The sequence below is a fragment of the Acipenser ruthenus genome, chromosome 43 (assembly GCF_902713425.1).
Source record: "Acipenser ruthenus chromosome 43, fAciRut3.2 maternal haplotype, whole genome shotgun sequence".
NCBI lineage: Eukaryota > Metazoa > Chordata > Actinopteri > Acipenseriformes > Acipenseridae > Acipenser > Acipenser ruthenus.
In genome coordinates this window covers 8,432,296-8,493,243 of record NC_081231.1, presented here as the reverse complement: position 1 = coordinate 8,493,243, position 60,948 = coordinate 8,432,296, and the positions used below count along the sequence as shown (strand labels likewise).

Genomic DNA, 60,948 nt, shown 5'->3' with positions numbered 1-60,948 from the left:
CCACTGAAACCGCCCTTCTCTCTGTCACCAACTCACTTAAGTGTGCCCGAGCTGCCTCTCTCTCCTCTGTCCTAATTCTCCTCGACCTCTCTGCTGCCTTTGACACTGTTGATCACTCTATTCTACTATCATCTCTTGCTGACCTGGGGATCTCTGGCACTGCTCTGGCCTGGTTCTCCTCCTACCTCTCCAACCGCACTTACCAGGTAACCTGGCGTGGAGCAACCTCCACACCTCACCCTCTCTTGACTGGAGTCCCCCAAGGGTCAGTCTTGGGTCCTCTCCTGTTCTCTCTCTACACCCGCTCCCTGGGCCCCCTCATCGCATCCTATGGTTTCTCATACCATTTCTATGCTGATGATGCTCAGATTTTCCTCTCCTTCCCCACCTCTGACTCCACCATCTCCTCCCGTATCTCTACCTGTCTGTCTGCTATTTCCTCCTGGATGCACTCGCATCACCTCAAACTCAACCTCTCTAAATCTGACCTCCTTTTCTTTCCCTCCTCCTCCCCCTCCTCTGATCTCTCTATCTCTGTTCCTCTGGAATCTACCACACTCTCTCCCTCTTCCTCAGCTAAAAACCTTGGAGTCACCCTGGACCCCTGCCTCTCTTATTCCCAGCACATCTCCACTCTGGCACGCACTTGCAGATTCTTCCTGAGCAACATCCGAAGAATCCGACCCTTCCTCACCAACTATGCTACCCAGCTCCTGGTCCAGGCCCTGGTACTCTCCCGCCTAGACTACTGCAACTCCCTCCTGGCTGGCCTCCCTGCGTCTGCCACCCGTCCGCTCCAGCTCATCCAGAACTCTGCTGCTCGCCTGGTGTTCTCTCTGCCTCGCTTCTCCCACGCTACTCCACTACTCCGCTCGCTCCACTGGCTCCCGATCACCGCTCGCATCCAGTTCAAGACTCTTGTACTAGCCTACAGATGCCTTGATCAGACTGCACCCAGCTACCTCCAGACCCTCATCTCTCCCTACACCCCCACTCGACCTCTCCGCTCCGCCTGCACTAGAAGACTGGCTCTACCTCCGCTACGCTCCCCTGCCTCCCGAGCCCGCTCCTTCTCCACCCTTGCTCCGCAGTGGTGGAACGACCTTCCTACAGATGTCAGGACTGCCCAGTCCCTGACCACATTCCGGCGCCTCCTTAAGACTCACCTCTTCAAACAGCACCTGTAGAACTCCTCTGTTGTATCCTGGGACACTATCACCCTTCATTTAAATATGCTTTATTTTGCTCTTATCTGCCCCCTATTTTACTGCATTTAATCCTGTACCTCAGAATATTGTAATCTCCCAAGTGTTTAATCTGTAGTATTTTGTACTTAATCATATCCTGATGTAACTATCACTACTTAATCATATCCTGATGTAACTTTCACTATTATCTGCTGTATTATTGAATTGTGGTTTGTCACACTTGAGAATTATTGTATTTCTTGTTCTTATTGTATGACTTATATTGTAACACTTGAATGTATTTGTATTTGCTTGCGATTGTAAGTCGCCCTGGATAAGGGCGTCTGCTAAGAAATAAATAATAATAATAATAATAATAATAATAACTTGTGCGGGTGATTTCATAGGTTGTCATGGCAGCGCCGATCATCACGGGAGTGGTTATCCGGGACAAACGCTTCCTTCGCTGGGTCGGAGAAACGCTGGAGTTCCGCTGGCTTCTCAATAAGGATCCCGAGGTATCCAACCTGAATATCTAAATCAATACAGTGATAACAAAGGAATGTGACATCTAAACCTAATGACTACATTAATTAAGCAGTAATACACGACAGGGTGTGTGTGTTATCATGAGGTAATATCACCACGCCTTGGGTGCGTTGTGAGGCACTAGACGAAGTGGAGTCCTTCAACTGCCCAGGAAGTGGTGATATATCTCATGATAACACACACACACCCTGGAGTGTATTATTCCTATTATTAAATTGGGCTGTGAGTGTGTTGTTGTTGGTAAATGAAGAAGACTTTAAACTTTATTTAATATTTGTTATGTGTCTCCCCTTCCACTGAGAGAAGTAGTTCCACAGTAACTAACATTGTTAGATTAACAATTAAACATTGATTTCAAACCGTTTTGTATAATTCTTTTTCGGGGACTTCGATAATAGTTTCTTGTTCATTCTTTGTAGATATTGAACTGGATCATTGTTTCAACGTGTGTGTCTGGGTTTTCTCCAGTAGATGGCGCTGCTGCTGCTGTTGTGACGTTTAGACACGTTTGGAACATTTTACATACCTTGGTGAAAAGAATATTTATCAGATGTGATTGTGTCTCTCTCTCTCTCTCTTTCTCTCTCTCAGACTCTCACTCTCTTCTTCAAAATGTCTGCCCAGCAAGCTAAAACTCACCTTCCCGCTGCACCCAGCCAGCCAATCGGAGCGCCCCTCTTGTCCCCCACCCCCTACTCATTAAATGTCAATGTTGTAGACAGTGTGTGTGTGAGAATCAAATTTTTAGGTTATAACTGATTATAATTATTTATTTATTAGCCGGGATTAATAACCCCCCTCCGGTGAGTTTTAGCGCAGCCTTTCAATAAATAAACGAATAGTGCTTCAATAATGGTTCTCGGTGTGTGTGTCTCAGTCACTTAGTCATACAGAGAGCATTTCAAGTGGAGCGATAAAGTGGAGCGAAGCGATCAAAAAAAGGCGCCAAGTTAGAAGCAAGAACTGTGTGAATCTTGGGCCCCAGCACCTTTCCAAGTGTGCCTATTTGCTTGATGCTTGACAAGATTGGCCTAATTGCTTCTCCTAACTTGGGCTTTTGTGTTTGATATCACCCCTTTAAACAGCTGTTATGTTTTTCTAACTTGTTTTTTTACATTGACAATAGATTATAGATACAAAGTGGACCTCACAGTGCTGTTCACTGCAGATGAGTGTGTGTAAATACAGGGTTTACTGTAGATACAGATCTCTAGATAGATCTGTATTATAGATACAAAGTGGACCTCACAGTGCTGTTCACTGCAGATGTCATCTCAAAAACAGAACACACTTCTCCTTTTCTGCGGTCAGTCAGCTCTGTGTTCATTTCTGAGAAGGAAATACGTGTGTGTGGTTAGTGAGAGGAAGTGAAGGCAGGCAGGGTTTAAACTGAGCCTGAATACTGGAATGCAGCCCTGCACCCCCTGTTAAACTGCCAAGAGGGGATTCTGAAAAGGGGAGATTGAGCTGAGCAGCTTCATACCAAACATGTCCTCAATCATCTTTAGATGACGAGGTCTGCTCTGCTCCTTAGAAAAGTTAACTGTAAAAGAAAACCATGGTAAGAACATGGCAAAATAAAGACAATTCTAGATATGTTTCATATTGTATGATGATAAACTGATTATATACACAGATTCATGTAGAAAGGTAAAGCAGTAGACAAATATGTTGATTTATTTTCTTTTGTTTAGTTGATTATTATTATTATTATTACACTATGTAACACAATTTTTGTTCCTGGGTAGTAAGTGTTATTTCCTAATTGCTTATGCCTCAAAAGTATAGAAAATGGCTATTATTCCCCACAAACTTTGCTTTTGTGACCAGGACAGTGATATTTTGAAATTGACCTATTTCCAATGAGAAAACGGGCGAATTTGTGTCTTTTCGTTCACATAAAGTCAGAAAAAAACAACATATGAATCCAAATTAACATGTATTTATACTAAAGTAATACAAAAATGACTACAAAAGATTTAGAAGTGAGTAGTTTTTCGAGATTTACGATTATACTGTAAATCACTTTCACGAATCAGCCCCCTTGTGTAGTCTCCCATCATGTTCTCGTTATACTGTCCTTGGTAGCGGCGTTCAAAGTCCAGTATATCCTGGTGGAAGCGCTCGCCTTGCTCCTCTGAGTACGCTCCCATGTTCTCCTTGAATTTATCAAGATGAGCATCAAGGATATGGACTTTGAGGGACATCCTACAGCCCATTGTGCCGTAGTTCTTCACCAGAGGCTCAACCAGCTCCACGTAGTTTTCGGCCTTGTGATTGCCCAGGAAGCCCCGAACCACTGCGACAAAGCTGTTCCAAGCCGCTTTCTCCTTACTAGTGAGCTTCTTGGGGAAGTCATTGCACTCCAGGATCTTCTTTATCTGTGGTCCGACAAAGACACCGGCTTTGACCTTTGCCTCAGACAGCTTAGGGAAGAAGTCTTGAAGGTACTTGAAGGCTGCCGACTCCTTATCTAGAGCTCTGACAAATTGTTTCATAAGGACCAATTTGATGTGCAGTGGTGGCATCAGCACCTTCCAGGGGTCCACCAGTGGCTCCCACTTGACGTTGTTCCTCCCCACAGAGAACTCGGTCTGCTGTGGCCAGTCCTGCCTGTGGTAGTGCGCCTTGGTGTCCCTGCTGTCCCAAAGGCAAAGATAGCAGGGAAACTTGGTAAAACCGCCTTGGAGACCCATCAGGAATGCCACCATTGCAGCCTCTTGATGCCATCTCAGAAAAATGCAGATATGTATCCACTTAGGCAGCTGGAACTAAACTGAACTGGTGGGCTTAAGGTCCCTGTATTTATACTACTATTTATATTACTGGAAAGTTCTAGAAAGTTCTAGAAGTTACTCCAAGTTTACTCAGCGCTGAATCTATCTGGAATGTTCTGGAAAATAGGTAAATTTCAAAATATCACTGTCCTGGTCACAAAAGCAAAGTTTGTGGGGAATAATAGCCATTTTCTATACTTTTAAGGTATAAGCAATTAGGAAATAACACTTACTACCCAGGAACCAAAAAAAAAAAAAAATTGTTACACTGTGTTATTATTATTGTGACTGACTTTTTGGGGTTGCAGCATCCCCCAGGAATTATTCATTCATTCATTCATTCATTCATTCATTTATTTATTTATTCAGCTAGATTAACAAAGATCTGTTGCAAAGCTGTGGTGTGTGTGTGTGTGTGTGTGTGTGTGTATATATATATATATATAAAATCATTAATATTTCTGTCAGATTTCTGCTTTGAGGTGTAGGTACAATGGACAAGACTCAATATAAGTTTGATAGACATTCCTATAAACTTCTACTGAACAATATAACATTTATATACGTGTAGATTTATACAGAACAATAGTGTCATTACTATAGTTTTGTACTGTGTGTGTGTGTGTATGCCTGTTTGTGTGTGTGCCTGTGTGTGTGTCAGCACTCTCTGTGTAGAGAAGTGTTTTTAATCTCCTCAGTTGAACAGTGGTTTTACCAGACTAGTTTTTGAGTAAAGTGTTCTTGTTTTCCAGCAGCCAGCTGGTTAACAGAAATTTTATCTTCTTAAATACAATAAAGAAGCTGTTAGATTCTAAGGCACGAGAGAAGGCCTCTAGCTGTGAAGCAGTGAGGGAGGCACGAGAGAAGGCCTCTAGCTGTGAAGCAGGGAGGGAGGCACGAGAGAAGGCCTCTAGCTGTGAAGCAGTGAGGGAGGCACGAGAGAAGGCCTCTAGCTGTGAAGCAGGGAGGGAGGCACGAGAGAAGGCCTCTAGCTATGAAGCAGGGAGGGAGGCACGAGAGAAGGCCTCTAGCTGTGAAGCAGTGAAAGAACCCAGAGTGAGTCTGAAGAGAATGAGAGTGAGTCTGAAGAGAATGAGAGTGCGTGAGAAGGAAGAGTGCATGTGAGGGAGAGTGAGATGAAGACCGTGAAGTGAGAGGGCAGTAACTTTTTTATTATTTTGGAGTGAACCCCGGCCCCAGACAGGGATTCGCTGTTCTGTCATTTTGTTTGGAATCCCATCTGGTCTCCTCGAGTCTTACTTCACTGACGACGCGAGGATCGTTACAATACTTTAAACCCACCCCAACTACTGAGTGGCAGCACATTCCTACATTTCTATTCGAGACTCTGGAGGGTTCATGCTTACAGCAGCCAGCTGGATAACAGAAGTTTAAACTTCTTAAATATAATGAAGAAGTTGTTAGGTGCCAAGTGTAAAAATAAATAATCCCGAAAATGACATCACGTGGCTAATGTTCTGTCAGATGACAAAAAAAAAAGGCATTAGAAATAGGTTTGTGGTCATTTAATAAATAGGCACAGTGGGAGGAACCGATATGTCTACAGCTTCTAAACTGAAGTTTCTACCCTGAGCTCATCTTTCTGAAAGTGTCTCCAGACAGAATGCAGGCTTGTGAAGTCGCTGCACTGATATGTAAGTATTATTGCTGGTGCTTTATTAAACATGCTGCTGATTATCCATCTGGTTTGGGGACAGTTAGAGTGAAAGATTCTGGGTCTGAAGACTTGATCATAATTCAAAATATATATTTTGAGGTGGTGTCTTGTGGAAATGGCATGGTAAAAGCAGAGTGTGCAAGCCAGGTAAATGAAATGGAGTATTTTAAAACATACTGTAGGCATGGTGAAGCAGGGAAGCACATGGTAAAGCACAGGGAAGTGAGGAGCACTGTGTTTTCATGGTAGTGTCATGGTAAAAGTGTAGTAAAACAAGCCAATGTATGGTAAATGAAATGGAAGTGTGGTACTGCATGGTCCATAGTAAAAGTATAACATGGTAAATGACAAGGAAGCATGCTAAAGAATAAAACACTTGTGTGTGCAAGGATTCTAAGATTGCTAAATTGATTGCGATGTACAATCAATTATAGGAACCTGAAAACCAGCGGCTTGTATTTCATTTATTCTATATATATATATATATATTTTGTGGACAATTTTTTATTGTTTTAACATTAGCATAATAGCAAAGAACAATCAAATCGGAATGTAAATATTCACTCTTTGGAGGAGCATGAACAATAAACACACGACTACCAGGTTTCTTTTAAAGGTTTTTAAACGTTTCAAAACAAACATCACATGTGATCCAGTAAAATGCATCACACCAAAATATTCCACATGTACGGAAACATCGGCATCTCCACATGGATGAAACCAAGTGCAGTTTTTATCATTTTATTTTATTGTACATATTTTTTTAAAAAGTCAAAAACAGACGCTTCAGTGCATTCACACACATAACAACTGCTATAAACAAGAATCACACAAATATATACAATTACAGATCATTACACACACATAACAACTGCTATAAACAAGAATCACACAAATATATACAATTACAGATCATTACACACACATAACAACTGCTATAAACAAGAATCACACAAATATATACAATTACAGATCATTACACACACATAACAACTGCTATAAACAAGAATCACTCAAATATATACAATTACAGATCATTACACACACATAACAACTGCTATAAACAAGAATCACACAAATATATACAATTACAGATCATTACACACACATAACAACTGCTATATACAAGAATCACACAAATATATACAATTACAGATCATTACACATACATAACTGCTATAAACAAGAATCACACAAATATATACAATTACAGATCATTACACATACATAACAACTGCTATAAACAAGAATCACACAAATATATACAATTACAGATCATTACACACACATAACAACTGCTATAAACAAGAATCACACAAATATATACAATTACAGATCATTACACGTACATAACAACTGCTATAAACAAGAATCACACAAATATATACAATTACAGATCATTACACACACATAACAACTGCTATAAGCAAGAATCACACAAATATATACAGTTACAGATCATTACACGTACATAACAACTGCTATAAATGGACTCCAGCTAGACAGATTTATACAAAACGCATACAAAAATCAAAAATAGAAATGAATAGAAAGGACAAAAATACACACTGCATTAAAAATTAAGCTGTAATTCTTCATAGATAATTAATCATAAAAGTAATCAATAATCTCTCTAGAATCAGACAACTGTGATTATAGCACAAGCAAGCATAACTTTGAGGTCTGTTTACTGTTAGATATATAAAGATGTAAACTGTGGTGAATTAGACACCACAAATGATTGTATTGTGACTTCTCTTTTGAATTATTGATAACCATCGTTATTATTTGAATTGTCCAATACAAATCTAGGTTTAATAGGGATTGGCTACTGAAGCTGGTATAAATAAGGTCTGCATGCTTTTCACAGGAGATTGGGTCAGACTGGGTGACGTTGAAATTGCCTTTGCTAAAAATAAAGATATGTAAAAAAAAGTTAAGGTGTTAAGGTGCTTTGACTATGAATTCAGGAGCTGCCTGTCATATACATATTTAATATAGGCTAGATTAGAGTGTCTTTATATTATTATATACACCAGCACCAAGTAGTGCACAGCAGTGTGTTACTAACAAAACAAGAGAAGGAAAACCTGATCAAAAGTGTCCGATCACTAGATGGCGCTGTCTCTTACTTCTCCCTGTGTTAGCACATGTTACATGTATGTATGGCAGCACCTATAACTGATGAGCACGGTATAACAATGGTAAAAGCATTGGAAACAGCAACATGACTGTGGTGCTTTTATAAGGGTCTAGTCCCTGACTGTCTCTCTTGTGTTTTTCAGTGCTGACTGTAGTGAGCTCCTCCAGACAGTATGAAGGTAACAGAACAGCTTACATGCATTCACAAAGTGAAGAGATTATCATCCTGATTCCTGATCATCTGTAAAATAAACAGATTCTTGAAATCAGCTTTCATTTTCTTCTCACCAATATAACAATGTAACTTAGTTAAATAAAAAAAAGAATGACTCCAGCAAAAAGCCATACTGTCCTCCACCTAGAGGCTATGTGTGGTTGCTGGAAAGCTTTTGAATGAGAATATTATTTTGGCTAACTGCTAACCAGACAGAATATCTGGATGCCTTTTAAGAACAGTAATCCTCCCACTTATCATAAACATGTTCCCTGATTCATAAAAAGAAAGAAACTTTGACTAATTGCTGCTTGATTGGAAATTTAAACACAGACCACTTTCTATTTTCAAGGCCATAATCATACGGAGAGAGATTCCTCATGAATTCTTTTCAGTCAAAACTAGGGCTGTGTCCGAAAGTTTGTTCGCTAGCCAGGGATTCGAAGATTGTTTTAAACCTTTGAAGGTTCGTCATACGGGTTCACTCACTGTATGTTTTATCCCATCCCAGCCATTTATATGGATTACTTGTAAAATAATAGGATTTTCAATCAAATATAAACAATGCACTATGATGACATCACCAATAAATTATGCAAATGAGTACCATCGACGGTTCGAACCTTCCTTCTGTAATGTGTTCCGAACCTTCAAAGGTCAAATGTACCCTTCTTTGCAGCCCTACTCAAAACATACAAGTAGAGTCTGCAATGGATCACACTGCTGCTATTCTTACTGTATCACAAGTAGAGCCTGCAATGGATCACACTGCTGCTATTCCTACTGTATCACAAGTAGAGCCTGCAATGGGTCACACTGCTGCTATTCCTACTGTATCACAAGTAGAGCCTGCAATGGATCACACTGCTGCTATTCCTACTGTATCACAAGTAGAGCCTGCAATGGATCACACTGCTGCTATTCCTACTGTATCACAAGTAGAGCCTGCAATGGGTCACACTGCTGCTATTCCTACTGTATCACAAGTAGAGCCTGCAATGGATCACACTGCTGCTATTCCTACTGTATCACAAGTAGAGTCTGCAATGGGTCACACTGCTGCTATTCCTACTGTATCACAAGTAGAGCCTGCAATGGGTCACACTGCTGCTATTCTTACTGTATCACAAGTAGAGCCTGCAATGGATCACTCTGCTGCTATTCCTCCTGTATCACAAGTAGGGCCTGCAATGGGTCACACTGCTGCTATTCCTACTGTATCACAAGTAGAGCCTGCAATGGGTCACACTGCTGCTATTCCTACTGTATCACAAGTAGAGCCTGCAATGGGTCACACTGCTGCTATTCCTACTGTATCACAAGTAGAGCCTGCAATGGATCACACTGCTGCTATTCCTACTGTATCACAAGTAGAGCCTGCAATGGGTCACGCTGCTGCTATTCCTACTGTATCACTGCAGAGATGCTGCTGGGGGCTGGAATCTCTCTCCACTTGCAGTTTCCTACTTGATTGTAGGGGAATGTGTTCTAATCCTATCCTATTCTCTGTTTCAGAGGGTCATCCTCAGGCTGTCCTAACCCTGCAGCCTGCCTGGGCACAGATATTCCCAGGAGAGACAGTCACCCTGAGCTGTGAGGTGGAGGGGGACTCTGCTGACTGGAGGTTTAAACAGTACCGAAAGGGTCAAGAACAGGCAGTGTGCCAGAAACCCTCACCCAGCATGGGGAACAGTGTTGGCTGCACAATCAGTACCCCCCAGTATAACCACAGTGGAGTGTACTGGTGTGAGTCTGCATCAGGACAGGAGCGCAGTAATACTGTCACCTTAACTGTATCCAGTAAGTCATTTACATTATAGATAATATTCAGACCCTGTTGAATAATCCTGCACTCGGATTGTCTGAGAGAGTATTGTAAGATACTTATCGGCTTGCTGATTTGAGTAAAGCTGTCTGTGGATCTCCAGTCAGTATGAATTGTTGCTGCTCACATCACTGTTTTCAAGTAGCAGCTGTGTAAGAACAGTATTGCAGCGTGGTGGTTCTGCACTGGAGTAACCTCTGTAGTGTCTTTGCTGCTCCACCTTTAGAAACCTGGTTAATGACGGGGCTCCCGAGTGGCGCATCCAGTAAAGGCTCTCCGCGTAGAGTGCAGGAGTGCCTATAGCCTGGAGATTGCATGTTCGAATCCAGGCTATGTCACAGCCGACCGTGACCGGGAGTGCCTAGGGGGCGACGCACAACTGGCTGAGCGCTGCCCGGGTATGGAGGGCTTAGGTCGGCAGGGGAATCCATGGCTGTGGCCGATAGGGCGCCTGTGGTTCTGCAGTGGAGCTGCCAGATCTGTGTTGTCCTCCCGCACTATAGGTCTGATGGCATTGCTGTGGATCTGCAGTGCGAAAAATGTGGCTTGGCAGGAGCACGTTTCGGAGGACGCGTGTTCCAGCCGCCGTTTCCCGATTCGGCGGGGGGTTGTGAGCGGTGAGCCGAGGATACAGATAATAATTGGGCATGCTAAATTGGGGAGAAAACTTTTGTAAAAAAAATTGGCGATGACTAAATTAAAAAAAAAAATAATAATTAAAAAAAATAACCCGGTTACTGGAGCAACAATGTCAGTGGAAGTGAGAGTTCAAAACAAGACACCAGGGGTCTGGAATACGTTTAAAACAATAACTTTATATAAAAATGAATAAGAAAACATTGGCAGGGAGGAATTTAACCCCCTCCCTGCCAAACCAAACCAGACAATACTAAATAGCGGACGGCTGTCACCAGCCTGCATATAAACAAACACTATACAATATTTACAAAACAAACCAATGACAAACACCAAAACTAATAACAATGCAGCGCACGTATATCTAGGGGCGGGGCTCTCATCACAGCGTCATCAGGAGGAGAACGGCACATTTCTATACAATCGATTCAACCATTTCATCACTCAATATATACAAGATAACAGCCTAATAATCATGAACAGGATCTCCCAGATACTGTAACTCCCTTAACTAGGGATTTCAACATGGAAACAGAACGCTGGGGTAAATCACATACAAATAGAAACACTAAACACTGCCGTTACTTTGTGTTTGTTCAGATGCAGCTCCCTTAGTGTATTCACAACTATACTATGTATGGTGATCGTGTATTGTGCGTCACAGTTCACACGGAAGGAGGGTTCAGAACATAACTGATCAGTAAAATGCTGCAAATCCAAAATGGCTTGTGGGCAATTTATTATGTGATTGTTGTGTTCAGAAACAAACCCTGAAGCATTTGTTAATATTAATTATCATGCACATTCCATTGTTTGTAATACAATATATTAGTATTACAAATATATATCTTTTATGTTTTAAAGTGTATATAATGCATATGAACTAAATACAGTATATACTTAGTAATATCTTGTCTGTAAATATTTAAGAGGTACAATTTCATTCGCTTCCGCACCCCCAGCACCCCTAGTTCCAGCGCCCCTGATCAGATGCCTTGGTGGTGACGTCAGACCAGGAAGAGAATGGACGCAGTACTACGAGTGAAGCGCTGATGCGTGTATTTATTAAATAAAATAGTTAAACAAAACAAACACTGTACAGAAAACAAAACGACACGACGGCCAAAACAGAGACGGACACAAACACTGACACACACACACGTATCACACGGGTGTAGAAGCTGTTTCTATTTTAAGTTCATCCTTTTCTTTACGTTCCACCTCAGAACAACCCTCACCATGCAGCCAGAGATACGGGTCTTTATACATGTGACCATCTCACATTCTGCACGAGAGTTTTTAATTTGCATGGCTGACAGTCAATTTGTCAATAATCACTGACTGCTGACCGTGCATTCTTACGAGCTGTCTGTCAGAGACGAGCTACTAACACCGCCTCTGCCAGACCACATTTAAATCAACAATAATACATGAAATCACCTGTGCTACATAACCCAAGCAATACCTTTTAAATCATAACACAATAATAGACAATAATACAAAATAAATGGGTGATGCTGCAGACTCCTCAATCCTGAGCCGTCTCTCAGCCCTGCTGATCTGAACTCTTTCTGTCTTTTCAGATCAATGGGTGATCCTGCAGACTCCTCCCCAGCCTGTGATTGAGGGAGACGTTCTGACTCTGAGGTGTCGTGTCCGGGGTTATACAGCTACCAGGGTTGTCTTTTATAAAGATAATAAAGTGTTACAATCCAGGGCAGATACAGAGCTGAGTGTGGATCGTGTTTCAGAGAGTGACGAGGGGTCCTACAAGTGCAGAGCATGGTGGAGCTCCTCCACTTACTCTGGTGACTCTGCAGAGGTGCGGGTGTCAGTGAGAGGTAGGTTCATTCTAACTGAGAGAGTCCTCACCCCCTTCTCTGTCTGTAATGTCTCACAGATACATTCACACTGGAGTCTATTCCAGCTGTGTTAATGTGACTGCAGAGGTGCGGGTGTCAGTGAGAGGTAGGTTCATTCTAACAGAGAGAGTCCTCGCCCTCTTCTCTGTCTGTAATGTCTCACAGATACATTCACACTGGAGTCTGTTCCAGCTGTGTTAATGTGACTCTGCAGAGGTGCGGGTGTCAGTGAGAGGTAGGTTCATTCTAACAGAGAGAGTCCTCACCCCCTTCTCTGTCTGTAATGTCTCACAGATACATTCACACTGGAGTCTATTCCAGCTGTGTTAATGTGACTCTGCAGAGGTGCGGGTGTCAGTGAGAGGTAGGTTCATTCTAACAGATAGAGTCCTGTGGCGGAGTGTCCCGCCCATATACTGTATGTATGGGTGCAGATTGGATATAAGAAATTGGTCCTATACATTATTACACTGCAGATTGTGCCGCATTATTATTTCTTTATTTAGCAGACTCCTTTATCCAAGGCGTCTTACAGAGACTAGGGTGTGTGAACTATGCATCAGCTGCAGAGTCACTTACAACTACGTCTCACCCGAAAGACGGAGCACAGGGAGGTTAAGTGTCTTGCTCAGGGTCACACAATGAGTCAGTGACTGAGGTGGGACCACACAGCCTCCCTCCACATAAGAGATTCTGCCCAAATGAAATAGTTTTAAATAGAATACATACCTGTTCACTTTACTGTGACACACACACAGTATGAAACAGAATACCCAAGAAAGACACAGATACTAAACATGTAAGTCATGTGAGTTATATTATTATATTAAAAATCAAAGCAGCAGCAGAGTATCATTCAGAGTGATAATGAGTCATAATTATAAACGCCACACAGGAGCAGCAACACAGCGAATCAGAACCATTGACATGTCAGTAAAAACACAGTGATATGCCGCTGGAGTGCCTTCAATACAATCACATATTAGATTCACCTGCTTTATTAGGAGGGTGTGTCAAAGAGGCATGCGGTCAAGGGAATTGCAAGCAGTGCGCTCCTGCACACTTTTATTATTTACAAACAAACCAAATCAAAAGACTGAAACAAATAAACAGGTCAAACAAAACCCTACAAACACTTCAAAATAAACAAGCAAAACCCTACAAACACTTCAAAATAGACAAGCAAAACCCTACAAGCACTTCAAAATAAACAAGCAAAACCCTACAAACACTTCAAAATAAACAAGCAAAACCCTACAAACACTTCAAAATAAACAAGCAAAACCCTACATACACTTCAAAATAAACAAGCAAACCCCTACAAACACTTCAAAATGAACAAGCAAACCCCTACAAACACTTCAAAACAAACAAACAAAACCCTACAAACACTTCAAAACAAACAAGCAAAACCCTACAAACACTTCAAAACAAACAAACAAAACCCTACAAACACTTCAAAACAAACAAGCAAAACCCTACAAACACTTCAAAATAGACAAGCAAAACCCTACAAACACTTCAAAATAAACAAGCAAAACCCTACAAACACTTCAAAATAAACAAGCAAAACCCTACAAACACTTCAAAATAAACAAGCAAAACCCTACAAACACTTCAAAATAAACAAGCAAAACCCTACAAACACTTCAAAATAAACAAACAAAACCCTACAAACACTTCAAAATAAACAAGCAAAACCCTACAAACACTTCAAAACAAACAAGTAAAACCCTACAAACACTTCAAAATAAACAAGCAAAACCCTACATACACTTCAAAATAAACAAGCAAACCCCTACAAACACTTCAAAATGAACAAGCAAAACCCTACAAACACTTCAAAATAAACAAACAAAACCCAACAAACACTTCAAAATAAACAAGCAAAACCCTACAAACACTTCAAAATAAACAAGCAAAACCCTACAAACACTTCAAAATAAACAAGCAAAACCCTACAAACACTTCAAAACAAACAAGTCAAACCCTACAAACACTTCAAAATAAACAAGCAAAACCCTACAAACACTTCAAAACAAACAAACAAAACCCTACAAACACTTCAAAACAAACAAGCAAAACCCTACAAACACTTCAAAATAGACAAGCAAAACCCTACAAACACTTCAAAATAAACAAGCAAAACCCTACAAACACTTCAAAATAAACAAGCAAAACCCTACAAACACTTCAAAATAAACAAGCAAAACCCTACAAACACTTCAAAATAAACAAGCAAAACCCTACAAACACTTCAAAATAAACAAACAAAACCCTACAAACACTTCAAAATAAACAAGCAAAACCCTACAAACACTTCAAAACAAACAAGTAAAACCCTACAAACACTTCAAAATAAACAAGCAAAACCCTACATACACTTCAAAATAAACAAGCAAACCCCTACAAACACTTCAAAATGAACAAGCAAAACCCTACAAACACTTCAAAATAAACAAACAAAACCCAACAAACACTTCAAAATAAACAAGCAAAACCCTACAAACACTTCAAAATAAACAAGCAAAACCCTACAAACACTTCAAAATAAACAAGCAAAACCCTACAAACACTTCAAAACAAACAAGTCAAACCCTACAAACACTTCAAAATAAACAAGCAAAACCCTACAAACACTTCAAAATAAACAAGCAAAACCCTACAAACACTTCAAAACAAACAAGTCAAACCCTACAAACACTTCAAAATAAACAAGCAAAACCCTACAAACACTTCAAAATAAACAAGTCAAACCCTACAAACACTTCAAAATAAACAAGCAAAACCCTACAAACACTTCAAAATAAACAAACCAGCACCCCAAAGCTTTCCCGTGTAGAATGCTTTATGCTTCTTACTGGCACTCTGCACTCTACCAAACATTCCCATCACAATAAAAGAGGGGCCTGTGATAATGTCAGTAAAGGGAATAAAAAGATGGGGTTAAAAGCGCTGCTTAGTATTCATTTGTTGTCTGCTTCAGTCAGAAATGACTGTCATATTAGATATTTAAATAATGAATCCCTCTGAGTACTGAATGCAGTGCTGCCCCCTGGTGGTGACTCCATTGCCACTGCATTGCTACTACAGTTCAGCTACAATGAATTGAAATATGAGAATATTTCATATATTTACAGACTATAATCAGCATTTCTACCAATTTGTATTTCAGCCTTCTGTTAAAATGTCATATTCTGGTTACTCCATTGATAGTGCACACTAACAGTATCTCTCTCTCTCTCTCTCTCTCTCTCTCTCTCTCTCTCTCTCTCTCTCTCTCTCTCTCTCTCTCTCTCTCTCTCTCTCTCTCTCTCTCTGCAGTAGAGATCCTAATTCTGTCATCTTCTCTGTTTCTACAGAGCTGCCCCAGACTACACTCACCCTGGAGCCTCCATTCCCAGAGATATTCACCGGGGAGACAGTCACTCTGAGGTGTGGGGTTGAGGGGGGTTCTGCTGGCTGGAAATATCTCTGGTACAAAGACAGTGAGGACACTCCACTGCTCCAGACTGCTGGACGCAGTATAACTGGTGACAGCTACACAATCACTGCAGCTGCTGTGTCTGACCAGGGCCAGTACTGCTGTCGAGGGCAAAGAGGAGATCCACCACGTTCCTCTCAGCTCAGTGATAAAGTGACATTAACTGTGTCTGGTGAGTTTATTAACACAGCGATCCTGTTACACTGACTGTGTCTGGTGAGTTTATTAACACAGTGATCCTGTTATACTGACTGTGTTTGGTGAGTTTATTAACACAGTGATCCTGTTACACTGACTGTGTCTGGTGAGTATTAACACAGCGATCCTGTTACACTGACTGTGTCTGGTGAGTTTATTAACACAGCGATCCTGTTACACTGACTGTGTCTGGTGAGTTTATTAACACAGTGATCCTGTTACACTGACTGTGTCTGGTGAGTTTATTAACACAGCGATCCTGTTACACTGACTGTGTCTGGTGAGTTTATTAACAAAAGCTACTGTAAAATGGACTAATTGCTGCCTGATTGACCACAGACCTCCACTTTTTATGTTTGTGTTCAACGTCATAATCATATTGAGAGAGATTCCTCATTAATTATCTTCACTCAAAATATACAAGTAGAGCCTGCAATGGGTCACCCTGCTGCTATTCCTACTGTATCACAAGTAGAGCCTGCAATGGGTCACACTGCTGCTATTCCTACTGTATCACAAGTAGAGCCTGCAATGGGTCACACTGCTGCTATTCCTACTGTATCACAAGTAGAGCCTGCAATGGGTCAAACAAGTCATTAGTAGAATATCATCTTGAAGAGGACGACTTTGTAGACTTGAAGTCATTTATAGTCATTTGAAATAATTTAAAGTTATAATTTTTTTTTTTACTGAGTCATTCAAGATATTTAAACACATTTAAGGTTTTTCATAATTCCTAGTAATGGCTGTTATAATGACCTTTTATTATGACAAGTAAACAAAAGTAATTCCAGTAGATTCAAGTCATTTGTAGTAATTATTAACAATGTTCTAGTAATTATTTTAATAAAGCTAATCAAAGATATGAAAATTGATTTTAAAAGCCTGGTTTAGCACTTAAAGGGTGTGTGCAACAAAACCCACCCTTAGCTCTTCATCACCACAAAGGAACATGGATCTGTAGAAATGCACCACACAGGTGGATGGATGCAGGGACAGACAGACCCCCCTTAAATATCCAGGATCTGATATTCTCAGTAACCTGAACTAAATAATGGTAATAGCAAGTTTCATGACAGCTAGAGAGCTGGTTCTCCAGATATATGCAACAATGTAAGAGTGACAGACAGATGCCCCACCTCTATATCTTAATAATCTGATAGGCTCAATAACTTCAGATAAATAATGTTTACACCAAACTTCATGACAGCTGGATGAGCGGCTCTCCAGATATAAGAACACAATGTGTATGATGGCCTCCCCAGCACAGCTGCAGTGTCTGCAAACACTGACAGTCAGCAGTGTGGATCCCCTTGTAATGCTTGTGTTCATGAGCTATCAGTTCCTATGATGCTGTGTCTGTCATTAACCCAGCTGGTGATGCAATCCCCTGTAAATGGGAGAGAGTGGGAGCGCTCATCTGCTTTTATCCATAGATCTGGAGAAACTCTTATCCAATTGTCAAGAAACTTGGTACAAAATTAAAATAAACAGACTATATTACATGTAGATCATGAATAATGCAATACAAGCTGTATTACCCTAGCTTGTATAAGACAGCATTATAATACATTCATACTAAAGTCTGATATTTAAATATACATGAAAATGATGCTTCACTGACAGTGAATACAAGCCATGCTGCTAAGCCTGTGTGTCTATCTTTTCTTCTGCTCTTTGCTTTCTCTATGTTCTATTCACATGTCTGTTCAGTTGTATTACATGCATGTTTTAACTGTGAGAATCTGCCTGTGTACAAAGCTCCTTGTGTTTGTACTAGTTATGTAGGACTGGGGTACAAGGCTGCCCTGGGGTACTGTGTGGTGTCTCATATCTGAATAACCACTAATCCAGATATACGAATCAGAGAAAGTGACACTGAGATGTCAGGTTCAGGGGGATTATCTGTTCACAAACACACACTGGGAAGGTATTCATGTCCCTCTGGGATACACATGCACATGTAAAGTAGCTACATCATAACAAGTGGTTTTAAAAGCACAATTACAGTTATTTGGCTGATTATATACTGTGTTTTAATTAATTTAATTTAAAAAAGCAAATTCCTGTTTATCATTAAATGCCTCTTTCTCTCTCTGATTCCTTAGAGCTGTTCAGCACACCCACTCTGACAGTGCTACCTGGTGCCTCAGTGTGGGAGGGAGAGGCTGTGTCTCTGCAGTGTGGGGCTCACATAAATAAACAGGGCACACAGCTGCAGTACCGCTATAGCAAAGACAATGGGACTGTGAGAGGAGCGGGATCACAGGATCAGCACTCAATCCCAGCGGCAGGGCTGAGAGACACAGGGAGATACCAGTGTGAGGTGGAGGCAGCAGGGACGGGGCTGAAGAAAAGGAGTGCTTCTGTGTCACTGACTATGAGAGGTGAGTTCAGTCTTCTCTTTAAGAGATCTTAATGGACTTCAGTGTTCCCCGCTGTAAATCAGTACAAGAAAAAAAATGTATTTTCTAACTCCTGTTTGCAATAGGGTGGCCATCTGGCTCCAGATTTACCGGACGCTTTGAGACAGAACGGATTTTCAGAATTCCCCTTAAACTGAAAGTAATTGATGTATAAATTAGCTACGCCTTTGCTGAGATTAATCCTGTGGCAGGATTGCTGTGCTGAGCAAACAAGTCACACTGATCAGCTGCTTCCCATCAGATCTATAATGATTTGCTGTGGATGAATAGATGAGAAACGGGAGGATGCTTTGCTTGGGAGAGTATTTGCATATTATTGGTGATTGAATATCGATGAACAGAAAATAAATAGCGACTAAGTGGCTGCAAAATATAAATACATAATAATAATAATACAAATACATCAGCATTTTATTCATTCTTATTCTAATTATACACTTATTTGATGCACGTGGTAATTAAGCACCATTATTCACTTTAGCAAAGGTGGAATGCTTCATTTACACATTCATCGCTTTCAGTTGAGGGACACGTTTGAAATCCCGTTCTGTCTCAAAGTGTCCTGTAAATCTGGAGCCAGGTGGACACCCTAGTTTGCAACCGCTAGCAATTATAAGACGGGCCTCCATTATGATCACTCGCTATCCTAATCTCAGTTTCAGTCTCATTTGTTTCTGATTTCTGATTCTCTTTTGTACCTGTTTGTCAGCTGCTGTAAATATTCCTGTCTGTTTTGCACTTGTAGTGATTGTGGAGCGTGGCTGGCAGTGTGGAAATCACAAAAGAACAATACGATTCGAAAATAATTCAAAACAAAGTTTTATTAAACAATTCCAGGAAAAGTGAACAAACAAAACAAAATCCTGCCTCGCTTCTCTTCCCTCCCTGTTAGTACAGGACAGCTTTACACACAATTTATCAAAACAATCCCTTTAAGTACACACAGATTTATTTATTTATTTATTTATTTATTTATTTATTTATTTTCCAGCATTTGTAGCAACTCCAAACTCCTTTGTTGACCTCTGTTCCCTTGAGGTTTAAATATTCTGCTAATTAACAACTATCAATGATTAAATAAAACGCCTGTTCTCAGTGGTTTGTTAATCTTATTATATCATTAACACAGGTAAGTCTTTCAATACTTAAATTGAAGAAGGAAACTATGAAAAAGACCTAGGAGTTTATGTTGACTCAAAAAAAATGTCATCTAGACATTGTGGGGAACCTATAAAAAAGTCCAACAAGATGCTCGGATATATTGTGAGAAGTGTTGAATTTAAATAAAGGGAAGTAATGTTAAAACTTTACAATGCATTAGTAAGACCTCGCCTAGAATATTGTATTCAGTTCTGGTCACCTCGTTACAAAAAGGATATTGCTGCTCTAGAAAGAGTGCAAAGAAGAGCAACCAGAATTATCCCGGGTTTAAAAGGTATGTCGTATGCAGACAGGCTAAAATAATTGAATCTGTTCAGTCTTGAACAAAGAAGACTACGCGGTGATCTGATTCAAACATTCAAAATCCTAAAAGGTATAGACAATGTCGACCCAGGGGACTTTTTTGACCGGAATAAAGAAACAACCTCCTACCTCTCCAACCGCACTTACCAGGTAACCTGGCGTGGAGCAACCTCCACACCTCACCCTCTCTTGACTGGAGTCCCCCAAGGGTCAGTCTTGGGTCCTCTCCTGTTCTCTCTCTACACCCGCTCCCTGGGCCCCCTCATCGCATCCTATGGTTTCTCATACCATTTCTATGCTGATGATGCTCAGATTTTCCTCTCCTTCCCCACCTCTGACTCCACCATCTCCTCCCGTATCTCTACCTGTCTGTCTGCTATTTCCTCCTGGATGCACTCGCATCACCTCAAACTCAACCTCTCTAAATCTGACCTCCTTTTCTTTCCCTCCTCCTCCCCCTCCTCTGATCTCTCTATCTCTGTTCCTCTGGAATCTACCACACTCTCTCCCTCTTCCTCAGCTAAAAACCTTGGAGTCACCCTGGACCCCTGCCTCTCTTATTCCCAGCACATCTCCACTCTGGCACGCACTTGCAGATTCTTCCTGAGCAACATCCGAAGAATCCGACCCTTCCTCACCAACTATGCTACCCAGCTCCTGGTCCAGGCCCTGGTACTCTCCCGCCTAGACTACTGCAACTCCCTCCTGGCTGGCCTCCCTGCGTCCGCCACCCGTCCGCTCCAGCTCATCCAGAACTCTGCTGCTCGCCTGGTGTTCTCTCTACCTCGCTTCGCCCACGCTACTCCACTACTCCGCTCGCTCCACTGGCTCCCGATCACCGCTCGCATCCAGTTCAAGACTCTTGTACTAGCCTACAGATGCCTTGATCAGACTGCACCCAGCTACCTCCAGACCCTCATCTCTCCCTACACCCCCACTCGACCTCTCCGCTCCGCCTGCACTAGAAGACTGGCTCTACCTCCGCTACGCTCCCCTGCCTCCCGAGCCCGCTCCTTCTCCACCCTTGCTCCGCAGTGGTGGAACGACCTTCCTACAGATGTCAGGACTGCCCAGTCCCTGACCACATTCCGGCGCCTCCTTAAGACTCACCTCTTCAAACAGCACCTGTAGAACTCCTCTGTTGTATCCTGGGACACTATCACCCTTCATTTAAATATGCTTTATTTTGCTCTTATCTGCCCCCTATTTTACTGCATTTAATCCTGTACCTCAGAATATTGTAATCTCCCAAGTGTTTAATCTGTAGTATTTTGTACTTAATCATATCCTGATGTAACTATCACTACTTAATCATATCCTGATGTAACTTTCACTATTATCTGCTGTATTATTGAATTGTGGTTTGTCACACTTGAGAATTATTGTATTTCTTGTTCTTATTGTATGACTTATATTGTAACACTTGAATGTATTTGTATTTGCTTGCGATTGTAAGTCGCCCTGGATAAGGGCGTCTGCTAAGAAATAAATAATAATAATAATAACAAGGACCAGGGGTCACAAATGGAGATTAGATAAAGGGGCATTCAGAACAGAAAATAGGAGGCACTTTTTTTACACAGAGAATTGTGAGGGTCTGGAACCAACTCCCTAGTAATGTTATTGAAGCTGACACCCCGGGATCATTCAAGAAGCTGCTTGATGAGATTCTGGGATCAATAAGCTACTAACAACCAAACGAGCAAGATGGGCTGAATGGCCTCCTCTCGTTTGGAAACTTTCTTATGTTCTAATGTGGTGATGACCTCTAGTGGTTCAATACTGTAATTGCACCCCGTTACAGTGCCCAGACATCAACACTGACATAAATCATGGGAAAGTGATCCTTCTAATACAGAGACTGATACTCCCCATTTACCACTCTCCCACACTGTGTGATGTTATATAGAACAGAGATGTTATATAGAACACTGTGACAAAGCATATCTATTTACAGTAAATGCTGTCCATTTTAAAAATAATCTCATTGCTTTTTTTTCAATACCAAGAAAAAAAGATGTATTTAATGATTTGAGAGCTTAAACTCATAACTAACATTGTTGTAAGTGAGGACTGAACTCATTGTGGTTCATAGCGGTATTTGAATGACTTGCAGATTATCAGTGCAGATATATCTAAGGGGAGGGGAGGGGGCAGGGTGCTGTGGGATGTTTCAATTTCCTGTTCTTGTAGCTTGTTCCTGTCTTGACTGAAACATTTGGTGTTAACGATAAGGAGCCTCTATACTCCAGCACTGTCTCTGTCTCTCTAAGGAGCCTCTATACTCCAGCACTGCCTGTCTCTCAAAGGAGCCTCTATACTCCAGCACTGCCTCTGTCTCTCTAAGGAGCCTCTATACTCCAGCACTGCCTCTGTCTCTCTAAGGAGCCTCTATACTCCAGCACTGCCTCTGTCTCTCTAAGGAGCCTCTATACTCCAGCACTGCCTCTGTCTAAGGAGCCTCTATACTCCAGCACTGCCTCTGTCTCTCTAAGGAGCCTCTATACTCCAGCACTGCCTCTGTCTCTCTAAGGAGCCTCTATACTCCAGCACTGCCTCTGTCTCTCTAAGGAGCCTCTATACTCCAGCACTGCCTGTCTCTCAAAGGAGCCTCTATACTCCAGCACTGCCTCTGTCTCTCTAAGGAGCCTCTATACTCCAGCACTGCCTCTGTCTCTCTAAGGAGCCTCTATACTCCAGCACTGCCTCTGTCTCTCTAAGGAGCCTCTATACTCCAGCACTGCCTCTGTCTAAGGAGCCTCTATACTCCAGCACTGCCTCTGTCTCTCTAAGGAGCCTCTATACTCCAGCACTGCCTCTGTCTCTCTAAGGAGCCTCTATACTCCAGCACTGCCTCTGTCTCTCTAAGGAGCAGGGGGCTCTTTGGGAATCCCACTCTATGGAAGACTCTGGTTCTGATTGATTTGAGTATCTTGGTCAGACAGCTTCACAATCACTAACCTGTCTTCATGTCATCTTTTCATAGCTCTGTTCTCCAGGGTGACTCTGACAGCATCTCCAGGAGCCACAGTGAAGGAGGGAGAGGCTCTTAACCTGACCTGTGAGGCAGCAGTGAACAAAACCCCCCACCCTGAACTCCACTACACCATTGTGAGAGACGGGGAGCCTGTGACTAACAGCACTGACTCTGCACTGTACAGCATAGCCAGCACTGAGAAGAGCCACACTGGGAGCTACACGTGTGCTGTGGAGTCACAGGGAGTGAGGAAGAGCAGCCAGGAGCTACACATTGAAGTGGAAAGTAAGATTACAAACCCGTCCTAAATGACTGTCCTTGATGATTGAAAGTGATCTCACAGTAAAATAGGTCACATTGTGATCCCATTATATTCCCATTCCCTGAAGAAACAGAATAAACAGACCACAGAATTACCAGCGATTACAACACAATGGATTGAATGATTATTACAATCCACTTCCGAAATGCAATCACTAAATTTATATTTCTTTGTAAATGTGAACCCATTATATTCCTGTGTGAAGAGATAGAGCCTAAACAGACTGCAGAATTACCAGCAATTACAACACAATGGATTGAGAACAAATACTGCACAGTACAGACACTGTTTTTATACTTTGCAAATTCAGTGGTGTATATTTCCCACTAATGTTTTAGATTTAGAGTGGCAAGTTGAAGGCTGTTCCTATAGAGCGAGTGTGAGCAGGGTAATGTTCTTGAATCCCTATCAGCTCAGTCACAGTGTATGGAAGTCACTCGCACACACTCATACTGTACCTTCCTTCCCCCAGCGTCCTGGCACAGCGCTGTTGCTATTGGCTACAGAGTGAGCTTCACTCTGATTCATTTCATTGTGTTCACTCTGCTGCTCCTTCAATACTGCAGGATCCAAGGTGAGACTCCCAGTCAGTGCACACATTTCACCTGGCCTGTCACAGCACACATGCAGGCTTCTTCTTAAACAGCACAGCCCAGTCTTAGGGATAGTTCATTAAGAATCATTATTTCATCATTAAACATGCACAGCTCATTTACAAAATAAACATTTTGCAAGTTTGTATTTATTTTTGTTAACACAATTATAAGAAAGAAACTGAACAATCTGTATATATTTTTCCAGGTTCCCTGTGTCTCGCTGGTGGTAAGTCAAGGTAAGTCAGTATTATCCAGTATGTGTACAGACAGGGGGCAGCACTCGCTATCTCTACCTGTCATCATCCTTTACAGCACTGAAAATGGAGATGGAAACTTTCTGATTAGCTCTTTAAGAATCCCTCTTACAAACTCTAACAGTGCCCTTCACTTAGACCTGTGTCCTAAGATGCTATACGGGGTTAATTTGGCTTTTTGGTTTCCAGATGATAAAGATCTAAAGCTTTGACATATTTGACTCATAATCTTTATTCTTTGATTCTTCAATCTAGAGTATTAATAATAACCCTTTGTCAGTAATGTCACAAAGCTGCTGCCTCCACACAGTGTCTTTACAGTTGATACACAGCTGCTCCTTACCCTGAAATGCACTCTTTGATTTCAATGGGACTTGATTCCTCTGAAGCAAGTGTCATCATCCTTTAAAGCTTTTGTTATTGCTGCAGTTAAACTCTGAGCCCTCCTTGTGTGTCTCTGACATCTGTCTCAGGAAAACCTCGGATCAGGATCAGGAGCAGTCAGCAGAGGGGATTGAGCTCTCCAGCCGTGTGCAGCACACTGGAGTGGAACTGGAATAGTGCTGCATTACCATAGACTGGAGTGGAACTGGAATAGCGCTGCATTACCAGAGACTGGAGTGGAACTGGAATAGTGCTGCATTACCAGAGACTGGAGTGGAACTGGAATAGTGCTGCATTACCAGAGACTGGAGTGGAACTGGAATAGTGCTGCATTACCAGAGACTGGAGTGGAACTGGAATAGTGCTGCATTACCAGAGACTGGAGTGGAACTGGAATAGAGCTGCATTACCATAGACTGGAGTGGAACTGGAATAGTGCTGCATTACCAGAGACTGGAGTGGAACTGGAATAGAGCTGCATTACCAGAGACTGGAGTGGAACTGGAATAGTGCTGCATTACCAGAGACTGGAGTGGAACTGGAATAGTGCTGCATTACCATAGACTGGAGTGGAACTGGAATAGTGCTGCATTACCAGAGACTGGAGTGGAAGTGGAATATTTGAGCTTGTGTTTAGTACACACTAGCAGCTGAGCTGATAATCGTATTGTTGTTATTTTCTGAAAACAATAAAGCGTTAATACTGCCTTACAAAAAATGACTCAAAGTGTTCTGAAGTATACGGAATGTGCGGGTGATGTCATCGGTTGTCATGGCAGCGGCGATCATCACGGGAGTGGTCATCCGGGACAAACGCTTGTGGATTTAGAATAAAAAAAATAATATGGAAGACCAAATTCTAAAGTGCATAGAAATGAAACTGCTGAGGATGAGAATTCATTGCAGAATGAAATGATGAGGGCTCAGAGGTTTCAGTTAAAATCCCACATACACACATATACAATATATACAAATTCATGACAACACAGGGAGAATATATCTCATACATAATAAAGACAATTCATCTATATAATATTAGAAAGAAAGAAAATAACTCTTCTAACCCATCCCCTCCCTCCACCCCAACCTTAAAATAACTCTTCTAACCCCTCCCCTCCATCCCTCCACCCCAACCTTAAAATAACTCTTCTAACCCCTCCCCTCCATCCCTCCACCCCAACCTTAAAATAACTCTTCTAACCCCTCCCCTCCACCCCAACCTTAAAATAACTCTCCTAACCCCTCCCCTCCATCCCTCCACCCCAACCTTAAAATAACTCTTCTAACCCCTCCCCTCCACCCCAACCTTAAAATAACTCTCCTAACCCCTCCACCCCAACCTATAGAGTAAGGCCCTAACAGCAATTACAAAAAAAAAAAATACATCACAGTATCTAAACCTGTCTAATGATTAACTGTTACAATGCCGTAGCTTGTTTCACTCACTTTGTTTTGGCTGCATTGTCGTCATATTTTTTTAAATGTGGGTTGTGACAGATATTCAGATAAATTGTAACATTGAAGAGGTGGGCTTTGTATTAGAGGCTGTGTGGTCCAGTGGTTAAAGAAAAGGGCTTGTAACCAGAAGGTCCCCGGTTCAAATCCCACCTCAGCCACTGACTCATTGTGTCACCCTGAGCAAGTCACTTCACCTCCTTGTGCTCCATCTTTCGGGTGAGACGTAATTGTAAGTGACTCTGCAGCTGATGCATAGTTCACACACCCGAGTCTCTGTAAGTCGCCTTGGATAAAGGCGTCTGCTAAATAAACAAATACTAATAATAATAATAATTAGAAAACTGGTGACAGAGTCGGAAATCGCGCGTGATGGGCAAGTGTATTAATTTGTTACATTATTTATCTCAATGGGGATTGATTTTATTCTTAATAAAAGGATGGTAAAATGCGATTGACAGGTATCTGGGTAACGGATAACAGAGTGCTGACTATGTATGTGGGATATGCATTCCCATCAAGGATCACAGAAGAGAGGGAAAAAGAGAAGAGAGAGGGAGAGGAAAGAGATGAAGGGAAGGATGGGGGAGAGGGGGAATGAGAAAGGAAGTAGAGGGGGAATGAGAGGAGGAGAGCGGTAGAAAGGGAGTCTGCCATCCAGATGCTTTTAGTGAAATTCATTTGAACCTTTAGGAGATTAACACAGAGGTGACCATGGACACAGGTGTGAGGAGCCGTGACATTCCACACACTCTAGAGAAAAAAAATACTCTACAGTATTTAATTAAAAAATTGGAGAAAAGGCATTACATTGTTTACATTCCAGGTCGCGGATGTACCAGCTAAATCTATAGAGCACCCCGGCCCCACATTTATTTCCATTGCCACACTGTATTGTAGATTATTTTGTGCTCTGTAATGAAAGCTTCATCCATTAATCCGGGTTCATGCACTTTTTCAAACATCAAAATTCCATACTTTCTTCTAGACTGTCATTTGTTTTTCCCAGACTTGTGTTTTTAGTTTCTACTAGTTTTTCAATAGTTATCCACATAGGCGGGCAGCCGCAGAGCATTATAGCTTTTTGATCCAGAGCAGAAGTTGCTCCTGGTTTTCTAAAAGTATTTGTTAGAATCTGGAGGTGCATATCTAGCAAGAGACAATGCAGGTATGCAAAAGAGAAGTAAGATACAATCTAAGAAATGCCCAATATTTGAGAACTATGTTGCATTATTTACAAAGAGAATATAAAAAGTTGTATACTGCAAGTATACTTGTCAAAATAGGATAGTATTATGTGACCAATAGGATACTAAAACCAGACAATTTTGGCACAAGTATACATGCAGTATATTACTTTTTTGTAAGGGATGAGACTGGATTCTGATCCAAACTTCTTTATACCCTCTGTTAAATGTTGAACACTCTGGGAGGTGAAAAATAACAAAAATGAAATAACAAATGTGCAAGTGTGGTATATTAAACATACAAGTCAAACACTGAATACTGCACACCCTCGCTAGAACAACCCTGTTTGGGTCCAAAGCCTTTTGTTCGCTATAGTAAAAGGACAACCCAAAACAAACAATATAAACTGTTTTGTTTCAATTGCAAAAGTTAATTTAAATCTTGGTTCATTATTTAAAGAAAGAAAAAAAAAAAAAATCAATGTTGCTTTGCCGTGCCGGTTGCATAGAGCTGTACGAGCCAACATCAGCAGCAGTTTGATTTTAAAATCAGTATTTAATCGTATAATGAAGGCCATATAGCGAGGATGTAAATAGTACACTCAGCTGACGGTTTGGACCCGAGACAGTTGCTGCACTCGGTACTGTAAGTTACAAGCAAGCACCATACATTTAAAATAAAATTACTTGTACGTTTTATTAATCACATTAAAGAAATGAAAAAAGCGATGTTAACATGCTACATTTGTACAAACCAAGGGGCTGCAGAAATAGTTTATTTTTTTAATCCGAGTCGGTGATAATAAGGGCCTGTTCACACCGGAGCTTTTTTTCATACTCAGTACGGTTCGGTTCGTTTGGAGAGCAGTGTGAACATCAAAGTTCGACAAACTTGGCAAACGAACCAAACCGAACTGAACTGAACTGAGACCACTAGAAGAGATCGTCTCAGACCGTTTGGCAAAAGAACTGAGTTCAGTTCGCTTAAAAACATGAATGTGAACACTGGACGGTCTCGGTTCTTTTGCAAACAGGAAACAAACCCGGTAGATTTGGCTGTACAGTAGCGTAGTTACTGCATACACAAACAGGTGGTAAAAATGTCCAGATGAGTGATATGGACAACGGGGGAAACAACGGCATTGTTAGAAATGTGATCAGAAAAAAATTAAAAAATCAGACTGACAAAACCCAATGTATTTGCTGTAATATCAACATACCTGGGAATTTATTAAAATTACCGTGGCTCCGGTTGGCTGGTGCGATTGCTATAACCTCTTTTTCTTTTTTTTAAAAAAGCTGTTTTCTTTTTTTTGTAGAATTGTTCAAGTTCATGTTGAATGATGTCAACTGCCTCCAATCGCTTTCATGATTCATCATTGACATTGGGAAAAAAAATCACATTTGCAGAAAATACAGCTGCATGTGGATTACTGTATACGATGTTGTGCGAGGTGGTGTGCAAGCACCAACTTTATTATACAATATAGCACAGTATGCAAGTTAAACATTCCGTTTTTGGCTCGTTGTCCAGTTTTTAACAAACGTCTGTTTGGATAAAGTTATGCTTGGTGTGTACGTAAATATGTTTACCAGTGCTGCAAAAAAACAAAAAAAACTAAAATACAAAGTATTATATTAAAAAAAGGACCAGATTTTTTTTCTAAATTATTATATGTTCCTGATTTTGGTTTAGTAAACTTAAAGAAAGAAAACAATGCTCTACAGTAGGATGTCAGTCTCAGAGTTTGCCAGATAGTTCCCAGGTATGAATTACGTGTTCTCTGTTGTCTTGCATAAATGAAATAAAACACAATTTATTTATTCATCGCTGTACACACTCTATGCTAATGTTTTACACGAGGAGCTATATGCCTAAAAAATACATTCCTTTATATCTGTTGTCATTATTACAATACCGTAGTTCTTTTTTTTTCAATATACGAGGATTTTATATAAATGAAAAAAAGCAAAATACTAAACAATATATACAGTAGGCTACTGTACTACTATTGTATTTGAATATTTACATAGTGTGAAGAAGCAATGCCAGAAAATGTAAACATCCGATGGTCTTTTATTAATAAAAAACGAGTTCACTTGATTATTATTATTATTATTATTATTATTATTATTATTATTTATTTCTTAGCAGACACCCTTTTCCAGGGCGACTTACAACTGTTACAAGATACCACATTATTTTTTACATACAATTACCCATTTATACAGTTGGGTTTTTACTGGAGCAATCTAGGTAAAGTACCTTGCTCAAGGGTACAGCAGCAGTGTCCCCACCTGGGATTGAACCCACAAACCTCCTGTCAAGAGTCCAGAGCCCTAACCACTACTCCACACTGCTGCCCTGACTATTTCAATATGAACACAAGTGAACTGAGTCCTGGGAAAACATGGAAGTGAACCACGAAAATGAGCCCCAGTTAATTTCCAAACGAACTCAGTACGTTTGTATACAAGGCAAGTGTGAACAGCTAGCACATTGATACACTGCTTCAAAGCAAACGAACCGAACTGAGGATGTTTGAAATGAACCCAGTTTGAATACACCCCAACTATCGTATTCGATTTTTTTTCCTGGGTTGGGAAATAACATTAACGATTTAATAAAGGTAACAACAAGATAACACAATGTGAATCTCGGTGAGCAGAGTACAGTAGCTTGTAATTCCAGTCTGTAACTTTGTTTAAAAAATCATAGCCTTGGCTGTCGTAGAGTCCATTTTACCCTTCGTTTCACTGGAGCAGACAGTAATGTGACATATACCAGTGCGCTGACTGGATAGGATTGCTTTTGAGTTGTGAGGACGTTGTCAGGGGTGATACACGGGGCAATCCTCGCGGGATTTGGTCACAAGCAACATAGCTGCTACTAGTAAATTGCCTAGACAGTTACTGCTAGAGCTGCTGACCCGCTTTAGAGATCAATTACTATTAATAATAAAAGTAATCGCAGAATCATTTTAATTTTCCCGTGATGCTAGTAAAATTCCAGACTTTTTCAAGACTTTCATAACGGAGACGTGGTTTTTCAAGCATTTTCAAGCCCTGGAAATCAGTTTTGCATTTTTTCATACTTTTTCCAGACTTCCAGACTAGCGTACGAACCCTGATTAATAGTCATAGCTCAGCTACATTTTCATTGGGAATTTGTCACCGAGTGCAAGATACTGCAAAAGAGCAAGAAAGAGCCAGGGATGAAACCGCTATGACTTTCTGTACCCAAGATCCGTACACATGCCTGCTGCTGTAGCGCCCCCCGTCCAAAACACTGTTCACTAGTTAACCAAGGATAACCCCCTCAGTTATCCCTATAATTAAATTGACTATCTTAAATAACCAATTTAAGTAGGATTAATGACTACGCCAATTTGAAGTTAATATAACTCCAAATAAATAACAGGTTCTTTAAAAATCAAGACAGCACAGTGTGTAAAGTGAGGACAACAAGGTATAAAAACAAGAATTTTATTTAAACAAAATATCACAGCTTTTACCTATAGCAGCAGATTTGATAGCAGCAACCTTTAAACTATAGCAGCAGATTATTAACCAAGAGCGATCCCATCAGACCCTAAGCACTAGGATACTTTAAACTAAGTCATGTCACACCAACACTTCTAAATAAAAAGATAATTCACAGCACAATAACACTTTTAAATAACAGCCTTCAAGCAAATAGTGGTTTCCACAAACACAATTCCAAACAATAAAACAAACCTTAAATAACACACTAAAAAAAAGTCATAATCAGTGATTTTCATAGAACAGAAAACGTCATGCAACCTAAAAAATGCCTATAATGCTTAAACCCTCCAATAGCCGCTATTTTCGTTAATACACAAGTTGATAAAGTGCAGGTGTGCAATCAACAGTTAACAGACCTCTCATAACTATACATTGTAAACACATACACAATTACAGTTAGGATAATCAGGACAAAGACGCTACTCTAAAAGTCTAAAACAACCAATAACACAGAAAAAAAGTTTGTATGCAGCGCTCAGATAATTACATCAAAATTCACAGGATCGTAATTACAAACTCAGAATACAGACAATGCACATTCTCTTTTGTAATCAACCCCATACAATTGCGACCGACGTCTAAGAGTACGGGGGATACTTCACTGAAACCACTCCAATATAGAGCGGACCAAACTATTCAATATGAATAGTTTACCATTAACTTCTAGCGCTTCAGCCAATTCACAGCGCCTCAGTATTACACTTGAAAAGTTACAATCCTTACCAAACAGTAGTTCCCCGACCCGTGCTCTCAGCTCACAAATCTCTCAAACCCGATCGCCCTCGCACTGATTAATCCCACCTGTTCTTATACAGCTGGCCCCATTACGAATTAGCACTGCAATTACTATTGAGACCAACAGTCTTCCTGGAGTTTAAAGGGACAGTGCAACAGTAAAAATGATAAAAATCACACAATAAAACTCAATCTTATTACATTCAAAAAAATAAATACATCCATTGCACATCCGTTACACTGCACTGCTATTACTCGGGGCACTTTACAAAAGCAACACAAACACAAGCATGGACAATGCACACTGCAAAGCGACACGTCACGCAATATTCACTCATTCATGTCATAATACAGTCATGCGACACTATCAGTTTTCATTCGTTTTTGAAACGTGATGACTTTACAAGACACATCCTCCAGGTGGTTGCCCAGTAAGGACGCTGCAGTCTCGTCTCTGGGATGCTACATCAGGGGTCTGGATACTCATTCCCATCAATTTATTTATTTTCAAGTTAATGAAGTTCAAATGTTAAATCCTGAAACTCATTTCCACACTGAGTTATTGATTTCTCCTGACTCGTCCATCAGATGAGGTGTGAATCGTTTCCTTTCTGCATATTCCCGCTCCCAGGCACTGACTGCATTGACAGCCTGAGTTAAACTGACAGCAGAGAAGCCTCTTGTGACGTGTTCACGTCACTGCCCACTTTGACAGAGAGCAAGAGAGTGGATTTGCATTTTTACAATTTAAAATGCATGCTCTTAAGAGTGATACACAAAACATACATGCTGAAAAAATGGACCGCAAAGGGTTAAGAGTGATACACAAAACAGTCTTTAAGGTTTCTCTCCTCTGTGAATTCACTGGTGTTTTGGAAGGGCTTGTTTAAGAGACACAGTTTCTCTCCTGTGTGAGTTCGCTGGTGTGAAACAAGGCTGTCTGACCAACTGAAACTCTTCCCACAGTCAGAGCAGTGATACGGTTTCTCTCCTGTGTGAGTTCGCTGGTGTCCTTTTAGGCTTCCTAACTGACTGTAACTCTTCCCACAGTCAGAGCAGTGATACGGTTTCTCTCCTGTGTGAGTTCGCTGGTGTGAAACAAGGCTGCCTAACTGTCTGAAACTCTTCCCACAGTCAGAGCAGCGATACGGTTTCTCTCCTGTGTGAGTTCGCTGGTGTGAAACAAGGCTGCCTGACCGACTGAAATTCTTCCCACAGTCAGAGCAGTGATATGGTTTCTCTCCTGTGTGAGTTCGCTGGTGTAAAACAAGGCTGTTTGACCGACTGAAACTCTTCCCACAGTCAGAGCAGTGATATGGTTTCTCTCCTGTGTGAGTTCGTTCATGTAAAACAAGGCTGTTTGACCGACTGAAACTCTTCCCACAGTCAGAGCAGCGATACGGTTTCTCTCCTGTGTGAGTTCGCTGGTGAAAAACAAGGCTGTTTGACTGACTGAAACTCTTCCCACAGTCAGAACAGTGATACGGTTTCTCTCCTGTGTGAATTCGCTGGTGTAAAACAAGGCTGTTTGAATGACTGAAACTCTTCCCACAGTCAGTGCAGCAATACGGTTTCTCGCCTGTGTGAGTTCGCTGGGTTTTGTTTAAATGCCCTAACTGCGTTAAACCTTTACCACAGTCAGGATATTCTCCACCGCCTGCCCTCGCTTTAGCTGCTGGACTGGAACCTGGAAAACATGAACAGGAAAGAAAGTAAGACGGACTGCTTGTAGGCTTAAGGTTGGTTCATAATTCAGACTCCGACATAATTTGTGGTTGGAGTCGAGGGTCTCTGACCCTATGTGACAGGTCACACACACTCTTGCGACATGCGTCTTTTTTGGAAAGTCGTACAGCCTTTTCTCATGCGTCTGTGACCTGAAATTGCATGTGGTCTGCGCTGGATGTATCGCATTCATCTGCAGTGATGTATGAACCAACTCTCAGGGCATGTGCAGGGCCAGATTAACACATAGGCAAACTAGATATACAGGTAAAACTTGACTTCACTGCCATTCAAACCGAGGCATGCATCTCAAAATCAAATTGTCCTGACGGGTGTTATGCAGATTTCTGTAACCCATAGAATTGTGTATCCCCTGTGCAGAGGCAGTTTCTCAAAGATCGCTGGATGTGCACGCACGATATTTCTGTGCCCGAGCCCCACTGTGTTGTCAAGCACTGCCATGGAGTTCAACAATGGTGGAGGAGTGGATTAAAGCATATGAATTTCAGCGGTGGGGGCTTGCACTGCGTTACACCAGCTTAAAGTTAAAAACTTAGAGTAAGTAGCGGGTTCCAAAAAATATAGCGTTCCACATCCCCATGTGTTGCTAGAACTGTATTTTGATTACGACTGTAAGTCGCCTTGGATAAGGGTGTCTGCTAAGAAATAAATAATAATAAGAAGAAGAAGAAGAAGAATGATAATAATAATACTGTTTAAATAACGTACCTGTCATTTATTTTCAATGCTAACATCATGACAACTTTTTACACATAACTTTAAAGCATGTTTCAAAGCTCTTCTCAAAATGCCCACCCTAGTGCACTGATAGCGTCAGGATTATTGCCAACATTGTCAGGTAACACAGCAACAGCGATCCATGATGTGGTATGGAACAGAAAAAACAGAGCACTTAAGGTTTTTTGTTAGGGGTGGGAATTTCGAATAATAAGATATTCGAATATACCAAGAATGAAAGTTTCGACTCCTCAACCTCTAATTACTCATAACAGTGACAGGTCCTTAGAAAGTATTAGCAGCAACCACACATAGGGACGCTGTGGCAAAGTGGGTAAGTGAGTGCAGGTCAAGGCAATGCAGCAGTGCAGAAGAAAACAGACAGACAATTATATCCAGGTGCAAGAAAACAGACACACAATTATATCCAGGTGCAAGGGTGTTTATTGGTTTCACAATGTCCAGAGGCTGACGGCAATCAGCTGTAAATAATACTGTTGTAAAGTGATACAGTGGCGTGTATCACTTCAATTAGAATCCCCGGGTTTGACCCGTAACAATAAGTCCCGTTCTTTTAACACCCACACGTAACACAAAACACAGACACAGTTCTTTAGTGAGTGATTTTAGTGCTCGTGGTGTGTAATACAATTTGTTGTGGTGAGGGAAGTGCTGGTGTCCGGGTTTGATGTTGGCCTGCGGCTACAGCTCCGGATAGTGTTAGTAGTGTTAGTAAACAAACAAACAAACAGTTTACTAGACAAACGAACAAACACAACACTCACGTTTTTTGTTAGGGGTGGGAATTTCGAATAATAAGATATTTGCAGGTGATCTGATTCAAACATTCAAAATCCTAAAAGGTATAGACAATGTCAACACAGGGGACTTTTTTGACCTGAAAAGAGAAACAAGGACTAGGGGTCACAAATGGAGATTAGATAAAGGGACATTCAGAACAGAAAATAGGAGGCACTTTTTTACACAGAGAATTGTGAGGGTCTGGAACCAACTCCCCAGTAATGTTGTTGAAGCTGACACCCTGGGATCCTTCAAGAAGCTGCTTGATGAGATTCTGGGATCAATAAGCTACTAACAACCAAACGAGCAAGATGGGCTGAATGGCCTCCTCTCGTTTGTAAACTTTCTTATGTTCTTATGTACAGTGCCTATGGAAAGTCTACACCCCCTTGAACTTTTTTCACATTTTGTTGTGTCAGTGCCTCAGAGTTTCATGCATTTAAACAAGGATTTTTTCCACTTATCTACACACCATACTCCACACTGTTAAGGGGAAAAAAAGTTTTTTTATTGAGAAAAAGATGATATATTACAAATACAAAACTGGAAGATCATAATTGGATAAGTCACCAACCCCCTGAGTTAATACTTGGTGGAAGCACCTTTGGCAGCAATTACAGCTGTGAGTCTGTTGGGATAGGTCTCTACCAACTTTGCACACCTAGATTAGGCAATATTGGACCATTCTTCTTTACAAAACTGTTAAAGCTCTGTCAAGTTCCTTGGGGAGCGTTGATGGAAATTTTCGATTGGATTTAGGTCGGTGCTCTGACGGGGCCACTTGATGACATTTACCTTTTTGTTCCTTAGCCACTCCAGTGTAGATTTGGCTGTGTGCTTTGGGTCGTTGTCATGCTGAAAGGTGAACTTCCGTCTCAGTTTCAGGTTTCTTGCAGAGGGCAGCAGGTTTTCCTCAAGGACTTCACTGTACTGTGCTCCATTCATTTTCCCTTCTATCCTGACAAGTGCCCCAGTCCCTGCCGATGAGAAACATCCCCATAACATGATGCTGCCACCACCATGCTTCACAGTAGGGATGGTGTTCTTTGGGTGATGCGCTGTGTTGGGTTTGTGCCAAAAATAACGCTTTGAATTTAGGTCAAAAAGTTCCATTTTAGTTTCGTCAGACCACAAAACTTTTTGCCACATGGCTACAGAATCTCCTGCGTGTTTTTTTGCATACTTCAAACAGGATTCAAGGTGGGCTTTCTTGAGTAACGGCTTCCTTCTTGCCACCCTACCATACAGACCAGATTTGTGGAGTGCTTGGGATATTGTTGTCACATGCACACTTTGACCAGTCTTGGCCATAAAAGCCTGTAGCTCTTGAAAAGTTGCCATTGGCCTCTTGGTAGCCTCTCTGATCAGTCTCCTTGCTCAGTCATCCAGTTTGGAGGGACGGCCTGATCTAGGCAGGGTCTTGGTGGTGCCATACACCTTCCACTTCTTAATAATCATCTTGACTGTGCTCCAAGGGATATTCAAGGCCTTTGATATTTTTTTATACCCATCCCCTGATCCCCTGCCTTTCAACAACTTTGTCCCAGAGTTCTTTTGAAAGCGCCTTGGTGCTCATGGTCTTTGCTTTGAAATGCACTACCCAGCAGAGGGAACCTACAGACACTGCTGAATTTATCCTGAAATCACTACAATTTAACACAGGTGGAGGCCACTTAACTTGGTGTGTGATTTTGAAGGCTATTGGTTACACCTGAGCTAATTTAGGATTGCTATTACAAGCGGGGTGGACACTTATCCAAACAAGCTATTTCAGTTTTTATTTTTAATTAATTTTCTACAAATTTCCAGAATATTTCTTTCACTTGGAAGTTGTGGGATAGGACGGCACTGTATATATATATATATATATATATATATATATATATATATATATACCGTACTGTGCAAAAGTTTTAGGCAGGTGTGAAAAAATGCTGTAAAGTAAGAATGCTTTCAAAAATAGACATGTTAATAGTTTATATTTATCAATTAACAAAATGCAAAGTGAGTGAACAGAAGAAAAATCTACATCAAATCCATATTTGGTGTGACCACCCTTTGCCTTCAAAACAGCATCAATTCTTCTAGGTACACTTGCACAAAGTCAGGGATTTTGTAGGCATATAGTCAGGTGTATGACTAAACAATTATACCAAACAGGTGCTAATGATCATCAATTCAATATGTAGGTTGAAACACAATCATTAACTGAAACAGAAACAGCTGGGTAGGAGGAATAAAACTAGGTGAGGAACAGCCAAACTCAGCTAACAAGGTGAGGTTGCTGAAGACAGTTTACTGTCAAAAGTCATACACCATGGCAAGACTGAGCACAGCAACAAGACACAAGGTAGTTATACTGCATCAGCAAGGTCTCTCCCAGGCAGAAATTTCAAGGCAGACAGGGGTTTCCAGATGTGCTGTCCAAGCTCTTTTGAAGAAGCACAAAGAAACGGGCAACGTTGAGGACCGTAGACGCAGTGGTCGGCCAAGGAAACTTACTGCAGCAGATGAAAGACACATCATGCTTACTTCCCTTCGCAATCGGAAGATGTCCAGCAGTGCCATCACTCGCTGCTGGTGTTGATACACCCATTTGACTGCAATGACTTCTAAATGATTTGCTTGTGTTGCTTGCGTCCGGTGTGGATACAGCTTAACAAACAAAAAGCCATTTTTCAGTCGAGACGCCTCACATCTCCACTGCACACAGTAAAAGATGCACTGCTTGCTTGTTTCAGTCGAGACGCCTCACATCTCCACTGCGCACAGTAAAAGCTGCACTGCTTGCTTGTTTCAGTCGAGACGCCTCACATCCCCACTGCACACAGTAAAAGATGCACTGCTTGCTTGTTTCAGTCGAGACGCCTCACATCCCCACTGCACACAGTAAAAGATGCACTGCTTGCTTGTTTCAGGCGAGACGCCTCACATCTCCACTGCACACAGTAAAAGATGCACTGCTTGCTTGTTTCAGTTGAGACGCCTCACATCCCCACTGCGCACAGTAAAAGATGCACTGCTTGCTTGTTTTTTGCCACATCCTGTGTTTTCTTCCAAAGTAGCAGATGGGTGCTGGCATTTTAGATGATTGAGAATGTACTTGTTGATTTACAATATGAAATGCTTGTGCTGCAGAGATTACATTGCACGATGATCTCGTTTAACTTTTTTCAAAATACTTCCAAGCACTGCATTTTTTTTTAAAGATGCTATTTTCACTGCTCATGCACTCCCTTAGCCAATAGCAGAGCTAGGTAAGGAAGAGCCCCGCCTCCTGTCAGTTATCAGTGAGGTGACAATTGTAGTGGCTGATCACTTTTAACTTGCTCCTCTGTCAAAATACCACGCCAAGCTTTTTCGGGTGTAGTTAGCTAATTTTTCCATTTGTTTTAGAAATTAACGAGTACTCAAAACTTGATCACAGTGTTCGAGTAGTAATTTCATTTAGAATACTCGATTATTCAGACTCACCCCTGTTTTATGGATCTCTCTTCCTGCAGTGATTTAGAGCACAGATCTCAAACCTCAGTGCACTAGAGCAGACATTTCTAAAAGAGCTTTGCAACAGACTAAAGTCATGTGTTAAAAGTTGTCAGGATGTGAACAATGAAAAGAAATGACAGGTACGTTATTTAAACAGTTGTAGCAACACTTGGGGACGTGGAACGCTATATTTTTCAGAACCCCGCTATATACTCTTTATAGCCTTTACTTTATTTGTAAAAGCAAAGTCAGTAAAGACTGACGCTGGTGAAACTGAGCCCTGGGATCAAAATCTGCCCTCAGAGTTCTCCTGTAATGTTTCAGGTCTATTTCCTCTAAAACACCCTACAATTATATATTTTTCAATAGCATTACGTTTAGGGGTGTTAATCATTTAGAATTTAAATGGTTAAACGTTAGTAAAGTGTCAAATGTTTTTAATTTTGCTTAATTGTTAAAACTTTGTCAAATGTGCAGTTCAAATATTAAGAACAGGAGGGTGTCTGCAAATAACGGCTACTCTGAGTTTTCTTTCGTTGTCCATTTCCTACCTTTGTCACGTGACATCATTGTCACTGGATATTCACCTCGCAATTTCCAGCATGCTTTTGCTCTCATGACTATCAATGTTGTCTTCGGGAGATCTAAATAACCGAAGCCCTGTCTGGGCACATTGTGATATAAAGGGAGACTGTGCTCTGCAGAGCTTAGTTACAGCAGCAGTACAGGAACAATGTTAAAATATATGAAAATATAACTACTGGTGCTAGATCTAGTGAGGAGGAGGTGGGGCCCAGGCAAACAACAATGCAAGTGCATGGCTGGTAGTGCAGGAAACGCGATAAAACTCTGGCTGAAAACACAATACCATGGTTGATTACTGAGACGATCGCAACTGATTCAACAAGTTCATGTGTTTTGTTGATCCAGATTTTTAGTCTTGCTGGTTTGCATTAAATCCTTGAGTGTGAGTGTGCTGCTTCGTGTGCTGGTACGGCAGATCAGCGCGTTGCTAGGATACACACTTCAAGCCTTTACATTCGTCTTGGAGAAGACCAATCACAAGCAGGACTATTGGATGCACGGCTTCTTCATTTAAAAATTAAGAAAAACACTTTCTTTTATCTATTAAATCTACCAATTACCTTTTACCTTCAAAGCATGTTGTGTTTGGATTATATGGCAATATTATAGAAAAATAAGATGAATTTAGTACAATTGTTACATTAGTCACGGTTTGAGAGATTAATTCAAACGCTTTGCTTTTGGACATAAAATGTGAGCAGTACTGAAAAACCATAGTTCAGAAATTACTTCTGTTAAATACAATGTTAATCTGATGCAGACGCACGCATATTCTTTTCAGTTGTTAAATGTAAGTCCTTTGTATTTTTTGTTTTTTATATAATTGAAGTGTTCTCATTTGAATGCAAGTCGTGCCTTTTTGTTTAACTATTATACACACACTGTTTTAGTTATTAGAGCGTCTGTTAAAAAAAAAAATATATAATGTTTGTTTATTTTGAAAAATAAAACCTCAGTGCATGGATAATCATTGATAAATGTCTATACGATACTCAAATATGAAATGAGGGTGCCGACTGCACCTCTACTTAACAGGATCAACTGCATTTTTAAGGAGAGTTGAAAAGCTGAGGTAAAACACTGAAAAATCAGAAGACCTTTTTACAGACATATAGGCTATGCGATCATTTATAGAAAGCTATTTATTTAAAAAGATATAGCACTCTCAATGTTTTTACTTGAACGTTTAAACTAACTATTTGTAGAAGTCTAAAAGTCTAAAATAAATGAAACGGAATCAAGCACCCCTAATAACGCTACACATGTACAATAATATCCCTCTATTTAGACACTGAACATTTCTAATGTTATATACAGTACTTTAGCTCTTCTCCCCCTTGGTATAATCGGGTAGGAGTGCCAGTGTGAAAGGGGCTTATATCTGTATCTTAAGATCACCAGTAGTGAGTCCTATCCTGAACTGGTGTGAGTGGAACAGGAAAAACAAATAGCTAGTAATGTAACCCACATGCTCCCTCCCTCCCTCTCTGCCACACTATCACGCAATCTAGAATGACAATGTCACAGCTACTGGGAGTCACTCACCTGCTAGACTGCATTCTGAATGTGACTGCCCATCTTCCTTTCCACCTCCTTGCATGCTGTTGGGAGAGCCTTCCTCTCCAGCACCTTGCTCTCTCACGCAGACTCTCTCCAGCTCAGGGATGTTTGGTTTGAAGTCCTCGGATTCTTCCTTCCCTGGTTCCATGTGGGCAAACTCTACTTCAGGGGGCTCCTGTTTAATATGGTTAATTTCCAGCACCTCTTCTTGTTTCACAGGAAGGGGTTCTTCTGTCTGAGAGATCTCCAATTCATTGTGCTCAGCTTTAATCTCAGAGACCTCTGACTGACTGCTGTCACACTGCATCTCACAGAGCTCCTGTTTAATGGGAAGGGAAGCCAGCCCAGAGACCTCCGCTCTAAAGGGGACAAGTTCAGGTTCAGAGAACTCCTCTTTAATCTGGACAGATTCCATCTCCACACTGTTCATGGCAGCACACGGGATTCTGCTTAGTAGCAGCTGAAAAAGAAATGCATTTATTTAAATATAGTGCTACTAAGGCCATTCAAGGGACCGACAAAACCTGGATTTAATAGCAGGGCTGGCTTTACTATTGAAGGGACACAGAATTTCTTGTAATACGTTTTTATAATACCAGAGGATTGTATCTGTCTAATCTCAAGAATGATGGATGAAAGTTACTATAGTTCTCTTTTCGTTTAATAAGTATGTTTGGTGTTTTATAATACATTCTCTTAAAGACTGATCAGCAAGGAGTCATTTTGTCCTCAAACCTGGTTGTTAGGAGCTTATTGTTCCTTTTAGGAGGCTGAGTGGTCCAGTGGTTAAATAAACAGGCTTGTAACCAGGAGGTCCACGGTTCAAATCCCAGCTCAGCCACTGACTCATTGTGTGACCCTGAGCAAGTCACTTAACCTCCTTGTGCTCCGTCTTTCAGGTGAGACGTTGTTGTAAGTGACTCTGCAGCTGATGCATAGATCAAACACCGCTTTGTGATGGTGGTCCACTATGAAAGGCGCTATATAACACTAAAGATTGTTAGTATTATTATTATTAGAATCTGTTTCTTGAAGGATCCCAGGGTGTCGCTTCAACAATGTTACTGGGGAGTTGGCTCCAGACTCACAATTCTCTGTGTAAAAAAGTGCCCCCTATTTTCTCTTCCAAATAGTCCTTTATCTAATCTCCACACACATACATAATGTAATGAGATGTAAGAGAGTAATAAGAATTAAAAATAAATAAATCCCTAGAGAACTGTGTTTATTTATTACCTTAAAATAAGTACTACATACATAAACAGTGTGTTGTCGTGGCAATTGGTGATCGAAGAAATAATAAAGTAAAATAAAACAAAATAAAATCAATAAATAATAAGGTCATCGCCTTACAGTGATGACTTTGAAGTCATAATGCATGGCAAGTGTTATTAGAGAATGCTGTGTCGCGTTTTCAAGCGCGTCACTGAGCTGCGCTGCGAGGTTTGGAGACGCGCTTCTCTACAAGCTGCGTGTGACGTCAGAAAGACAGCAGCCACGAGCAGCCGGCGCGCGCTCCGGGTAACAGAACGAAACCCGTATTGACCCGCGAGACGCTTTCAGAACAATGAGAATCTGTCTGGAAACCCGCGAAGCTGTCAGCCCTGAAACACACAGACTGTGAATGAGAGGATGAGAAGAAAAACAAACGCGCTGACACAGACACGCCGCTTCACAAATACAACACACACACACACACAAAAACAACGCGCTCCTACCACACTACAACCCGGACCTTTCAAAATAATACAATATAACAGCGCTCTGTAGTTTATAAACACATTGTAGAGCTCCATGCAGACTCTCTCACCTCCTCTCTGCTCTCCCTCAGTGTCTGAACGGATAAAACAACGCGCTCCTACCACACTACAACCCGGACCTTTCAAAATAATACAATATAACAGCGCTCTGTAGTTTATAAACACATTGTAGAGCTCCATGCAGACTCTCTCACCTCCTCTCTGCTCTCCCTCAGTGTCTGAACGGATAAAACAACGCGCTCCTACCACACTACAACCCGGACCTTTCAAAATAATACAATATAACAGCGCTCTGTAGTTTATAAACACATTGTAGAGCTCCATGCAGACTCTCTCACCTCCTCTCTGCTCTCCCTCAGTGTCTGAACGGGTCTGTCTCCCACAGAACGAGGAATATACCAATCACAAAATACAAACCGATCAGCGCGGTCTGACAATTCATCTAATATGAACCGCAAAGGGAATCGTGATACCGGGGATCTTTTAATAAAAAATGAATATGACTTTCAATTTTAACATCATAATCGAGCTGTTTGTAGCTCTATATTTTCCCAGTGAATACAATTTGAATTCAGGTAACCCCTCCCCCATGCCGGAGTTGGTATAGTCCTTTCTCTATCAGGCGGCAGCAGCGTCGATGCTGCGAGTTTCACGCAGATATATAATCTGTGTTTCGTGTAATTATATTGATATTTCCCGTCCTCTTCTTCCGAATGAGATGTTCAAACACTAACGCGATACCCCTGATAATGTTTTTTAGAAGTGTATCAGGTTAATTCAAGTTGAGCGTCGTTGTCACAAACAGATCCACAATGGCGCAGGCATGCTCGCAGTTTCATAGCTTTCTCTTCGCTAGTCTTGGAGGTTCAGTGTGTGTGAACTTGTTTTTGGTAAATACAGCACAGGGTCGCAGAAAGGTCATTCTTTACGAGTAAACTTCCAGGCAGTAACCTCTGCTATTTCTACCCCATGCTTTTATTCAGTTTCTCTTAAACTGTATGATTGTCTCCTATTCTTTATCCAGGACAGTATTCCTCCCTGCTGTCCAGCGGCACAGATTTAGAATCTTCCTCAGACTGCGCTGCGAACTAAACCAGGCAACAGAGCCGCGTCCACAGCAGCAGAAGAGTCATCAGCAATGAGACACGCCAAGGAGTGCGCTGCTCTGTGAGACTCGAGGGGACGCGTTATCAAAGCGCTTCCTCCAGCCTTTAATTAACTGCTATTGATTTAAAAAAGGACAAGACATCATGTTAATGTTACAACATGAAAAACTAAACACACTGAGAGTGCTGAAGAGGGCTTGAAATACAGTGTATTACTCAGCTGTGTGGTTCTAGTTTTGTAAAATGAACAGGTGGTTTACCTCTTTAAAATAAATAGGAGTTAATTAAAGACTGGCGTAAAAGCTTTGAAAAGATGTCCTGAGGTGTCTTATTGTGATTAAAAAGCGTCCCATTCCACAAGAAAACCCTGAGAGGCGTTAGAAAACTAAAGCTCTTTGAATGAAATGCTTTTTATTATATGAATAACTACCCAGTGGAGTGACAGAGCAGGTTAATAAACTAAATGTATTGAATGAATAAAGAAATCAGATCATATATGTCAGAGAGAGGTTTGTATTAAACAGTCCAGTTACAGTATTTTTAAAATGTTTTAGTAGTTTAACTGCTTATGACTGCGAGGATTGGAAACAAAGGTAAATATTCTCATACAATATTCTGCATTTATATTACTGCGCCCAACAGTACATTCTGTAAAGCTGTATTTGGGTCTGTAGTTGTTGTCCCCGGTCTGTACCAAGTGTATTCATTCAGGAGAAGCAACACGAGTGAAGGTGAATAAGCAGCCTACAGAATGTGTGCATTGCAGAAAGCGTTTATTATTAAAACATGACGAGACATCTCTCAGGTTTCATTAATAACACCAATATTCTATTTGAGTGGCGTTAGCTTGTAGCCCTTCAAAAGTTACAAGCGTCATATTTGCAATGCTTCAATGTATCCAGTAGGTGGCACCAAAACACTGTTCCGCTTTTACATTGTACAGTTTAGACTGCATTGCTTGATAATGTACATTCCTCCTTGAATGAGTTCAGTAAAAAGGGGCGGGCCTAGATATTTCAAACAGCATTACTGATATTTTTGTGATACAATACACACATAAAAACAATGTGCTCCACAATATAAAGCATTCTTTAATTCTTAGTTTAAACTGCTGCATAATAAAGTGAATGTGCACAAACATCTGTGTTTAGTGTTTAAGTCTTCTAATAATTAGATTATAATGTTTAACCCATTTATCTTTTTAAATGATACCTTCAATCTTCTACTGTGATACTAATGGGAAAATGTTAAAAAAAGTTGATGGCTGATTGAAACAAAATCTTTGTTTTGTGAAACGTAATTAACTCTCTTCAAAAAAAAAGTAACTTCTAAGAATCTTCCTATTTCTTTTCTTTGTGAATCACCTCCTCACCCAGTTCATTGCTCTGTGTGTGTAATCTCCATGCCTGCAATGGTAATGACTAGAGTTCAATCACCTCCTCACCCAGTTCATTGCTCTGTGTGTGTAATCTCCATGCCTGCAATGGTAATGACTAGAGTTCAATCACCTCCTCACCCAGTTCATTGCTCTGTGTGTGTAATCTCCATGCCTGCAATGGTAATGACTAGAGTTCAATCACCTCCTCACCCAGTTCATTGCTCTGTGTGTGTAATCTCCATGTCTGCAATGGTAATGACTAGAGTTCAATCACCTCCTCACCCAGTTCATTGCTCTGTGTGTGTAATCTCCATGCCTGCAATGGTACTGACTAGAGTTCAATCACCTCCTCACCCAGTTCATTGCTCTGTGTGTGTAATCTCCATGCCTGCAATGGTAATGACTAGAGTTCAATCACCTCCTCACCCAGTTCACTGCTCTGTGTGTGTAATCTCCATGCCTGCAATGGTAATGACTAGAGTTCAATCACCTCCTCACCCAGTTCATTGCTCTGTGTGTGTAATCTCCATGCCTGCAATGGTAATGACTAGAGTTCAATCACCTCCTCACCCAGTTCATTGCTCTGTGTGTGTAATCTCCATGCCTGCAATGGTAATGACTAGAGTTAAATCACCTCCTCACCCAGTTCATTGCTCTGTGTGTGTAATCTCCATGCCTGCAATGGTAATGACTAGAGTTCAATCACCTCCTCACCCAGTTCATTGCTCTGTGTGTGTAATCTCCATGCCTGCAATGGTAATGACTAGAGTTCAATCACCTCCTCACCCAGTTCATTGCTCTGTGTGTGTAATCTCCATGTCTGCAATGGTAATGACTAGAGTTCAATCACCTCCTCACCCAGTTCATTGCTCTGTGTGTGTAATCTCCATGCCTGCAATGGTAATGACTAGAGTTCAATCACCTCCTCACCCAGTTCATTGCTCTGTGTGTGTAATCTCCATGCCTGCAATGGTAATGACTAGAGTTCAATCACCTCCTCACCCAGTTCATTGCTCTGTGTGTGTAATCTCCATGCCTGCAATGGTAATGACTAGAGTTCAATCACCTCTTCACCCAGTTCATTGCTCTGTGTGTGTAATCTCCATGTCTGCAATGGTAATGACTAGAGTTCAATCACCTCTTCACCCAGTTCATTGCTCTGTGTGTGTAATCTCCATGCCTGCAATGGTAATGACTAGAGTTCAATCACCTCCTCACCCAGTTCATTGCTCTGTGTGTGTAATCTCCATGCCTGCAATGGTAATGACTAGAGTTCAATCACCTCCTCACCCAGTTCATTGCTCTGTGTGTGTGTAATCTCCATGCCTGCAATGATAATGACTAGAGTTCAATCACCTCCTCACCCAGTTCATTGCTCTGTGTGTGTAATCTCCATGCCTGCAATGGTAATGACTAGAGTTCAATCACCTCCTCACCCAGTTCATTGCTCTGTGTGTGTAATCTCCATGCCTGCAATGGTAATGACTAGAGTTCAATCACCTCCTCACCCAGTTCATTGCTCTGTGTGTGTAATCTCCATGCCTGCAATGGTAATGACTAGAGTTCAATCACCTCCTCACCCAGTTCATTGCTCTGTGTGTGTAATCTCCATGCCTGCAATGGTAATGACTAGAGTTCAATCACCTCCTCACCCAGTTCATTGCTCTGTGTGTGTAATCTCCATGCATGCAATGGTAATGACTAGAGTTCAATCACCTCCTCACCCAGTTCATTGCTCTGTGTGTGTAATCTCCATGTCTGCAATGGTAATGACTAGAGTTCAATCACCTCCTCACCCAGTTCATTGCTCTGTGTGTGTAATCTCCATGCCTGCAATGGTAATGACTAGAGTTCAATCACCTCCTCACCCAGTTCATTGCTCTGTGTGTGTAATCTCCATGCCTGCAATGGTAATGACTAGAGTTCAATCACCTCCTCACCCAGTTCATTGCTCTGTGTGTGTAATCTCCATGCCTGCAATGGTAATGACTAGAGTTCAATCACCTCCTCACCCAGTTCATTGCTCTGTGTGTGTAATCTCCATGCCTGCAATGGTAATGACTAGAGTTCAATCACCTCCTCACCCAGTTCATTGCTCTGTGTGTGTAATCTCCATGCCTGCAATGGTAATGACTAGAGTTCAATCACCTCCTCACCCAGTTCATTGCTCTGTGTGTGTAATCTCCATGCCTGCAATGGTAATGACTAGAGTTCAATCACCTCCTCACCCAGTTCATGGCTCTGTGTGTGTAATCTCCATGTCTGCAATGGTAATGACTAGAGTTCAATCACCTCCTCACCCAGTTCATTGCTCTGTGTGTGTAATCTCCATGCCTGCAATGGTAATGACTAGAGTTCAATCACCTCCTCACCCAGTTCATTGCTCTGTGTGTGTAATCTCCATGCCTGCAATGGTAATGACTAGAGTTCAATCACCTCCTCACCCAGTTCATTGCTCTGTGTGTGTAATCTCCATGCCTGCAATGGTAATGACTAGAGTTCAATCACCTCCTCACCCAGTTCATTGCTCTGTGTGTGTAATCTCCATGCCTGCAATGGTAATGACTAGAGTTCAATCACCTCCTCACCCAGTTCATTGCTCTGTGTGTGTAATCTCCATGCCTGCAATGGTAATGACTAGAGTTCAATCATCTCCTCACCCAGTTCATTGCTCTGTGTGTGTAATCTCCATGCCTGCAATGGTAATGACTAGAGTTCAATCACCTCCTCACCCAGTTCATTGCTCTGTGTGTGTAATCTCCATGCCTGCAATGGTAATGACTAGAGTTCAATCACCTCCTCACCCAGTTCATTGCTCTGTGTGTGTAATCTCCATGCCTGCAATGGTAATGACTAGAGTTCAATCATCTCCTCACCCAGTTCATTGCTCTGTGTGTGTAATCTCCATGCCTGCAATGGTAATGACTAGAGTTAAATCACCTCTTCACCCAGTTCATTGCTCTGTGTGTGTAATCTCCATGCCTGCAATGGTAATGACTAGAGTTCAATCACCTCCTCACCCAGTTCATTGCTCTGTGTGTGTAATCTCCATGCCTGCAATGGTAATGACTAGAGTTCAATCACCTCCTCACCCAGTTCATGGCTCTGTGTGTGTAATCTCCATGTCTGCAATGGTAATGACTAGAGTTCAATCACCTCCTCACCCAGTTCATTGCTCTGTGTGTGTAATCTCCATGCCTGCAATGGTAATGACTAGAGTTCAATCACCTCCTCACCCAGTTCATTGCTCTGTGTGTGTAATCTCCATGCCTGCAATGGTAATGACTAGAGTTCAATCACCTCCTCACCCAGTTCATTGCTCTGTGTGTGTAATCTCCATGCCTGCAATGGTAATGACTAGAGTTCAATCACCTCCTCACCCAGTTCATTGCTCTGTGTGTGTAATCTCCATGCCTGCAATGGTAATGACTAGAGTTCAATCACCTCCTCACCCAGTTCATTTTTATTCTCTTTTTTAAAATGTATTCCGATGCTGCAGAAAAAATCAATGTAAAGAGTGTTTAAACAGAACACACTTCTCCTTTTCTGCAGTCAGCTCTGCTCTGCATTCATTTCTGAGAAGGAAATACGTGTCTGTGGTTAGTGACAGGAAGTGAAGGCAGGCAGGGTTTAAATTGAGCCTGAATACTGGAATGCAGCCCCTGCACCCCCTGTTAAACTGACAAGAGGGGATTCTGAAAAGGGGAGATTGATTATTATTATTTATTTATTTATTTATTAGCAGACGCCCTTATCCAGGTCAACTTACAATTGTTACAAGATATCACATTATTTTTTTACGTACAATTACCCATTTATACAGTTGGCTTTTTACTGGAGCAATCTACGTAAAGCATCTTGCTCAAGGGTACAGCAGCAGTGTCCCCCACATGGGATTGAACCCATGACCCTCTGGTCAAGAGTCCAGAGCACTAATCACTACTCCACACTGCTGCCCCGGATTGAGGTGAGCAGCTTGATACCAAACATGCCCTCAATCATCTTTAGATGACGAGGTCTGCTCTGCTGCTTAGAAAAGTTAACTGGAAAAGAAAACCATGGTAAGAACATGGCAAAATAAAGACAATTTTAGATAAGTTTGATATTGTATGATGATAAACTGATTATATACACAGATTCATGTAGAAAGGAAAATATGCTGACTTATTTTCTATTGCTTAATTAATTAATTAATTAATTAATTATTATTATTATTATTTTTATTATTATTATTATTATTGTGACTAACTTTTTGGGGTTGCAGCACCCCCTAGTGGTCACACACAGGATGCTGTATTTATTCAGCTAGAATTAAGCAAAGATCTGTTATAAAGCTGTGGTATAATTAAAAACAATTCATGTGAAAATCTGAGGGTAACATTGAAGCAGGGTTTCACTCTAACTATTCTCCTGTTGAATGCAAACCTACAAGTGTGGTGTTCTGTGTGTCTCTGCTCTGGGGGCTCTTGCCACCCCTCCTCAAAGGCTCAGCCACTGTAGAGCCTCACCCCTCTGAGGAAGACTCCCTGCTGGGACAGAGGGGGACCCCCTGGACAAACAATCACTTCAATCCAGCCTGAAGCTGCCCCTGCCGCGTGCATCATTGCAGGCAGCCTCCAAAAGAGATGTCACAGACTGGCTGGGCAGTGAGACATGGATCCAGTGGCAGAGTGGGGGAGCTCACAGGTTAGAACATAAGAAAGTTTACAAACAAGAGGAGGCCATTCGGCCCATCTTGCTCGTTTGGTTGTTAGTAGCTTATTGATCCCAGAATCTCATCAAGCAGCTTCGTGAAGGTTCCCTGGGTGTCAGCTTCAACATTACTGGGGAGTTGGTTACAGACCCTCACAATTCACTGTGTAAAAAAGTGCCTCCTATTTTCTGTTCTGAATGCCCCTTTATCTAATCTCCATTTGTGACCCCTGGTCCTTGTTTCTTTTTTCAGGTAAAAAAAAAAGTCCTGCTTGAATCAGATCATCGCGTAGTCTTCTTTGTTCAAGACTGAATAGATTCAATTATTTGATCCTGTCTGCATACGACATGCCTTTAAAACCTGGAATAATTCTGGTCGCTCTTCTTTGCACTCTTTCTATCCTTTTTGTAGTGAGGTGACCAGAACTGAACACAATATTCTAGGTGAGGTCTTAACATTACTTCCCTTGATTTTAATTCAACACTTTTCACTATATACAGTGCCTATAGTAAGTATTCACCCCCCTTGGACGAGTTTCACAGTTTGTTGTGTTACAACCTGAAATCTTGATGCATTTAAATGAGATTTTTTTCCCTTTGATTTACACAATCTACTCAACAATTTCAATGTGTGAAAATGGGGGGGGGGGGGGTGAAAAAACAAATCAATTAAAAATAAAAACCTGAAAAGTCTTCATTAGATAAGTATTCACCCTGTTTGTATTGGGAATGGGTTTCTTTGTGAATCTATAATAAAAGATGTCTCGATGTCTTGCACAGTATTGATTTGCATGTTGGGTTGGGTTTGACAGTGTGATCTCATTCATGTGCAGGTGTTAATACAGCAGCACCTTCACATCGAACGAGCAGGACACAGAGACAGAGAGCAGCTACTCCACTCACTAGTAATCAGTAAGCACACATCTCAATGATTTTTCAAATGTTCTTTCATTTCTTTATTTTTCTATTGCTCTGAAGGTGGTGGATTGGAGACCAGTCCTCTTTATGTCTCCACAGAGCAGGGATAACACAAGCAGAGGCAATGGGAGCTTATGGAATATTAGTTTGTTTGTTTAAAAATAAGTGGATTAGCCACAATTGATATTTAAAGGGATTCTCAAGCCCATTAGTATGATCAATCTGACTTGTATTTTCTTTTATAAAACGTGCAGACTGTAGTCCATCAGCAGACCTCAGTGTTGTGACTGTATACTGAAGATAGTCTTATTATTGTTTCCATAGTTTAACATGTCCTGGACGTAAGGCTGATAGGTCTGTACCTGCCCAGGTTTGCTGTATCACCCTTCCTAGATATTGTTACCATATTTATGAGCCTCCAGACAGCCGGGTCACCCCCTGTCCTTATCGGCACATCCTTTCTAAATCATTTGTACTTATCATTTTTGTTTATAGATGGATATAACTTAACACTGGTCATTTTGAAACCCATGTGAACTGTCTGAATAGTTAAAGAATGTCTTAATTGGGTCTATAACTTAAAATTATTTAAAAACAAAGTTTAAAAATAAATCAATAAAGGTTCTGGAATTCACTGCGAATAGAAAAAAAGAACAAGCTAAAAAGAACAGACTGTTCTGCATTATCACATTTGAATCAAAGGCACTCCACAGCAGACCAGTCCTGTGGCTCGCCTTTGATTCAAATGTGATCATGCAAAACACTCGAGCTATGTCACATGGGGGAAAGCAACCTGTCTGCAAATCAAAACTGGTGTCCTCCCTTTCACCTTGCTGTGGAGGCCTGGGGTCCTAGCGGGGGGAGGGGCGGGGGGCTAGGTGCTGCACTGGGTTTATGTTAATGTTAAGAAATATTTTCTTTTAGTATTTCTAAATGTAGCACTATTGAGTGTGTAATAGTTATGGGTGGCTATTGTTAATGCACTAGACTTGCCTGTCACCTTTCTCTGGAGGCCTGGGTTCCAATCTGCATGGCTAGGTGGTGCTGTTGGTTAATGTTAATGTACTAGACTAGCCTGGCATCTTTCTCTGGAGGCCTGGGTTCCAATCTGGATGGGTAGGTGGTGCTGTGGGTTAATGTTAATGCACTAGACTAGCCTGGCATCTTTCTCTGGAGGCCTGGGTTCCAATCTGGATGGCTAGGTGGTGCTGTTGGGTAATGTTAATGCACTAGACTAGCCTGGCATCTTTCTCTGGAGGCCTGGGTTCCAATCTGCATGGCTAGGTGGTGCTGTGGGTTAATGTTAATGCACTAGACTAGTCTGTCATCTTTCTCTGGAAGCCTGGGTTCCAATCTGGATGGGTAGGTGGTGCTGTGGGTTAATGTTAATGCACTAGACTAGTCTGTCATCTTTCTCTGGAGGCCTGGGTTCCAATCGGGGGGGCTAGGTGGTTCAGGGTATGTGTAGGTAAAGTGTCAGATTTACTAAAGATATTTTTTGTTTCACCAAATTATTTGTAAATACTGATTACTTATCATTTTATTGACATAGTGTAACATTGGTCATATTAAAACCTCAGGGATCTGTCTGAATATGTTTTTTATGCCACTGTGTATTTCCCTGGATACATATGTAAAGTTTTTTTTTAAATTGTTGATAGTTAATTAGTTAATGAAGTTAATGATCAGCAATCAGGTTGTATTGGGAATGGGTTTCTTTGTGAATCTATAATAAAAGATGTCTCGATGTCTTGCACAGTATTGATTTGCATGTTGGGTTGGGTTTGACAGTGTGATCTCATTCATGTGCAGGTGTTAATACAGCAGCACCTTCACATCGAACGAGCAGGACACAGAGACAGAGAGCAGCTACTCCACTCACTAGTAATCAGTAAGCACACATCTCAGTGATTTTTCAAATGTTCTTTCATTTCTTTATTTTTCTATTGCTCTGAAGGTGGTGGATTGGAGACCAGTCCTCTTTATGTCTCCACAGAGCAGGGATAACACAAGCAGAGGCAATGGGAGCTTATGGAATATTAGTTTGTTTGTTTAAAAATAAGCGGCCTAGCCACAAGTGATATTTAAAGGGATTCTCTAGCCCATTCGTTTGATCAGTCTGACATGTATTTTCTTTTATAAAACGTGCAGACTGTAGTCCAGCAGCAGACCTCAGTGTTGTGACTGTATACTGAGGATAGTCTTCTTATTGTTTCCATAGTTTAACATGTCCTGGACGTAAGGCTGATAGGTCTGTACCTGCCCAGGTTTGCTGTATCACCCTTCTGAGATATTGTTACCATATTTATGAGCCTCCTGACAGCCGGGTCACCCCCTGTCCTTATCGACAAATCCTTTGTAAATCATTTGTACTTATCATTGTTGTTTATAAATGGATATAACTTAACACTGGCCATTTGGAAATCCAGGTGAACTGTCTGAATACTTAAAGAATCCCTTAATTGGGTCTATAACTTAAAATCATTAACAAAGTTTAAAAATAAATCAATAAATGTTCTGCAATTCACTGTGAATAGAAAAAAAACAACAAGCTAAAAAGAACAGACTGTTTTGCATAATCACATTTGAATCAAAGCCGCTCCACAGCACACCAGTCCTGTGGCTCACCTTTGATTCAAATGTGATCATGCAAAACACTCAAGATATGTCACATGGGGGAAAGCAACCTGTCTGCAAATCAAAACTGGTGTCCTGCCTTTCACCTTGCTGTGGAGGCCTGGGGTCCTAGCAGGGGGAGGGGCGGGGGGCTAGGTGCTGCACTGGGTTTATGTTAATGTTAAGAAATACTTTCTTTTAGTATTTCTAAATGTAGCACTATTGAGAGTGTAATAGTTATGGGTGGCTATTGTTAATGCATCAGGATAGTCTGTCACCTTTCTGTGGAGGCCTGGGTTCCAATCTGCATGGCTAGGTGGTGCTGTTGGTTAATGTTAATGCACTAGACTAGCCTGTCACCTTTCTCTGGAGGCCTGGGTTCCAATCTGGATGGCTAGGTGGTGCTGTGGGTTAATGTTAATACACTAGACTAGCCTGGCATCTTTCACTGGAGGCCTGGGTTCCAATCTGGATGGCTAGGTGGTGCTGTGGGTTAATGTTAATGCACTAGACTAGTCTGTCATCTTTCTCTGGAGGCCTGGGTTCCAATCGGGGGGGCTAGGTGGTTCAGGGTATGTGTAGGTAAAGTGTCAGATTTACTAAAGATATTTTTTGTTTCAGCAAATTATTTGTAAATATTGATGACTTATCATTTTATTGATATAGTGTAACATTGGTCATATTGAAACCTCAGGGATCTGTCTGAATATGTTTTTTATGCCACTGTGTATTTCCCTGGATACATATGTAAAGTTTTTTTTTTAATTGTTGATAGTTAATTAGTAAATGAAGTTAATGATCAGCAATCAGGTTGTATTGGGAATGGGTTTCTTTGTGAATCTATAATAAAAGATGTCTCGATGTCTTGCACAGTATTGATTTGCATGTTGGGTTGGGTTTGACAGTGTGATCTCATTCATGTGCAGGTGTTAATACAGCAGCACCTTCACATCGAACGAGCAGGACACAGAGACAGAGAGCAGCTACTCCACTCACTAGTAATCGGTAAGCACACATCTCAATGATTTTTCAAATGTTCTTTCATTTCTTTATTTTTCTATTCCTCTGAAGGTGGTGGATTGGAGACCAGTCCTCTTTATGTCTCCAAAAAGCAGGGAAAAAACAAGCAGAGGCAATGGGAGCTTATGGAATATTAGTTTGTTTGTTTAAAAATAAGCGGCTTAGCCACAATTGATATTTAAAGGGATTTCAAGCCCATTAGTTAGATCAGCCTGACTTGTGTTTTCTTTTATTAAACGTGCAGACTGTAGTCCATCAGCAGACCTCAGTGTTGTGACTGTATACTGAGGATAGTCTTATTATTGTTTCCATAGTTTAACATGTCCTGGATGTAAGGCTGATAGGTCTGTACCTGCCCAGGTTTGATTTATCATACTTCTTAGATATTGTTACCATATTGATGAGCCTCCAGACAGCCGGGTCATCCCCTGTCCTTATTGACAAATCCTTTGTAAATCGTTTGTACTTATCATTGTTGTTTATAAATGGATATAACTTAACACTGGTCATTTTGAAACCCAGGTGAACTGTTGAATGGTTAAATAATCCCTTAATTGGGTCTATAAGTTAAAATCATTAAAAAAACGTTTAAAAATAAATCAATAAAGGTTCTGTGATTCACTGCATATAGAAAAAAAAGAACAAGCAAAAAAGAATAGACTGTTTTGCATTATCATATTTGAATCAAAGGCGCTCCACAGCAGACCGGTCCTGTGGCTCGCCTTTGATTCAAATGTGATCATGCAAAACACTCGAGATATGTCACATGGGGGAAAGCAACCTGTCTGCAAATCAATACTGGTGTCCTGCCTTTCACCTTGCTGTGGAGGCCTGGGGTCCTAGCAGGGGGAGGGGTGGGGGGCTAGGTGCTGCACTTGGTTTATGTTAATGTTAAGAAATACCTTCTTTTAGTATTTCTAAATGTATCACTATTGAGAGTGTAATAGTTATGGGTGGCTATTGTTAATGCATCAGGATAGTCTGTCACCTTTCTGTGGAGGCCTGGGTTCTAATCTGCATGGCTAGGTGGTGCTGTGGGTTAATGTTAATGCACTAGACTAGCCTGTCATCTTTCTCTGGAGGCCTGGGTTCCAATCTGGATGGCTAGGTGGTGCTGTGGGTTAATGTTAATGCACTAGACTAGTCTATCATCTTTCTCTGGAGGCCTGGGTTCCAATCTGGATGGCTAGGAAATGCTGTGGGTTAATTTTAATGCATCAGGATAGTCTGTCATCTTTCTGTGGAGGCCTGGGTTCCAATCTGGATGGCTAGGTGGTGCTGTGGGTTAATGTTAATGCACTAGACTAGTCTGTCACCTTTCTGTGGAGGCCTGGGTTCCAATCTGGGGGGCTAGGTGGTTCAGGGTATGTGTAGGTAAAGTGTCAGATTTACTGAAGATATTTTTTTGTTTCAACAAATTATTTGTAAATACTGATTCCTTATCATTTTATTGAAATAGTGTAACATTAGTCATATTGAAGCCGAGGGGACCTGTTTGAATATGTTTTTTATGCCACTGTGTATTTCCATGGATACATATGTAAAGGTTTTTTTTTTTAATTGTTGATTGTTAATTAGTTAATTAAGTTAATGATCAGCAATCCGGTTGTATTGGGAATGGGTTTCTTTGTGAATCTATAATAAAAGATGTCTCGATGTCTTGCACAGTATTGATTTGCATGTTGGGTTGGGTTTGACAGTGTGATCTCATTCATGTGCAGGTGTTAATACAGCAGCACCTTCACATCGAACGAGCAGGACACAGAGACAGAGAGCAGCTACTCCACTCACTAGGAATCGGTAAGCACACATCTCAATGATTTTTCAAATGTTCTTTCATTTCTTTATTTTTCTATTCCTCTGAAGGTGGTGGATTGGAGACCAGTCCTCTTTATGTCTCCACAGAGCAGGGATAACACAAGCAGAGGCAATGGGAGCTTATGGAATATTAGTTTGTTTGTTTAAAAATCAGCGACTTAGCCACAATTGATATTTAAAGGGATTTTCCATCACATTAATCTGATCAGCCTGACTTGTATTTTCTTTTATAAAACGTGCAGACTGTAGTCCAGCAGCAGACCTCAGTGTTGTTACTGTATACTGAGGATAGTCTTCTTATTGTTTCCATAGTGTAGCATTTGTACTCCACACTGGTGATTTTGAAACCCATGTGAACTGTCTGTAAGGGATAAACCACGGAAAGTGTTGACTCGGTAAAATAATCCTCCGTTTCGAGTGCCGTTAGGCACGAGATGCTGTGGATTATTTTACCGATTCAACTCTTACCGTGGTTTATCCCATTTTTAAAACATTTCAGTGACGTCAGCCTTTGATCTTTCAGTAGATTATATCTACGAATCGTCTAACTAAAGTGGCAGTGTGGCTTTGAAGAGAAGGGGAGTGCGGGGCAGATGAATTGTTGATAAACGAATCCACACTTTGAGCTACGACTCCACAGAAAACTGTGGATTCGTTAACAAACCACAGTCACAAACAATTGACAAAAAAAGCTCGTGTCTTTTTAATAAGCAGCAATTAAAACAACAATTAGCTATACTTTTATACCGTTTAAACATAATTGATTTCCAATTTCAGCACACAGTTCAGTACAATATATGTTCTTGTGCTTCATTGCTGGGTCATTTAAGAAACTTAAAGTGCGTCCCTGCAGTCTTAGAAAATGCTGTCTACACATTACAAGTTCGTATAGTGAATTACCACCGTACTCCTCTCCGTTACATTTTCTTACTTCTGTCACAAAACAGCTAAGGCTGTATGACAAAGCAGCATGATCCATATTGACTAAATCTCCACTAATTACACGCATCTCAGATTTAAAGTCAGCTTTTGAATTCCTTTCATTTAACCAAACTTCAAACAGATTCACAGCCCATTTACATTTTGCGCGAGTACTTCCAGAAAATCGATCGCTTGCAAAGATATTAACTTCTTCATCCGTTTTAGGTGCAGCAAAACGCTTACTTTCCGCTTTCTCCTTTGTTTTTTTCATTCTTTTTATTTTTCTAATGCCCCCTTCATGGTCTAAATTTAAAACAAAGTCCTCGTTGCTATCTTCACTTATAACACAGTATGTCGTCTGTGTCAGTGGGATTTCAGGTTCAGACTCGGAACTCATGACGGCACACCAGCAAACGCATACACAATGTAGCCTATTTATAGAAATGTCATTTATCTAATTAGAGTTCAATTACTCTCATTATTGAACAATTCTCAATTAGGAAGAAATGTTTTGAATAGTTAAATAATCCCTTAATTGGGCCTATAATTTAAAATTAGGGCTGTCAAACAATTAAAAAAAAATAATCGCGATTAATCTCACGATTAAAAAAATTAATCTTAAATCTCAGTTTTAATTGCATATTAAATTGTCACAATTATTACATCCATTGAATTTAAATGTGTTTTATTACTGATGCTATTGTTTTTATTATCCTTAACTGTAAATAAAATTGTTTAAAATGTATTTATTCATGTATTTATTTAACCAGGAAATATACCCATTGAGACCACCACCAAAATGTACTGGGGGCAAGAATTTAGAAATTACAAGTTCAACCAACACAATAAAATGTGTGGTTCAAGCTTGATCAGCAGCATACAGAGATCAGAAAACATAATACATAGGAGATCTATTTTTAAATGTGATTGTGAACTGAAATAAATGAGTTTTTGTTTAATAAAATTATAAATATGTAGCTATAGTAAGCACTTCTAGGAAATGAACTGTTAATTGTGAAGAGAACATATAAAGCAACTGTCATCGTATCCAAAAACTGCAAACTAACAATTGTCAGGCTTTACATACTACATGAAAAAAAGGAGCAACGCAGCCTAACTCATTTAGTATCATGATCATACTTCGCTTGATATGGGCTTGCAGCGATCCTGCATTTCTGTCGAAACTGGTGGGTTTAGTTTTTAGTTGTTATCTGTAGCTGAAGAGCTGCTCGTGTATTTTGAGAGATGAAGGCGTGTTCAGCACGCAGCAGACTAGATGTACTCGTGTGTGATACTGGAACTCACTTTGACAGTAGACAGGTAAGCGTCTTTCTGTCCAGTGAGCCGTCAAAAAAAAAAAAAAATCCCATTCATTTTTAGTGCTTTGCTCCATTAAGAGGTTCAGTGACTACCTTTCTATTTAAACAATAACTGCACTCAGACACTCAATACCATGCTGCCACGGCCGGATTGAAGTACGGTGTGCCGAAAGGCTCAAAACACAGCAATGCGATTAATACGCGTTAAAATAATTAATCTCTAAAAACATTTATGCATTAATCGCAGAAGTTAACTGCGATTAATTGAGAGCCATACTTAAAATCATTAAATAACTGTAAAAATAAATGAACAGTCTACAAGCCCTTTGCTTGGGGATCCTGGATACAAAGAGTTAAAGGTTCTGCGATTCACTGCGAATAGAAAAAAAAGAACAAGCAAAAAAAGAACAGACTGTTCTGCATTATCACATTTGAATCAAAGGCACTCCACAGCAGACCAGTCCTGTGGCTCACCTTTGATTCAAATGTGATCATGCAAAACACTCGAGATATGTCACATGGGGGAAAGAAACCTGTCTGCAAATCAAAACTGGTGTCCTGCCTTTCACCTTGCTGTGGAGGCCTGGGGTCCTAGCGGGGGGAGGGGAGGGGGGCTAGGTGCTGCACTGGGTTTATGTTAATGTTAAGAAATACTTTCTTTTAGTATTTCTAAATGTAGCACTATTGAGTGTGTAATAGTTATGGGTGGCTATTGTTAATGCACTAGACTAGTCTGTCATCTTTCTGTGGAGGCCTGGGTTCCAATCTGGATGGCTAGGTGGTGCTGTGGGTTAATGTCAATGCACTAGACTAGTCTGTCACCTTTCTCTGGAGGCCTGGGTTCAAATCTGGATGGCTAGGTGGTGCTGTTGGTTAATTTTAATGCACTAGACTAGCCTGTCACCTTTCTCTGGAGACCTGGGTTCCAATCTGGATGGCTAGGTGGTGCTGTGGGTTAATATTAATGCACTAGACTAGCCTGTCATCTTTCTCTGGAGGCCTGGGTTCCAATCTGGGAGGCTAGGTGGTTCAGGGTATGTGTAGGTAAAGTGTCAGATTTACTGAAGTTATTTTTTTGTTTCAGCAGATTATTTGTAAATACTGATTACTTATCATTTTATTGATATAGTGTAACATTGGTCATATTGAAGCCGAGGGGACCTGTTTGAATATGTTTTTTATGCCACTGTGTATTTCCCTGGATACATATGTAAAGGTTTTTTTTTTAATTGTTGATAGTTAATTAGTTAATGAAGTTAATGATCAGCAATCAGGGTGTATTGGGAATGGGTTTCTTTGTGAATCTATAATAAAAGATGTCTCGATGTCTTGCACAGTATTGATTTGCATGTTGGGTTGGGTTTGACATCGAACGAGCAGGACACAGAGGCAGAGAGCAGCTACTCCACTCACTAGGAATCGGTAAGCACACATCTCAATGATTTTTCAAATGTTCTTTCATTTCTTTATTTTTCTATTCCTCTGAAGGTGGTGGATTGGAGACCAGTCCTCTTTATGTCTCCACAGAGCAGGGATAACACAAGCAGAGGCAATGGGAGCTTATGGAATATTAGTTTGTTTGTTTAAAAATAAGCGGCTTAGCCACAATTGATATTTAAAGGGATTTCAAGCCCATTAGTTAGATCAGCCTGACTTGTATTTTCTTTTATAAAACGTGCAGACTGTAGTCCATCAGCAGACCTCAGTGTTGTGACTGTATACTGAGGATAGTCTTATTATTGTTTCCATAGTGTAACATGTCCTGGATGTAAGGCTGATAGGTCTGTACCTGCACAGGTTTGATTTATCACACTTCTTAGATATTGTTACCATATTGATGAGCCTCCTGACAGCCGGGTCATCCCCTGTCCTTATCGACACATCCTTTGTAAATCGTTTGTACTTATCATTGTTGTTTATAAATGGATATAACTTAACACTGGCCATTTGGAAACCCAGGTGAACTGTTGAATGGTTAAATAATCCCTTAATTGGGTCTATAACTTAAAATCATTAAAAAAAACGTTTAAAAATAAATCAATAAAGGTTCTGCGATTCACTGCATATAGAAAAAAAAGAACAAGCAAAAAAGAACAGACTGTTTTGCATTATCACATTTGAATCAAAGCCACTCCACAGCACACCAGTCCTGTGGCTCGCCTTTGATTCAAATGTGATCATGCAAAACACTCGAGATATGTCACATGGGGGAAAGCAACCTGTCTGCAAATCAATACTGGTGTCCTGCCTTTCACCTTGCTGCGGAGGCCTGGGGTCCTAGCGGGGGGAGGGGCGGGGGGCTAGGTGCTGCACTGGGTTTATGTTAATGTTAAGAAATACTTTCTTTTAGTATTTCTATTTGTAGCACTATTGAGTGTGTAATAGTTATGGGTGGCTATTGTTAATGCACTAGACTAGTCTGTCATCTTTCTGTGGAGGCCTGGGTTCCAATCTGGATGGCTAGGTGGTGCTGTGGGTTAATGTTAATGCACTAGACTAGTCTGTCATCTTTCTGTGGAGGCCTGGGTTCCAATCTGGATGGCTAGGTGGTGCTGTGGGTAAATGCTAATGACCTAGACTAGTCTGTCACCTTTCGCTGGAGGCCTG

The 60,948-nt window shown here is 40.9% G+C and overlaps 2 protein-coding genes across 2 annotated transcripts; one reads left to right on the top strand and one right to left on the bottom strand.

Moving 5' to 3' along the window:
• Positions 1 to 1,600: 1,600 nt before the first annotated feature.
• On the top strand, positions 1,601 to 25,245 carry LOC117969066 (Fc receptor-like protein 5). The gene is made up of 11 exons (XM_059011993.1): positions 1,601 to 1,705; positions 2,328 to 2,457; positions 8,477 to 8,512; positions 10,063 to 10,347; positions 12,592 to 12,849; positions 16,233 to 16,526; positions 18,661 to 18,939; positions 23,429 to 23,704; positions 24,214 to 24,315; positions 24,543 to 24,573; positions 25,065 to 25,245. Exons 1-11 carry the CDS (start codon positions 1,601 to 1,603, stop codon positions 25,150 to 25,152), a joined length of 1,884 nt encoding a protein of 627 aa, XP_058867976.1. The 3' UTR covers positions 25,153 to 25,245.
• Positions 25,246 to 28,195: 2,950 nt separating this feature from the next.
• Positions 28,196 to 41,564, bottom strand: LOC131709381 (zinc finger protein 79-like). The gene is made up of 2 exons (XM_059011898.1): positions 40,779 to 41,564; positions 28,196 to 33,585 (listed from the first exon to the last, which is right to left on the bottom strand). Exons 1-2 carry the CDS (start codon positions 41,221 to 41,223, stop codon positions 32,711 to 32,713), a joined length of 1,320 nt encoding a protein of 439 aa, XP_058867881.1. The 5' UTR covers positions 41,224 to 41,564; the 3' UTR covers positions 28,196 to 32,710.
• Positions 41,565 to 60,948: the final 19,384 nt, after the last annotated feature.

Bases quoted from the DNA above. Each gene is read 5' to 3' on its own strand.
- LOC117969066 (XM_059011993.1), top strand. From the start codon at position 1,601: ATGGCAGCGCCGATCATCACGGGAGTGGTTATCCGGGACAAACGCTTC. The intron at 10,348-12,591 runs GTAAGTCATTTA...CTGTCTTTTCAG, and splicing joins TGTCACCTTAACTGTATCCA to ATCAATGGGTGATCCTGCAG. The intron at 12,850-16,232 runs GTAGGTTCATTC...CTGTTTCTACAG, and splicing joins GGTGCGGGTGTCAGTGAGAG to AGCTGCCCCAGACTACACTC.
- LOC131709381 (XM_059011898.1), bottom strand. From the start codon at position 41,223: ATGAACAGTGTGGAGATGGAATCTGTCCAGATTAAAGAGGAGTTCTCT. The intron at 33,586-40,778 runs GTGAGTGACTCC...CATGTTTTCCAG, and splicing joins TTCAGAATGCAGTCTAGCAG to GTTCCAGTCCAGCAGCTAAA.